At 37.9% G+C, this 72,089-nt stretch overlaps 2 protein-coding genes and 1 long non-coding RNA gene across 3 annotated transcripts; 1 reads left to right on the top strand and 2 right to left on the bottom strand.

Annotated features, from left to right (window-relative positions):
* Positions 1-41,686: 41,686 nt before the first annotated feature.
* On the top strand, positions 41,687-43,546 carry LOC110877933. Its single transcript, XR_002557416.2, has 3 exons — positions 41,687-41,927; positions 42,009-42,155; positions 43,330-43,546. It is a non-coding gene; the product is annotated as an uncharacterized LOC110877933 (long non-coding RNA).
* Positions 43,547-43,827: 281 nt separating this feature from the next.
* LOC110875884 (G-type lectin S-receptor-like serine/threonine-protein kinase SD1-1) lies at positions 43,828-46,247 on the bottom strand. Its single transcript, XM_022124080.2, has 6 exons — positions 46,193-46,247; positions 45,379-45,527; positions 45,045-45,255; positions 44,681-44,918; positions 44,245-44,395; positions 43,828-44,133 (listed from the first exon to the last, which is right to left on the bottom strand). The coding sequence occupies exons 1-6, from the start codon at positions 46,245-46,247 to the stop codon at positions 43,828-43,830; spliced, it is 1,110 nt and encodes a 369-aa protein (XP_021979772.1).
* Positions 46,248-49,888: 3,641 nt separating this feature from the next.
* On the bottom strand, positions 49,889-53,349 carry LOC110875883 (G-type lectin S-receptor-like serine/threonine-protein kinase At4g27290). The gene is made up of 2 exons (XM_022124079.2): positions 52,052-53,349; positions 49,889-50,052 (listed from the first exon to the last, which is right to left on the bottom strand). The coding sequence occupies exons 1-2, from the start codon at positions 53,337-53,339 to the stop codon at positions 49,889-49,891; spliced, it is 1,452 nt and encodes a 483-aa protein (XP_021979771.1). The 5' UTR covers positions 53,340-53,349.
* Positions 53,350-72,089: the final 18,740 nt, after the last annotated feature.

Raw genomic sequence — 72,089 nt, 5'->3', positions numbered from 1 at the left:
GTTCTCTCTTAAATTCTTCAAACATTCACCCCATTCAATCGGTAATGCATCTGCAAATTTTTCCAATTTTTCAACATTTGACGGATATATCTCATGATCTTTCAGATAATTCAGTAAAACACTATATCGGTCTTTAAGATCATCCAACGTTTCGTCTTTCAAACACACAAAATATTTGAACCTTTTTGCCCATCCATCTTTGCTCACTTTCCTATACCCCTCATCTAGAAATCCGTGATGCCAATCATTAAATCTTTCGAAATAATAGTTCTCCTGTTAATCAAACATCATTGCCATGTTTCGCAAAAACCTGACACGTGTTTGTTGACAAATAAGCGAGCTAAGTGTGATGGAAAAGCAGACCAATATGATCAGATGAGCGGACCGGATGAGTCCAAATAAGCGGGCCGGACACACTGTACAATTTGGAGCGATCCAAGAAGAAAGTCCGATCGAGCGGTTCAAGATGTTAACCGGACGAGCGGTTCAAGATGTTGATCAGATAAGCAGCTTACAAAGTGAATTTGAAGCGGTCCAAGATCAATCCGACCGAATGAGCGATTCACAATGGTCCGGATAAGCGGTCCAAAGATGAAATTTTGAGCGAACCAGGTCAACCGATCGAATGAGCGGTCCACACAACGTCCGGATGAGCGGTTCAGAACTGTTCGGTCGAGCGATTCATACTATGTCCGAATAAGCGGTTCATGCAATCGGACCTGTTTTTTCTTTGAATTTTGGCTCCAAACTTTCAAGGGTTTATCTCTATGCTATCGCGCACAATCTGTGAAAAATTGAGCGAATTCCGACCGTGAAATCTTCCCGAATCAGAAAAAGAAGGTGTAGAAGTAAGAAAAAGTGACAAAATCTGGCTAATTTCTGCAGAGAACCTCCTCCTGAGCTCTGATACCACTTGTAGGATCGTATTCTGACCCAAACGAGTCGTTCAGAGGCTTTCTCCTTGGTTTCAGGTGCGGAATAACAAGAAACTAAGGTAGAAATAGCACACAGATCACTTTAACTACTTGTTTTACTGATTTGACGCTGATTACACTTCAAATCTCGCACCGGCAGAACTTCGGCACGTTTTCACTAACTGTTACAACTCAGATCGCTCTTGAGGTATATATAGACAGCTGGAACCGCTTATTGGACAGACCCAATAAGCGGCCCACACATGTAGTTCGAGCGGTCCATACAAGTTACCACTCGAGCGGTCCGTACATGTCCATCCGAGTGACCCTAACATCTAATTTGACTCTATAAGTGATCCAACATCTAAAACCTATACATTTTCACTATTTGTAGTATTACGTGCCCAGATCTATCATTCTAAGACTGTGACTCGATACAAGACGGAATCAGCAGATGTAGTGCACCAACAGTTTAGTCTAAGAGACTAGGGAGTCCAGTCTGAGAGGCTGGGTGGGATAGTCTGGGATACTAGGATGAATACACGCTTACCTTGTTATGACTTACATGCTTATTTGATGATTATTGATATATATGCATATGTGTGATTGTTTTGTCACAAACACTATGTCATCTTCTTCTAAGAGTGGAGTATCTGATACATTAGACCCTATGGCCATAGTCTCGGATGACGAGATAGCCACAGACCCTGAGATTTTCACTTCAGACACTACGAGCAGCGACATTTGATGACTTTCAACCATTCGCTTTACCAGATTTTGGAGATGATATACCACTAGAGGATGGTCTTCCTGACGGGGATCTACTTCTTGTTCAGATCCCTGCTCCTTTTCCTCATGTTGCATTTCCTCTTGAGGATTTGCCTCTTGACGCTATGTCCGACGATGACATAGATCTTTTCATTGAGGGTCCCCCTGTGGGTGCCCATGATGTTGGAGTTCCAGTCGCCGATGTCATTGCTGTACCGATTGTTGAGGTTCCTATTGTTGAGATTTCATCTGACCAGTCTGGTGCCGATTCGTTTGAGTCTGTCTCATCTTCTACACTGCACGCACTGGGATTACAACGTTATCCCACTGACTCTGACTCCGACACCGCTATGTCAGCTACACCTGTTCCTCTGTAGGATTTCGAGTTGGAGGACGAGCTTGACCCTATCTTTCCACACGACTTTGATCCTGGCCATGGGATTGAGTTTGTCCCTGACGAGCAGCCTTTTGAGGCACATGTTGATCCTGATGTGGATCCTGAGCATGAGGTCGATTTCGTTCCTGATGATCAGCTCTTTGATGTACCTGCTGATCTTGAGTTTGCTCCAGCTGACCCTGAGCCTGAGATTGCACCAGAGCCCATACCTGCTCAAGATCCTCTATCGGAGCACGATCACATTGTCATACCAGTTGTTGCACCACCTTTGCCTGACCCTCTACCTGCACGCGTAGACCACGCTCCTTTTGCTACCCATATAGATCCTAGATATGCACACACCCACAATGGGTGGATCGAGGACGACGATGACTATACTCCTTTTGTTAGACCTGTCACTCCTCCACCAGCACCTGTACATGCACCCATTGACATTGCTTAGTTTCACCCACATGAGTCAGACATTCACCACACGGATCTACCAGTCACGTTCCTTCAGGATATCCCTCCTCCCTATCCCGGGGAAGGACCATCGAGTCAGCAGCCCAGTCAAAATACCACCTGTGTCAGCAGCCGATCATTTCATGCCACAATTTACACACACTGCTCCATCTTCTGCGCCCACGGGCGAGCCACTGATTTGGTTTCCGCCCAACGTGATGCCTGTGTCTGATCCATACCATCCCTTCCACATTGGATACTCAAGGGATGATATGCTTTTGTCCTTTCAGCTCCAGTAGGAGATGCTGTGTAGGCGAGTCATGGAGTTAGAGAGGATCCCGCGTCCTCCGTCTTGCACTTCCCAGTCACCATTTGCGGCTCCACTTCCTCCACTCCTGCCATACCCAGATTTTGATGTCCATGTTTTTACTTTGGAGCAGCAGGTTCCCTATCTGCTGCGTATTGTTCATGCACTCGAGGAGGATTTAGCGCATTTGCGCAGGTTGCTTTTTGTTCCTCCACCTCCTCCTCCTCCACCATCAGCTTAGGGATTTTTGGTTTTATGCAGATAGGATACTTTTGATGAGTGTGCAACTATTGAGCCAGATTGCACAGCTTTTGAAGACCACAGTGTGACTTTTGACTTATTGACTTTTAACTGATGTAGTTTGTTAGACAATTCGGACAAGGGTGATGTGACCCTTAGTATCTTTGATGGATGATATATTGCGGTACATGTAAAACTGTACTTGTGGTCTTGATATATGAAAGCTCAATCGCAACATTCTCATTATATACGTTGTTGGAACTACTTGTTTGTGTTATGATATGGGATGTTATGTGTATACTTGTGTTGATAAATGGTATTACAAATGCATGTTACATACTTACTATACTTATTATGACCTGAGTGATGCGAACTTTGTTGGGATTGAACCCTATCAGAGGAACATATAATTAAAGCCAAAACTGGATCAGGTCAGTGGATCCAGAATAAGCAGATGTTATGCATACAAGTCTCTCCCCTTGAAAGTGGTTTCAACATCTGCTGACCTCCTATCTACTGATCATACAAACTGCTGACCTACAACTACTAATCAAGACAAAGACTGATGAAGAACTAAAGCCCTGCTGCCCAATTTACTGCCTTGAGTCAAGCACTGCTGATCATGACAAGTACTGCTGGGTTCACAGCAGTGGAAGGATGCAACAACAGTTTTGTTTACTTTATGTAATGTATTGTAATATCAGTAGTTAGCATAGCAGAGGTTGTGTAGATCAGAGGTTAGAGTTTGTTAGGAGGTTAGATGTTACTTTCATAGTGACGTCAGCTTAGATGCTTCAGTGGTTTGTTCGTGCCTATAAAGAGAACAATGCTCTGTACTTTTCTATTAGCTCTTTCACCATCTTCTTCCTGCACGAACAAATATTGTGAGCTCAAGCTAAGGGGGACTTTGTATTCATTCATGCATTGTAATCGTTATTGAAATAAATTCAATCTTTCGGTTCTTTGTTGAAAATGTTTGATTAAATCAATTCTCCTGTTTGATTGTGTACAAAGTTTGTTTCCATTATAATTCCGCTGCACAACTCATTCATCTTCATCTTATTTCAAACGTAAAACACAATCAAAACCAAACTCAGATCCTAACAATTGGTACCAGAGCTTGGACAGTCAAATTTGATTTAACAATCATTTTGACATAAATAGTTCAGCTCGCAATAGTTGATACTGATAGTTTGTTCGTTTCGTTGAAAAACAGAGCAAGGTTTCATCACCATTAAAGTTGATTAATCAGTGCCTGCAAAACAACCAGGATGACGTCACAATCACAAGATGATAAAAATAACATTGGCTCTTTGTTTAAACCACCTATGCTTAAACGTAATGAATACAACATCTGGGAGAGAAGGATGGGTCACATCCTTGCTCAACAGAATACTGTATGTTGGAGGTCTGTTGTTTTTGGTCTGCATATTCCCATGGTGCCAAGTGCTGAGGATACAAAGAAGTTCGTACCAAAACCACCTGAAAATTATACAGAAACTGATTTTCAGAAGTTCGAACTCGATGCCAAAGCATTTAGCATCATTGCATCTGCATTGCCCAATGAAATCTATGCTGGACTGTTACATTGTAACAGTGCCAAAGAGCTATGGGATGCGTTGAAGGAACAGTTTGGGGGGACGGAAGAGGTTATTGAAAATAACAGGGAAATTCTGAATAAGCAGTATGAAACATTTTGTTACATCAAGGGTGAATCATTGACCCAACAGTTTGAACGTTTTAGCTGTCTCATTAGTGAACTAAGGCTTGTTAAAGTTACATTTCCTAACTCAACACAAAATAGCAGGTTCCTTAGATCACTACCTGAAAAATGGGACACAATTGCTTTTGTGACTAGAAACTCAGCTGAGTTCAAAGATCTGACCCTGACCCAACTTCATGGTAAACTCTTGACCTATGAAAGGGAGTTAAATCAGAAAAGGAAGTTACAAGAGTCTGGCAAAGTTGCTGATGATTATTCATTTGGTAACACTGCTTTACTTGGTCAGGAAGAATCTGGTAGCAACAGTAAGGATCAGAGTTTTGATCATTTTATTGACATAACTGCTGGTTTTAACAACTCTAATTCTCACTCTGCAAATTATTCTTTCACTGCAAATTGTGAAAACCAGATGTCACATAACTTGTGCTTTGAACTAAATGATTTGCAACATTTTGATCCCACTGACTTAGAAGAGATGGACATTTTGCATCAATTGGCTTTGCTTAGTGTTAGAACAAGCAAATTCTACAAAAGAACAGGGAGAAAATTCCCAGGGCTTCATGGGAATTTAAAAGTGGGGTTGGATAACTCAAAAATTAAGTGTTACAAGTGCAATAGGCTAGGTCATTTTGCTAGGGAATGCAGGAGTCAAACCACTGGTCCAATAATTACTCATCCCAGCTCAAACCCTAGACCACAACAACAAAGCACTGTGCACTATACCCAATATACCCCTGCAGCACATGTTGACACTGCTCACTATGCTGCAACCCCTATGCCTGTGCATTATGTTCAAACCACTATTCCACAAATTCAGTATGTTCAAGCCCCTGTTCCTCAGGCACAAGTGCAACCTGTTGCACCTCAACAAGCTGCTCCAACAATGGCACAACCATATCAACAAAGCTTTTTTCACACAAGGCTTTGTTGATTGGAGCAGCATGCCTGATGAACTTGGTGATGAAAATTTTGCTCTCTATGCTTCTAATGATACTTTTGATGATGAATTTTGTTTGATGGCATTAGAGACACAACCAGAAGGGGTAGAAACTGAAGGTGAACAGCTAAGTGCTGAAATAGTGGATGAAGTTGCTGAAGCAAAGGTTACTGCAGTTGCTGGTGAACTACTGCTGGGAGAATATTAAGAAACCCTGATTGAACCACTGACAGACCCCTGGTCCAAAGAAAACAAAGAAAAAGAAGAAGAGAAGAAAGGAGGTGAGAAAGAAGTTGGAGCTGATGAAGAAGGTGATCATCAATGTGATTGTGCCATGATGGCTGCTGCTAAAGTATCACCTCAAGTTCTTGAAAAACTGTGTTCAGATGAATGCATAATTGCATTTGCTAAAATTAAAGAGGTAAATGAAAACCTTAGGGATAAAGTCTTATCTGATGAAGTCAAATTTGAAAAGTCATTAAAAGAACTTAAAAACAAATTGGCTGAAAAAGACAAAGAAATCAGCAGTCTCAAAGAAGAGCAGAGCATAACCAAAACTCAACTCCAAACTATGGTAGAAAAATACCAAGTTTGTAAAAAGGAGTTGGAATCCACCCAAATCACTTGTGAAAAATGGGTGGAATCTTGCAAAGGTTATGAGGTTATGCTTGAAAAATAGATTAAGAGCAATGTAAAATTTGGTGTTGGTTTTAGAAAACATGATGAAATTGAAAACATTGCTTCTAAAGAATCTGTTCAATCCATTGTTGAAGTTATTCCCACAAACAAGGATGGCCAAGAGGTTAAGATAACTGACAAACTTGGTAACAAGATTACTCTGGAAAGATCTGTGGGTTCCTCAACCTTTGATGAAATTGAGAAATATCAATTTAAACCCACATGGTCTGATGAGTGTGACATCCTAGAAAACTTCAAACTAATGGACTTCACAACCACTGATGGTGCAAAAGCTCCAAAAGCAAAGGTCATTCCTCTTAAAGAAATCCCAACAGTGGTTCAAAACACTGTTGCAAAGGAATTTGAGAAGAGGAAGAAAAGAGAAAAGATCAAAAACCTGTTTTGTGATTTTTGTGAAAAGAGGAATCATCTAACAAAAGATTGTTTTCATCTAAAAGCATATGATCTAAACAAAACAAGTGTCACTGTAACTGCTGAAAGCTGCACCATCTTTGGTAAAAATAACCACAAAACTAAGGAATGTGTTAATCTCAAAAACTTTGATGAGAAAAAGAATGAGTACACTGCAAAAACATCCTTAAGTTCATCAGCATCATCTGTCAAATTCACCAAGAAACAACCACTGTTTATGCCAGTTCAAACAGCTGTCAGAAAACAGCTGAACTAAACATCTGTCCAAAGAGATGTTCAGGTGACTAATGCACCCCCTGCCAATCAATTCAGAAGAGGTAAGGGACAACCACCATACCAAAGGATCCCACATGTTTATGAGGCCTACAAAAGGCCCTCTAAACCTAGAGTGAACATGCATCCTTTTGGTTATCAACAGGTGATTGGCCAAGACCCTCAACAGTGGTTAAAGAAAAACATTCCCAAAAATGTTCAAACCCCTGTGCTAACCACTGTCCATGCATCTGTCACCATCCCAGACACTGTTGAGATCCCATCCAAAGCCTTATTGGCTTTGGAGATCTTAATGAACTAATCCTTTTACTTCATGTGCAGGGAGCTTCTGCATGCTTAGATAGTCTTTGGTATGTAGATAGTGGAGGCTCCAGGCACATGACAGGATGTAAAGCCCTTCTTCAAGATTTCAAAATCCATGGAGGGGGTGATATATCCTTTGGTAATAATAGTAAAGGGAAAGTTCTGGGGTCTGGTACAGTGAAATCTGGTAATGTAAAATTTGAAAATGTCAATCTTATAGACAATCTAAAATTCAACCTCCCGAGTGTGTCACAAATGAGTGATAAAGGGTTTGGCTCATTCTTCACAAAGGATTGTTGTAGGATTGTTGGACCAGAAATGGTTGATAAGATTGAAGCAATAATCAACAAAGGCACAACTAAACTTGTTGCTCAAAGAAGTGGCAATGTTTATGTTGTTGATATGTCAAAAGAGTGCCCCAGAGCTGATGCCTGTCTGTTGTCAGCTGCTTCAGGCAAAGAGATAGAACTATGGCACAGGAGATTGGGGCACACAAATCTTAAGACAATCACTGCCATTTCAAAACAGGGACTGGTAAGGGGTTTACCTCAAAAACTGTTCTCCTGTCCTGAGCATTGTGTTTCCTGTCTAAAAGGAAAACAACATAAAAGCTCCTACAAATCAATTGATGAGTCCAAAACAACCAAATGTTTGCAAATGCTTCATATGGATTTGTTTGGCCAGTTAAAGTCACGAATCTAAAGAAAAAGAGATATTGTTTGGTTATTGTTGATGACTTTTCTAGGTTTACATGGACTTACTTTTTACACTCAAAAGATGAGACTGCAGGCATTCTTCAAGACTTTGTGATACAGGTTGAAAAGCAGTTTGACATTCCAGTGAAAATCTTTAGAAGTGACAATGGCACAGAGTTCAGGAACAAGGAGTTGGATGATTTCTGTGTGTCAAAAGGAATTGTGAGGCAATACAGCATTCCAAGAACACCATAACAAAATGGGGTTGTTGAAAGAAAGAATAGAACTTTGATTGAGGCTGCCAGAACCATGCTTGCAGATTCAGGTTTGCCTTTAACTTTTTGGGCAGAGGCAGTAAACACTGCTTGCTATGTCCAAAACAGAGTTTTGATCAACCCCAGGCATCAAAAGACTGCCTATGAACTGTTGTATAAAATAAAGCCATTAATCTCATACTTCAAAGTTTTTGGCTGCCCATGCTTCATTTTAAACTTAAAAGATTCTATCTCAAAGTTTGTAGCTAGAATTGATAGTGGGTATCACCTGGGATACTCAACCACTGCTAAGGCCTACAAATGTTTAACACAAGGACCAAAACAATGGAAGAGACTTTGAATGTAAAGTTCAATTAGCTTTCATCACTGAAAATCCCAGCAAATCCTGCAGATCTGTTTGATCTTGATAAATTCACTTTTGAAAATACTGTTGTCAAGACTAACAGTGCAGGTCCATCAGAGGATTCAACACCAGACTATGGGTATGAAATCATCATCCCTCAAAATTCTGTCAAAATGGGAAGAGCAGCAGGTGTTCAAAACAGCTGTCAAAGCTCAACCACTGCTACCTCAACAGTTGTTGACCAAAGTAGCCCTTTAACCCCTGCTTCCACTTCATCAAACACTGCTGACAAAAGTCCTCAAATAGTGGATCAAAGTCAGCATGTGTCCTCACCATTACCTCCTATTCCACCACCTTTTGAAGCCACTGCTGGATCATTAAAGTCACCAGCAGTGGCTAGCTCAGATGATTCACATCTGCAGCCTTCACCACAAAATGCCATTGTTCCATACCAGGGAGAGTTAATCTTCTTGAAATCTCATCCACCAGATCAAATTATTGGCAACATCAATGAAGGGGTGCTCACAAGAAGCCAATCCCAAAACATTTGTCTTTTTGCTGGTTTTCTATCACTCCATCAGCCAGTCAAGTACCAAGAGGCACTGAAAGACAACAGCTGGGTAGAAGCCATGCAAGAGGAGCTCCAACAGTTTAAAAGACAACAAGTATGGGAGCTTGTACCACTGCCAGAGAATGCATGTCCTATTGGCACAAAGTGGGTCTTCAAAAACAAAACTGATGAAAGGGGCATTGTTGTCAAGAATAAAGCCAGGCTTGTGGTTCAAGGTTACAGACAAGAAGAGGGCATTGACTATGATGAAACATTTACCCCTGTAGCAAGACTTGAAGCTATCAGACTTTTTCTGGCCTTTGCTGTCAACCACAACATCAAGGTGTATCAAATGGACATAAAATGTGCATTCCTCTATGGTAAGATTCAAGAAGAGGTTTATGTTTGTCAACCTCCAGGCTTTGAGGATCCATTTAATCCAGATCATGTCTACAAGCTCAATAAAGCTTTGTATGGCTTGAAACAAGCACCAAGAGCCTGGTATGAAACTCTTTCCACCTTTCTACTATCCATTGGTTTCACCAGAGGAAGAATTGATAAAACACTATTTTTAAAATGGAGAGGGAAGGATTTGATGATTGTCTAAATCTATGTGGATGACATCATCTTTGGAAGCACATGTAACAAAATGTGTGAGGAGTTTAGGCAACTCATGACAGCTGAGTTTGAAATGAGTGCAATGGGTGAACTCCAGTGTTTTCTTGGTCTCCAAGTAAAACAACTGCAAAATGGCACTTTTATCCATCAAGGCAAATATGCCAAAGAACTTTTAAAGAAATTTGATATGAATGATTGTAAGCCATGCAGTACACCCATTGCAACCAATAAACTAGTCATGTTTGATGAGAAGGATGATTTGGTTGATCAGACCTTATATAGTAGCATGATTGGGTCTTTATTGTACCTAACTGCATCTAGACCAGACATCATGTTTGCAACATGTGTCTGTGCAAGATCCCAATCAGCCCCTAGAAAGTCAAACCTTATTGCTGTAAAAAGGATATTCAGATACCTCAAAGGTGCTCCCACACTTGGTATCTGGTATCCAGCTGATGGTAAAATTGAGCTTTCAGGTTTCTCAGATAGTGACTTTGCTGGATGTGACAAGACAAGGAAGTACACTTCAGGAGGGTGCCAATTCCTAGGCAATTGCTTAGTGTCTTGGCAAAGCAAAAAGCAAGCAGCTGTTTCCACATCCACTGCTGAGGCAGAATATATAGCTGCTGCAAGCTGTACAGCCCAACTGCTTTGGCTTCAAAATCAGTTGCTGGATTTTGGTATCACTGCCTTAAAGACACCACTCATGTTGGACAACCAGGCAGCAGAAAATATCATCAAAAATCCAGTTTCTCATTCTACCACCAAACACATTGACATCAGACATCACTTTGTGAGGGATTGCTATGAAAAAGGTTTGATTTCTCTGCATCATGTTCCAACTAAGGATCAGCTGGCAGATGTGCTAACCAAAGCATTAGACACATCCACTTTTGAAAGCTTGATCTCTAGGATTGGCATGCTAAACATGGAATAACAGGCAAAATCCTGTTTTTCTATGAATAAAAGCATTAAAATGTTTTCAGAAAATCAAAAATCCATCCTTAAAAATAGCTAAAAATGAAGTTTTCATTAAAATCCTTAAAAGCCTGCCATAACCACTGATGAGTTCAAAACTCTGTTCCACTTCAACAGTCTGTCCACTGCTGAAAATCATCCCCTGTTCTCTCATTCTTTCGATAAGCACTGTTGTTCAAAAGCAGTGTTGTATCCACTGATAGCAAAAATCATCCACTGCCTTCAGTACCGTTACAACCACTGCCTTCACCAGTAATTTTCATGAAAGTACTGTCCTTCACTTCATCATGGGATGGTACGTGGATAATACATAGTGGTCAGTACTTTTGTAACTGCTGCCACGTCAGCATTCACTTTTTCTCCATAAAACCCCCTATCAAACCCCATACAGGGTTCTTACTGTCGAATTGAATTCATAAAATTTCTCTTCTCAAAGCAGTTTCCATCACTTTCCATTCAAATTTCTTCGCAAATTTCTTCGATTGTCTTCTTCAAAAATGACTAAATCGAAGTCCTCCGCAAAATCCACTTCATCTTCAAAAGGGGCCTCTCAAAAGGCTACACCCACAGAAATTCCACACAAACCCTCTCATAATCTTCTGGGTCTTCTCACAAAACCCAACACCATAGATACCTTTGATTCCATCCTCGATATGATTACTGCTTCAAAGTACAAAACTTTGTTAACAGCCGATGCACCCATTTATTTGACAACCCAAAGAGAGTTTTGGCAAAATGCAACCCTTAAAAAACAAGGTGAGACTGTCACTATCATTAACTCTTCTCTAAAGGGTAAAGCTGTCAAAATCACACCACAATCCATCTCTGAAGTCTTTGCACTCAATGATCAAGAAGGTAAAAATTCGTTTCCCAAAAATGAGTTAAAAATTGACTTCATTGAAAGAGGGTATGCTGATGCAATGATGAAAAGGGATACCTTACAAAAAGCTTACTTCCCTCCTGCAATAAGATTTTTATTTCATACCCTGCTTATGTGCATTTCCAATAAAACAACCTCTTTTAATGAAATACCATTAAAGATTCAAACCCTGGGGTATGCTATTCTTCAAGAAGAAAATTTTAATTATTCCCAGGTAATCTTTAATGATATGGTTAAAAATGTTGAAACAAAATCATTCTTGCTGTTTCCAAGATTTCTAAGCTATTATTTTGAAAAGAAATTCAGTAAGGATGATCTTTCTTTAATAAACCAAGGTGACTCTTTTCAAATGCACAACTTAACTGCTGTAACTTTTACAAGAATGTCAACACCTTGCATAACACAAGCAGAGGTGCCTGAGCAGAATTTAGCAGCTACTACTGCTCCTCAGGTATCTGCTGCTAACCCCACTGCTCAAGGTGATCAAAGCAGCAAAACAACTGCTTTGAAACCCACACCTACAATCACCAAAAAGCCAAAGAAAAAGAAAACTCAAAAACCCCACAAACCCATCAAAAAGGCAACTCTGGAGGATGAGATAGCAGAGCAACTGCCTGTGACAACACAAAAGTCACAACAAACCACTGCTGCTGCATCCTCACAGCAGTTGGTAAAAATATCTCAAACCATAGCTGAAACTCCTCCTGTCTTTTCTCAAAAAAGAACAGGTTGTACAACAAGGGACACCACTCTATGATGCTCTGGAATCACTTGTTTCCATCATCCACAGCCCAATGCCCGGGGCAAATTCTCTTTCTACACCCAACCTCACATTCACAATTCCACCAAATACAAAAATTTTGTTGGATGCAATTGATTTGAACCAGGCACAACCCAGTCCTTCTCAATCACCTGTTCATGAGAATATGCCTCAACAACAGACTGGGCCTGATGCATCAATCTCTGCTAACCCACCAACACAATTTGAGGAGGTTACACCCCTTGAGTTACAAGTAACTCTTGGTGGTATTCCAAGTGAAGCAGCCACTACAAGTGTTGAACCCACTGGTTTACACTTGGACAGTGGTTACATCAATAAGACTTGTTTGGAGGCAATTCCTTCTATAACACCTCTGATATCTGCTAGTGAGTTTGTTCTGACCACTGGTTCCATCAAAAGATTATCAAGTGTTGAAGGAAGAAGACCACAGTACCAAGAAAAAGGGGCATCAGTAGTTAATACTTGGAGTACACTCCCTGAATCAACCACTGATACAACCACTGTTAGTGGGGAATCAGATGATCCCATTAAATTGGGTGATGGTTCAAAGTACCTGGAATTGACGGAACGTGTTGAAAGTCTGGATACTTCAGTTGTAGAGATCAAAGAAATGCTGCAACAGTTGTTAACAGTACAAAAGGTGCAATCTCCTGCTGTTCCACCTCAAACATCTGCTCCACAAGCATCTATTGCAAATGAGCTCTGGAACTTCTTTCAACCTTTTCTCCAACAACAAAAACAACTGGCTGATCAGTAACATGAAAAACATGTCCAAGAGCTGAGAAACACAATGGAGTCTAGGTCCAAGAACACACAAGCTAACATCAAGGCTATAAAGGCCCATCTATTGGAAACCACTGGCACTGCTCCTCCAACAGTTCTCTTTAATGCCAAAAAGCGGGAGAAAATTCAGGAGTGGAGGAAGAAGGGGATTGATGATGGTTTGTATGTTGAACCAGAAAAGGATGCTATGCTCGGAAATATTCCCTTGCCAGATGGTAGCAAGAAGGTTGATGTTACCCAAAATGCACTTGCTGAAGGAGTAATAAGTGTAAAAAGGGATAGAGCGGCAAAGGATATATCAAGGTGGAATGAGGAGAAAAGAGCTTACATGGAGCTGAATGCACAGGGTTGTTCTGGGTTAAAGGATGTTCAAAATCCTGTGCCAAAAAGAAATCTCACTAGAAAAGTGAGGAAACCCAAGTCCACACCATCCAGACTTTCAAAGCTTTCTTCAAAACCACTGTCCAAAAGCCCCCAACATCAAACCTCCACCCAAACAGTTGCTGTAACTCCTGCTGTATCAACATCTGCTGGTACTTCAGTTGTTTCAACATCTGTTATCACTCCAACACACACCACTTCAACACTCACCACAACCACTGCTTTACCACCACCACCATCACCACCTAAAACAACATCTCCACCATCACCTCATGTCAAAAAGCAGAAGACAGCAGATGTTACAACATTTGCTGTAATGACAACAGTGGTTGAAACACCAGTTGTTTCAACAGCTGTTAGTCAATCACAAATCACTGCCTCTTATATCACCACCACTGTTCCACCCAAAACATCATCTGCCTCTTCTACAAAAAAAGGAGAAGGATTATCATACCAGATGATGATTCTCCATCACCACCACCAACATCTTCAAAATCTCTAGCACTTGTCATAATTCCAAATCCCATTCCTCTCTCTTCAGCTCAAATTCAAAAGCCATTACCTCCTGCAGGTGTTCTATTTCCTCTAGAACTTATAGCAGTTAGGGAAGAAATCAAATCTTTCTATTATGAGGATGACCCTGCTAAAACGAGTTTGCCATCAGTTGAAGGATATCCCAGGCCAAACAATATTGAAGAATATTTGAAAATCAAGGCTAAGCAAGCAGAGGATATGTCAAATAAGAATAAACAAGGAAAATCTGATAGAGAATTTCAGCAAAATTATCAGTTTCTACTTTCATAAGTCAGTGCTTTGGAACGATTTGCTAAAAATGTATGTCAACAAATCTCAGAAAAGGCAGATGAGACCCTGAGAAAAGACTACATTGATAACATAATGACTTACAAGAAATACAAAGGAGAGAAATACATGTACAAAGACTGGACCATTCCTGAGCTGGAAAATGAAGCAGCCGGGATTCAAGAAATGATTAAAAATAAGGTCAAACATACTCCTCCTGAAAAATTCAAAAAGATTGTATCTGACAAAGCTTTAGAGTTGAAGAGAATGAAATAGGAGCTGATAGCAGCTGATTATGGGTCAAAGAATTCAGTGTCAAAGTGGGGAGAAGATAGGGTCAGGGCCACCTACAAAAGGTTGGAAGAACTTAGAAAGAAAGATCCAAAAGTTCCACAAAATCCTGACTATCCTGAAGCAGAGGTTTCAAAAGGACCATCAAAACTGCAAATCAGGAGAAACAATGCTCCAACTGATGCTGCCATCTACAAAAGAAGGAGTAAAAAACAGTTGGACGCTGAAATAACTCAAGAGTTAATTGCTGGTGATGACCTTGTGAAAGAGGGCATAAAAAGAATGATAAAAGAAACTCTTGAGTTAAATCAACCTGCAAACACTGCTCAGCCAGTTATGAATAGGCCTGCATCACCAAACACCTCTTCCAATAAAAATCTCCCAAGAAACCCATCAGACTCAAAGGTACTAAAGTGGAAGACTGACAAACAGACCCACGTACTCGCATTGCTCAAGTCTAGTGGAGAAGTGAAAAATATATCAAGGGAACAAGCTTTTGGCCTGAGTCTTGAAGATCTGCAGGATCTCCTTGATCTTCCACTTAGCAGGGATGATGATGACACAGATGCCTTAGCCTTTAAACTTCAACACAAAGGGCAAATAAGGGAACTGTTGACGAGGCAATAAAGATCTTGTAATAATGAAGAGTTTTGGCATTATCTGTTCCAGGGGGAGATTGTTGGGATTGAACCCTATCAGAGGAACAGATAATTAAAGCCAAAACTGGATCAGGTCAGTGGATCCAGAATAAGCAAATGTTATGCATACAAGTCTCTCCCCTTGAAAGTGTTTTCAACATCTGCTGACCTCCTATCTACTGATCATACAAAATGCTGACCTACAACTACTGATCAAGACAAAGACTGATGAAGAACTAAAGCCCTGCTGCCCAATCTACTGCGTTGAGTCAAGCACTGCTGATCATGACAAGTACTGCTGGGTTCACAACAGTGGAAGGATGCAACAGCAGTTTTGCTTACTTTATGTAATGTATTGTAATATCAGTAGTTAGCATAGCAGAGGTTGTATAGATTAGAGGTTAGAGTTTGTTAGGGGGTTAGATGTCACTTTCATGGTGACGTCAGCTTAGATGCTTCAGTGGTTTGTTCGTGCCTATAAATAGAACAGTGCTCTGTACTGTTCTATTAGCTCTTTCACCATCTTCTTCCTGCACGAACAAATACTATGAGCTCAGGCTGAGGGGGAGTTTGTATTCATTCATGCATTGTAATTGTTATTGAAATAAATTCAATCTTTCGGTTCTTTGTTGAAAATGTTTGATTAAAGCAATTCTCATGTTTGATTGTGTACAAAGTTTGTTTCCATTATAATTCTGCTGCACAACTCATTCATCTTCATCTTATTTCAAACGTAAAACACAATCAAAACCAAACTCAGATCCTAACAAACTTCTTATAGAAGATGCCTCCACGAAGGGAAACTCGTTTGCCCACTACAGGGGCGGAGTTACAGGAACGGATTTCACAGGCTATTGCACAGCACGAGGCCCTACGCTCGGAACATAGCGGGGGTACCTCTGGAAACAACCTACCCCATGGTAATGTTAAGTCACTATAGACATATTACGTTACATTTGAATATTCCATGTGCAATCGCAAATGCTTGCTGTGAATGATGTTACTTGTACAGGCTGTACTTATAAACAGTTTCTAGACTGTAAGCCATTGAATTTCGACGGCACCGGGGGTGCTGTTGCCTTTGTCAGATGGACGGAAAAGACGGATTCTGTGATCAAGATGAGCAAGTGTGCTCCTGAACATCAAGTCACCTACATCTCAGGACTCTTTCTAGATGGTGCCTTATCCTGGTGGAATCTTCAAGTCCATACCTTGGGGGAAGAAGCTGCTTACGCCATGACGTGGGATGAAATGAAGGAGCTCATGCAAAAGAAATACTGCTCCAGTGCTGAAATCCAAAAGCTGGAAACTGAATTCTGGCACCTCAAGATGGACGACCCGAAAATTGCTGAATATGTCAAGAGATTTCACGATCTGTCTCGCGTGGTACCATACATGGTTGATCCAGAGTTCAAACGCATCGAGCGGTTCATTTAGAGGTTGGCACCTCAGATTATGAGTATCGTGACATCGTCAAAGCCCTTCGACAATTACTGAGGCTATCGATTTGAACGTGCCACTAACTGAAGAAGCTGTCAGGTTAAACAAGTTTTTGACCTCCGACCAGAAAAAGAAGGAGACTCACGTTGAGTCCTCGGGAGAGAACAAAAGGAAGTTCTCAAACTTTAAGAAGGGTACCAGTAGTGCCAGCAAGAAGAAGGAAGTAAACCCACCAGCTGAAGTTAAAACTGGTGCTGAAGTCAAGGGAAAAGGGTACATGGGCGCTCTGCCCAAATGTGATGTATGCCAGTACCATCATTCCGGCCAGTGCAGGTTAAGGAAATGTGAGTCTTGCGGGAAGACTGGCCATTCGAAGGAAACATGCTGGGCTGGTACAGGTCGTGGTGGTTGAAGGGGTTTTGGAAACAACAACCGTGGCGGTAATGGATATGGGAACCGCCCACAAGGAGGAAATGGCGGAAATGGAAATCGTGGGAATCAAGCTGGTAATGGGAACCGTGGAGCGAATAACAATCAAGGTGGTAATGGGAACGGTAATGGTCGAGGACCAAGTTGTTTTAATTGTGGAGACATGGGGCATTTCAAGCGAGAATGCCCAAAGCTCAATCAAGTACAACGAAGGGTTTTCAACATAGGAGCAAGAGAAGCTCGCCAAGATCCAAATGTAGTTACTGATACGTTCCCTATCAATCAACGCTTTGCATCTGTACTGTTTGATACTGGTGCCGATTATAGTTTTGTATCGCTAGAATTTAAGAATATGCTTGGGTTGGTAGCTAATAAGTTAGACATTCCATGTTCGATAGAACTAGCTAATGGTAAGCTAGTAGAAGCAAATGAAGTCATCAGAGGTTGCGTGATAGAACCGGGAGAGCACGAGTTTTCACTTGATCTTCTGCCCGTCGATTTGGGAAGCTTCGACGTGGTAGTGGGGATGGATTGGTTGTCAAGCAACAGAGCTAAGATTATTTGTCACGAGAAGGTCATTCGCATTCCGGGGGCGAATGGAGAAACGATTGTGGTACATGGAGAGAAGCACGATACGCCCTTAAGGATCATCAGTTGTTTGAAGGCTAGAAGGTGTTTGCAGAAGGGATGTGTTGCCTTCTTGGCACACATCATGGACAAAGAAGCCGCTGAGCCAAAGTTAGAAGATATTCCAGTCGTGAAGGAGTATCCTGAAGTCTTTCTAGAAGACTTGCCAGGATTGCTGCCGCAAAGGCAAGTCGAATTCCGTATTGACTTAGTTCCAGGCGCCGCGCCTGTAGCTAAGGCACCCTATTGACTTGCACCTTCAGAAATGCAAGAGCTGTCAACACAACTTCAGGAGTTATTGGACAAGGGATTTATCAGACCAAGCTTTTTGCCATGGGGAGCTCCAGTTTTGTTCGTTAAGAAGAAGGACGGTAGTTTTCGCATGTGTATCGACTACCCCGAGCTGAATAAATTGACCATTAAGAATTGATATCCTTTGCCAAGGATTGATGACCTGTTCTATCAACTGCAAGGCTCGAGTTTTTACTCAAAGATCGATCATCAATCAGGTTATCACCAGTTGAGGATTCAAGAGTAAAGTATTCCAAAGACGGCCTTTAGAACTCGATATGGACATTACGAGTTCCTGGTTATGCCGTTTGGTTTGACAAACGCACCGGGCGTGTTTATGGATCTGATGAATAGAGTCTACAAGCCGTACCTCGATAAGTTTGTGATCGTGTTTATTGATGATATTCTGATTTACTCAAAGACGAAGCAAGAACATGAGCAACATCTAAGAGCCATCTTAGAGCTGCTTAAGAAAGAAAAGTTGTACGCAAAGTTCTCGAAGTGCGAGTTCTGGTTGCATGAAGTTCAGTTCCTTGGTCACATGGTTAACGGAAATGGAATTCATGTGGATCCCCCAAAGATTGAGGCGATCAAGAATTGGTAGATTCCGAAACGCCTACTGAGATCCGTCAATTCTCAGGTTTGGCAGGATATTACCGCAGATTCATTGAGGATTTTTCAAAAATTGCTCAACCATTGACCTCCCTCACTCAAAAAGAGAAGAGGTACGAATGGGGAGACAAGCAAGAAGAAGCATTTCAGCTGTTGAAGAACAAGCTTTGCGACGCACCGATTTTGTCCCTACCCGAAGGCACTAACGACTTCGTGGTATATTGTGACGCCTCGCGTCAAGGTTTGGGATGTGTATTAATGCAGCGTCAGAAAGTCATAGCTTATGCTTCGCGCCAGCTGAAGGTCCATGAGGAAAATTACACCACGCACGATTTGGAATTAGGCGCGGCGGTGTTTGCATTGAAGATCTGGCGACATTACTTATATGGCATGCGATGCACGTTCTTTACATATCACAAGAGCCTGCAGCACATATTCGATCAGAAAGAGCTTAACATGAGACATTGCCGATGGGTGGAGCTGTTAAATGATTATGATTGCGAGATCAAGTATCACCCAGGGAAGGCCAATGTGGTCACAGACGCCCTGAGTCGGAAGGAAAGAATCAAGCCCATAAGGGTTAGGGCATTGGAAATGATTATTCAAACGGACCTCTCATTGCGCATTCGTGCCGCGCAGAGAGAAGCTCTTAAAAAAGAAAAGCTGGTGAACGAATATATTCGTGGGATGGAGAAGCAGTTGATACCAAACGAGGAAGGAACGTTGTGTTTTATGGGAAGAATTTGGGTTCCTCTATTTGGTGGTTTGAGAGATGTTATTTTTGATGAAGCCCACAAGTCACGGCACTCGATCCATCCAGGATCGGATAAGATGTACCAAGACTTAAAGGATTTTTATTGGTGGCCAAGATTGAAAGGCGATGTGGCAACGTATGTTGGCAAATGCTTCACTTGTGCCAAGGTAAAGGCCGAATATCAGAAGCCTTCAGGCCTGCTGCAATAACCTGAAATACCCAAGTGGAAATGGGAACAAATTTTAATGGACTTTATAACGAAGTTACCAAAGACACCCATAGGTCACGACACGATTTGGGTAATCGTAGACCGTCTGACGAAATCTGCACACTTTTTGCCAATCCAGGAAAAAGATAATACAAGCAAGCTTGCTGAGCTATACCTAAGAGAGATTGTCGCACGACATGGAGTGCCTCTCTCAATTATTTCTAATAGAGACGGAAGGTTTGTGTCAAGGATTTGGCAATCCTTCCAAGAAGCTTATGGTTCTCAGTAGAATCTGAGTAATGCATTTCACCCGCAGACAGACGACCAGAGCGAACAGACGATTCAAACGTTAGAAGATATGTTACGAGTTTGCGTAATGGATTTGGGTGGTAGTTGGGACACCCACTTACCCTTGGTAGAATTTTCATACAACAACAGTTACCATGCAAGCATTCAAGCCGCACCGTTCGAGGCTCTCTATGGACGCAAGTGTTGATCACCAGTATGCTGGGCAGACGCGGGTGATAGACAGCTTGTTGGCACGAAATTGGTTCAAGAGACAACAGACAAGATTATACAGATCCGAGAGCGCATCAAGGCGGCTCGTGATCGTCAAAAGAGTTATGCGGACTGAAGAAGAAAACCTCTGGAGTTTGAGGTAGGAGATATGGTTTTGTTAAAGGTTTCACCCTGTAAGGGGGTAGCATGCTTTAGGAAGCGTGGGAAGTTGAACCCCAGATACATTGGACCATTCAAAATCCTGGAAAGGATTGGTCTTGTAGCATACAAGTTGGATCTACCCGCAGAGCTAAATGGCGTTCATGATACATTTCATGTATCAAATTTGAAAAAGGGTCTAACTCAAGAAACAGTTGTCATTCCTGCCGACGAAGTTCATATTGACGACACACTCCACTTCACTGAAGAACCTGTTGAGGTTACTGATTGGAAGGTTAACAAGACGCGCAGGAGTAGTGTTAAACTCGTCAAAGTTCGTTGGAACGCGCAACACGGCCCAGAGTTCACTTGGGAGCGTGAGGATCGCATGAAGGCAAAATATCCACATTTTTTCCCCAAGACCCATGCAACTAGTAGCAGAACTAAAATTTCGGGATGAAATTTTCTTAACAGGGGGAGAATATGACAACCCTCATAAATCCAGGTATCCTTACAATTAATTAATATTGATTAATGCTTAATGATTGTGCTTAATTGTTAGTGCATAAATGTCTATCGCCTTCGTCAATCTATTTCGTAGTTGAAACAGAAGTAATCTAGGCTTTTATTGTAATTTTAGATAGAATTAGCAAGGTGGCATTTTGGTAATTAATGAGAAATCTCATTAATTCCAAGGCCTATAAATAGGAGCTTTAGGTTTAAAGTTTAAGACTTTTAGGCTCATTTGTGATTTTGGTGCTTCAAGTCTAGAGAGAGAAAGTCTAGAGAGAGAAAGCTCTCTCTACGTGATTTTTGTATCGTACACGTCATTTCTTCAATAAAATCACGTTTCTAGTACGTTATTGTGTGTTCGGTCACGCACGTTCACGGATTCCGCACGTCGAACGTTCGTTACGCAATCGAACGGTGTCAAAACCGGTCCTACAAGTAGTATCAGAGCTAGGAGCTCGATTGCACTGATCAAACACATTGATTCGTACCAGATTTCAGCGATTTTAGATCCGATTTTCATCTATTTCTTCATTTTTTTTACTTTTATCACGTTTTTCACTGAAAAACGTCAAATTGAACGGGATTTTACGGTCCGAATCGGATGATTTTTTGATATGTTGTGCGAAAACACCTGATCTATAACCCTACCAAGTTTCAGATTCAAATTCCTAGCCGTTTAGGAGTAATCGAAGATTTTTGGTCTGCTTTTTGCGTTAAAATTCAGGTTCCGCTCGTATGAACCTTGAGGTTTCGCTTTTTTGTCATCCTAGTTCCGCTCATAAGTTCATTTTAGTGGTTCGCTCATTTGTCAGGTAGTTTCGCTTGTGTGGTTCGCTCATAGTGACATATCCAGTAAGGTTCGCTTATTGTGACATGTGTGGTTTGCTTGTGTGAACTTCTTGGTTCCGCTCATATGAACAAATCATGATTCTGCTTTAAATGTGACTGTCCAATTGAATTAAAAGTGATTGGTGATTGTCAGACTTTGTAAATGAAAACCTGAGACTTCAATTTGTGAACATTAAGTGTTGTCGGCCACAATCAAGTGAAGGCCCAATCACAAAATCCGATTTGAGTTGTCAAAAATTGGATCTGGCATCACATTAAATTTGCCGGCTGTATCACATGTATATTAAAGGCCCATGTGACCGAGATATTGATATATTGGTTGTTGAAGATTTTGCGGCCCAATAAAACCAACAAGAATTGAAAGGCCCAATGAGAATTGAATAGGAATTCAGTTTGTCGGCCACTTGATTAATTCACAAGATAAAGTCAAAGTATTGGTGACATTGTTTGGTCCAATCAGATTTGAGGGAAACAATTGAAATTGTCTTCATTGTTAGAGTTATCAGGTGTACATGTGATAAGCGTTATACATCGGCACATGTAATTGGTTTTAATTAGCGGCCCAATCACATAATCTAAGTGATAAATTTGTGCGGCCCAATCATGTGATATAAGCAGTGCTTTAAGACATCGGCCCATGTGCATCATTAATAACATAGTTATCCATTAAAGTGTTGGTCAAATGAGAATTGAACTACATTGAAAGGTGTCGGCTGGATTGAAACTTGCAAATTGATTGTCGGATTAGTGGAAGTGAACAGCATTTAAAAAATAATAAAAATTCTTTTTCTAATTCATTTGAAAGTTGTGTTTCACATCGAATTGATCGGGTCACTTAGTTAAAATTGTCAGGAGTGAAGGTCCAATCAGTAGTGTTTGTATAGAAGCCCAATTGATAGGCCCAACCAGACTTTCAACAGAAATATAGTTCAAGTATTTGTATCAGCGGGCTCAGTACATTGTTGTTGACAGGCCATGTGTGTGAACTGAACATAGAATATTGATAAAGCCCATTCATTTAGAGATTTCATCCGAACAACATTTATCGGCAAATCTTTGACACGAGTCTTAGAATAGTTTCATCAACACACTGTTAAATATTCAATCTGTTTTGAATTGATCGTTTATTTGTTTGTTTGCAGGTAATCCGAGGTGATTTGTCAAGTATCGGATACTCGCACGAGTGAATCCCCACTCGATCCGTTGTCGCTCAATCTTTGATATTCAATCGGATAGTCGTTTGATTGTGTGAATCTTTGTATTGATTGAAAATCCGTCATTGTAAAGCTTTTAAACCCAAAACATGGGTTCTGAAATTTATATAGCACTGAACAAATTTGAAAATTTTACAGGTATCAAGGGAGAATCAATTGGAGAGTTGATCGAAAGGTTTGTCAAGTTATACTTAGAGATGAAGCGTTTGAACATTAACAAAATGGATGAGACGTTGGTTGAGAAGTTGGCAAATGCTTTACCAATTGATGTGTGGGGAACGTATTTGTTTGCTTGGAAGAAGAACAGTGAATATTATAGTTTCAATTTGAGCTCGTTCGTTGAGAAGATTCAAGTTCAAGAAATTGAATTCCAAAAGGTTAGAAAATTGAAGTCTGATTCAGGAGAAAAGAATCAGAAATCAGCAACTATTGAAGTAAAAGTCAAATCTGAAGAAAATGATCAAGTGGTAGAGAAGCAAGTTGACGAAATTTCAGCAATCAAGGTTGAGAAGAAGGCTGAAGCTGAAAAGATGACCAAGAAGTGCTCAAATTGTGAAGATCTGAAATATGAAAATGCCAAACTCTTGAGGGATTTAGAGAGTTTGACATTAGAAAACAAAAATTTTAAAAATTCAGAAAATGTTTTGAAAAATCAAATAAAAAATTTAGAAAATGAAAAAGTAAAAATTGAAAAAGATTTTCAAAATCAAATAAAGATTTTAGAAGATGAGAAAGATAATTTTGGTAAAAATAATCTTGAAAAACAAGTTGCAATAAATTCTCATCTTGCTAAAACTATTCAGCTTGAAAAAGAAGCTGAAAGTGATCGGAATAAAATTGATGAGTTAGAAAATAAGCTGAAAGGTTTTGTGACTTCTGCACCATATGTGTGTCCAGAACCGATCAATTCTGTTCCAATAAGTGACGATGTCACAAACTTTGACAATGTCAAAGTTGAAGACTGCAATGAAAAATCTGATGATGAAAATAAAAAAATTGAAAAACAAAAATTGTTTTTTAAATTAAAAGAAAAATTTCAGAAAACTGTTCTACAATCGACTGAAAAGGGAGAATGCTCTAAGCAAAAACCTTTGAAGAAGAAAATAGAACAGATACAAAAAATTAAAAATGAGAAAAATGTTCAAAAAGAAAATAAAAGCTCATCAGATCGATCATCCAATCAATATCAAAATTCACAAAAATTGAAAAATCAAAACTCAAAAATTGTTGGTAATAAGTGGTGCAGGTCGGACCACAGTGCTCAAAAGTCAAATCTAGCAGTCAAGAGGAGGAAAGAGTATCACCAAGCCAAACAGTGCTTTGATTTGAGCATTTGGACTGAAAATGGTGATTGGTATGATAACAGAGTGTGTTACCGATGCGGTTATCAAGGACACATTGCTGTTAACTGCCAGAATTGGAGGTTTGAATCGAGAAGATGCTATAACTGCAACATCGAAGGTCACATTGCTAGAGATTGCCCAAGGAGATCAAGTGAAAGATTGAGGGTTAATTCTCAGAAGTTGGCAAAGAAACCAGTCAATGTCAAGCCCAAAGAACAGAAGGTTCAAGAACCTAAAGTTCAAGAAAGGAAAGTGAAGCTTTCTCAAGGGCAAAAAGACAGACTGCGAAAGAAGAGGAAGAAGGCGAGAGAGTATCTCGAGAAAATTTTGTCCTCGGGTTCACCGGACAGATTGAATAAGAGTTCTGATGAATCAACTCCCTCGACTGCAAAGTCAAGCAAGACGAATTCATCAGATACAAATCTGAGGACGAAAGAGGAAAAGAAGAAGAAGAAAAAGGTCGGCGATGAATCTGACGTGTCGAAGTCAGACAAGCCACCTTCAGGCGATGAATCTGACTCATCAAAGTCAGACAAGCCACATTCAGGCAATGAATCTGGTGTGGTAAAGCCAGAAGAGCCACGTGTTGAGGTAAAAGTTGAGAATTCTGGTTTAACAATGGATGATGCAAACTTTCCACCATTGTTGAACAAGAATTCGAAATCACCCGAGGACCGTCAGGCTTGGGAGAATCTCTTTAACTAAAAAAAAAACCTGACTTGCCGGAACTCCCAGGTTGGTAATTGGGGAGTAGAAATCGGCATCTTTCTTGAGAAATTCGCTTCGGTGATATTTCGACTTTCAAAAGATAAATTAAGGACATTAAGTTGTACTTGATTCATCTTTCCTACAAGTGGTAATTTGAAAAACAAGGTGATGAAGCCCCGAGTTTATGAAATGACACACAAAACTAATTTTCTGGAAAAACCATTTTGATTAAAATAAACTTAAGTGTTTTGAAATCATAATGGGAAAATAGTTTATTGTCAGGGGGAGTTCTGATTGTTTACGCCAGGTGGATGGAGAATTGAATTGATTCTCATCAAGTTGTCAAGTTTGTACAGTTTGTTTCAAATTTTCTCAGAAAATCAAAACTGAAACATATTTTGATTTTAGGGGGAGAAAAATTTTAAAAAAATTAAAAAATTTGAAAATGCCAAAAACATTGAAAATTTAAAATTGAGTTTTTGTTGCATAAAAGAGGAAATGATAGTACATCAGTGGTCTATCACAACATGCTAAAGATATGTAATGTTTAAAAGTGATAAACAATCTTACTATGGATGTGTCGGTAGATTTTTGCACACTTAGTAAATTGAAATGAGATATAAACCTAAATTCAAACTTGCTTAATTCGTGGGTAACTATTCTTGGATATATGGGTAACCCCCGAAATCTTGTTTGAAAGATCCCTCTTTCTGAGATACTAGGTCTTTATACTCAGTGATATCTGGGGTATTATTCCGGGACTTCTGCTGTATGGAAATACTGACCTAGTCCCCGAATAATACTTTCTGCAAAATGCTTTGAAATATAAGCGCAGCCCTCAGCAAGTTGATAAAACAATAAAATTGATAGTCACTGCTGTTGTAACAAAAGATCCTCTAAAGGGGACCCACCTTTAAGTCGAAGCCGTCATCTCTCTGCGTATACGGAAGTATCGACCTGAGCTCTCACGGCCCTCGCAATTTACCCCTTAACAGATATCATCTGTGGTATACTCACCTGTAAGACTGAACATTGGGATCTAGATACGGGAGTATATTCAAGTGGAGTGATACACATTTAAGTTCAAGTTTCTAAAACATTAATATCGTATCTCGAATCAATTGAAATTTGTGTGAAAATTTAAAGTGGACCAATATACTGACAATCTAGGTAAATTGTTTAAAACTTGTAATGTTTGAAAGCTTAACAGTGTTGGTGATATGTCTCAAAACTGATATGATCCTCTTGCACAAACTCACAAAAATATGTTTGTACATATTTCATTTCTGCATTTAATTTCTGCTATTGCATTTATGTTTCATAGTATGAAAAATCCAAAAAGATTTTCGACAACTGATGTTGAAAAGCTAATATTCAAAATCTAAAAGGCTAAACAAGATGAACAGTTGGATTGGTTAATTGGTTTGAAATATTGAATCAGAATTTGGAATGTTTCAAATTTTGTTAAATTTTAAATGTGAAAGATAATCCTCAAATGTTTAGTTGATTCATTTAGTTGAATCACAATATTGTTTGTTATAATTGTGTGTTTGAGATGTGTAGGTTTCTGATTCTGTTGCTACGGAAAGCCAGGCGTCGATCCTAAAAGCACGGAAGCTTGACGAAAGGGGGAGGCTGAAGAAAAGAAGTCTGATCGATAGGAAGAGCAACGGAAGCTCGAAGACAGATCCACGGGGATTCTGTTTGAGAAAGAGAAAGACAAGACGCTACGAGATTGACTGCGGCAATATCCAAGGGGGAGATTGTTAGTGCATAAATGTCTATCGCCTCCGTCAATCTATTTCGTAGCTGAAACAGAAATAATCTAGGCTTTTATTGTAATTTTTGATAGAATTAGCAAGGTGGCATTTTGGTAATTAATGAGAAATCTCATTAATTCCAAGGCCTATAAATAGGAGCTTTAGGTTTAAAGTTTAAGACTTTTAGGCTCATTTGTGATTTTGGTGCTTCAAGTCTAGAGAGAGAAAGTCTAGAGAGAGAAAGCTTTCTCTACGTGATTTTTGTATCGTACACGTCATTTCTTCAATAAAATCACGTTTCTAGTACGTTATTGTGTGTTCGGTCACGCACGTTCACGGATTCCGCACGTCGAACGTTCGTTACGCAATCGAACGGTGTCAAAACCGGTCCTACATTAATTACAACTGGTGACTTAAACTGCTTTCTGATTTCTGCATCATATTTCCATGTGTATCACATGTTGCATATTGTCACACTATTTATCACACACAAACTTTAGTGACATAAACGATGCACAAAGCACGGTTAGCATAGTTAGCGGATAACTCAGGAAAATGCTGACAATGTCAGTACATAGAGAGACATTGTTTTGAGACCCTGTAAGGGCCAGAAACAAGGTACTACACTAGTACGGTGTGTAGGGAAGTAAGGATCATAAAACTGCGTCACTAGGTGATAGTTTAAGTGCCGGAAAGTGCCTAAAACCCACTAAAAGTGCATAATTCTGCATATTTCACCAAAATTCAGCTTTTTAATAAGCTAGTAATGTGCAGAAAATTGACAAAAATGGTCCTGTATGCTTTCCTAAGTGTCGGGAATTAAAAGTGTCACAAAAGGGTACTTAAAGAACACTAAACGGAATAACTTGACACTTTAACGAACCGGTATCTAACCAAACAACCGGACATTACCCGGAACACCAAAATTATACTAAAAGCATTGTTTTTGTTTCCCTGAGCTAGTTATGGTTCCCAAACACTCTAACATACTATATAATGCATCCTACACTTAAAACACTCGATTTTACACTTAACCTCCAACTATTTACCTACATTATCATTCAAAGTTACAATTAACCCCCCCTTCATGATTTACGGCCCAAGAGTGGCCCCCACCCTCAATATTGCATGATCTACTTAAATCTTCATTAGATTTTGCTTAGATTACATAAGATCATGTATGTACTTTCAAGAACACTAGACCCATTGGACAATACTCAAATTAGAGATTATAAGTAAGCATCACCATCAACACTTCACCTTCACTTCCTCCTCTCTCCCTCTCTTAAGGCTCTCGGCCGAATACCCCCTTCTCACCATCATCATCATCAAATCTTGTTCATCATTTCTAAGGCCTCTCAAAGGTGTTAAGCTTCATACAAAGGAGCTTGGAACTCTTGGATCTTGGAGGACCACTCAGACAAGCTTTTATCCACTCCATCTTCACACTTGTTTCTTCCCTAGCTTAGATCTAGTAGTAAGATCCTTTTTAACCTTGTTTACTTCCATTTTTGATTGGTTAAAAGATGTGTTATGATGAAAATGACTAGAACAATAAAAGACATGAACAAGAACCATGAAACATAAGCTTACATATGATGATATCTTGGTGAAATGATGTTGTTTAGTATATGTATGATGTTTGATTGTTGTTTACTAGAGATTGTGATGTTGATCATCATATGGAACTTGCTAGATTGTGATTAAACACATGATCTAGCAAGAGAGAGCATGATTATGTGCCAACATAAGATAATCATCTTCTTGCATGAACATGAACTTGATGAATATAGAGATTTCTTGTAAAATAATAAACAAAGTGAGTTAGTAACCTTATGGATCTAAGACTTATGAATGATTTTCCAAAAAAAAACCAAGTTTAAAATATGATTTTTGGAAGATCATGGTTTTTACTTAAACTTACACTATTTTTAGTGATAAAATTGGTGTAGAAACACTTACGAAACAAGAAGATTTAATAAATAAACATTTTTGTAAAAAATGTTTACAAGTTGTAAACATCTAAAACTTTCAAGAATGAAGTTTATCAATAAGTAAATATATTTTGGAGGGTAATTAAGGCTACTAGACATACCACCAAGTTACTACAAGTTTTTACGAAAACTCAAGTTCATGATCTTTATGTAGATAACTAGTTTTTGCACTTGGTAAGTATAATATTGTTTAGGGTTGATTGTTGATTATTGTGTGTTGATTTTGAAAAGAAAATGATATGCTAAATAGCACGGACACCTCCATTTTCAAAGGAAACTATGGCAAAATTTTCTAAAAATACAAACACTTAGAAAATATTTTCTAAACAAATATTTGCAAGCATGTTTTAACCTTGGTTTTCCATACAAACCTTGCCATAGATTTTGTTACAAAAATACAAGTATTGGAGCTTGGTTTTTGTAAATAAAAATGGATATATATATATATATATATATATATATATATATATATATATATATATATATATATATATATTTAGAATATATATTTTATAATAAGACACTTGTGTGAATATTTGTATACTTTGTGAAATAGTTATATTATTCTAGGGTAAAATAATATAACTTAACTTAATACCAAGAACTTAAAATCCAAAATAATACCAAAGATCACAAGGAATAATTATATAAGTTACACACTTAAATATTGTGGAATAGAACGCAAAGACGTAACTTACGAAATATTCCGAAGAATACCGTTACAAATACATTTTTGGTAAATATTATTTTGGAAACGAAAGAAGTGAAATATATGATTTTTGTACATATTACAAGTTATATCGTATTTTTGACAAAAGAAAATATATTATTTTTGAAAGATAAAAATATATTTTCCTAGTATATTTAGAAGATATATGATTTTTGGAAAAAATATATATTTTCTTGGAATACACTATTTTTGACAAATAAGTATATATAAATATATATTTTCTAAAGTAAGACTTGAAAATATATTATTTCGAGAATACGAAAAGTACATGTATAAAATACCCCCATCCTTGGGAAGGAAATACCAAGTTAAATACTCGAGAAGTGTTGTTACGAAATATTGTTAAACAAATTATTTTAAAATTAAATATAATTTAGAGTTAAAATAATTATTATCTTAACAAGAAATTATAACTTGGAATAATATTGGGAACATAAGAAACGCAACTCAAAAACATTAAACTCTAAGCCAAGGCACGGCCCGTTCGTCTAATAGACGTTAGTACACTGTAGGTAGTCGTGTTAGCTGCAGAGGTTTGAGTTGCCGGTACTGAAGACGCATTATTGTGAGTTCATGTCCCCCTTTTCTTTTAATTGTTTTCAGTTTTATGCTTCGGGGGTGAAATACATGTTACAATTATTACAAACGTTTTATACATGGTATGAATAGCTTAAGGAGGGTTTACTGCTTGATCATGTGAAAGGTGGGTATAACACTTAAGGCCATTAATCCTCGTCGTAGAACCGAGGGACATGAGTGATAGATCTATTTGGGTGTAGCGAGCCTACACCCATGGGGACCAGGGTGGCCCACAGGGTGACTATGTCTTCCAGCCGAAGGCCCAGTACAAATCTGCTAGGTTTGAGTCTTCCTGCACCATTTCACACATACCATTGGCTTTACAACCCATTGGTGATCCGTTTTTTCCTTACTGCTACATACCATGGACTTTCATACATACATACATACTTTAAAGGTTTACTCATACACATACACATGAATCGCTCAACTTTTGTTGATGTTTTTCAAACTACATGTATTTCAGGGAACTAGTGGATCTGGCAGGGGTATGCATATGTCTTCAAGCTGCGTCGTGAATAAAAGATGTTATCCATGGTTGTTGAGTTTAGAGGGTGTATCCTAATCCTAGACGAGATACATGTTTCTAAACTCAGGTTTTATTTAAGTCTTTTGTGGAGTCTTTATGAACTCAGTTAAACAAGTTATGGTTTGTAATTTAAATTTGGTATCGAACTCTTCAGACAAGTATATGTGATATTTCTAAACTTAATTAATGGATGAACATCTACTGTTTTTATCATATAGCATTGTTATGATTGAATGCTATGGTATTAAGAAGTCACACCAATAACCACGCTTCCGCAAAAGTCAGGGTGTGACACATGGTAAGTGTTGAATGATTTGTTGATGATTGATGATCATTTTAAAAGAAAATAATATGCTTTGAAAGCATGGAAATCTCCATTTTTAAGGGGAAACTATGGCAAAATTTTTGTAGAATTTAAACACTTAGAAAAATATTTTTAAACAAGTGTTTATAAGCAAATTTCAACCATAGCTTTTCATATAAAATTTGCCATAATTCCTGTTACAAAAAAATTACAAATATTGGAGGTTGGTTTTTGAAATAAAAGTGACTATTATTTATATTATGTGTGTGATTGCTTGTATATTATGTGTATTATTTATATTATTTTAGGACTTGAAATAATATAAATCACCAAAATACCAAAAATTACAATACAAAATATTACCAAAATTCCAAGATATAAATATATAATTTATACCCAAAGATTGGGCAAACCGAACAAGGAATATAACTTACCTAAATATTCCGGAATTAAAGTCATAAGTATATTTTGGTAAACAGTATTTTGGAAACCAAGAAAACGAAAATATGATTTATAAACATTACAAAAATATATCATATTTTTGACAAATAGAAAATATATTATTTTTAAGTAAGGAAGAATATATGTTTTCTTGAACAATTACAAAATATGATATTTTTGGAGAAAATATATATTTTCTTAATAAATTTAGAATATATTATTATTGGGGTGAAAAATGGATTTATAAATATTTTCTAAGTTAATCTTGAAAATATGTTATTTTTGAGATTTATATGAAAATATAATTATTTTTGCCAAGGAAAAATTATAAATAATTTTCTATAAAAGTTTTCTTAAAATATATATTTTAAGAATATCAAGTGGTGATTTTTATTGGTTAAAAATAATATTCCGAAAAATGTAAATACAAAAATTAAGTATAAAAATACTTAATAAATACAAGAAAACACGTATTCTCGTACGTACGAATACACACCGGAATACACCATAAATACTTGGCAGAATACACAAGGATAATTATACCCATACTTGGGAAATATTCACGAAAGAATTGCAATATGAACTAAGGAAATAATATATATTATTTTGACAATATTCCAAATATGTGGATGAATATAATTTAAGCTAAAATGTTAATATTTTAACTAATAATTATATACTTTGGAATATTATAATATACATCAATGATGTAACGCAAAGTATATCAAGATTTCCAAAACAAGCCTTAATGATCAACTAATACAAAGTGTCGTTACACGATCTAAACGTCTAATAAAACATGGCACGTGTGTAGATACTTGTACGACTCATAGGAGGACCTTTAAGTATACAAGACCGCTGGACGCAAAGTTGTGAGTTCATGTTCCCCTTTTCTCTTAACTGTTTTCGGATTTATAACTCTCGGGGGTGAAATACATGTTACATATGTTTTAATGGTATGATTTGGCTAAGAAATGAACTATTAGATCATGTGAGCATAGACTGAAACGGAAATGCCAATAACTCTCATAAGAAACATGGACAAAGGTTAGATCTAACGGGTACGGCCGAGACCCACTCATGGTCCTTATGTGACCACTTAGAGTGCTTTAATGTCCCAGTCGAGGTGATTCGACAACGGTCAAGGGGATTTGACACAGTCAAGGTGATTTGATACGGTCAAGGGAATTTGACACAGTCAAGGTGAATTTGACACAGTCGAGGGAGTTCGACACAGTCGAGGGGATTCGACTAAGACAAAAGTCTACTCATATTGAGTACTCCCTATGTCTTCACATACATTAATGTCCTTGCAAAACATTAATTGATCTATTCATAGACACTTTTCATACTTGTTTTCAATGGAGTCTCTCAAATGTTTACAAGTTTATCAGTACTCATACAAAACGCATGAACTCACTCAACTTTTGTTGATGTTTTCAAAATTACATGTATTTCAGGAAACAAGTTGGATCTTGGGCGCCGGTGTTGTTTCTAGATGTAAATTTCAAGTTTAGATGTCATCCACTTTTGTTCATTTGTAACTTAATCAGAGGTTGTGTTATTTGAAACTTAAATGACTGGTGTTTGTAATGTTTTGAACTTTATGAATGGATGAACATCATTTTGATCATATACTTGTTTATCATTCTAGTTAAACCCACTAACCCAATATTCCTCCCTGAAATATTTACCAGATTTCCCTCCCCGGGACGCATTCTTGAAAAAGAGCAGTGAACTCACCTTAGATTTGCTCGGTAAGTCAAGTTACGTGTTCAGGCCAGTCAACCAAGTCCTAATACGGTTACCATTAACAATTAGCTCACAAGCACTTACATCACGTAATTAACATCTTGTAGAGTATGCACATGATCTCATAACACACCTTAGGCATTTAGCACACATACTGATTCATAACATAGCCTAACATTGCATGAAATAAAGTTCCTCACATAATAGTTCTACACTAACTGTCTGGGTCACGTACAACACATACACAAACATACCTTGCCTACACCACTTAATAGTCCATAATGGTTTTCTCAACAATGTGCGGCCCAGTTGGTACCGGCCCAAAAGAAGTGTGCGATTCACACTCCTATGTGCAACCAGCCGGTAGTGTGCGACTCAGGTGTGCACTAGCCTTAAGAGACTAGGCGGCCCAATCCAATCGACGGCCCACGAGAGAGATTGTGTGATTCACAAAATGTTTTGGCCCACTAAGGGCAACCCATAACAAACGTGCGACTCGTGCCTCGTGTGACCCAATTTAGTGTGTGTGGCCCAAATGTGTCTATGTATGTCTGATAATTTGTGTGCAGTCCAGTAATCAAATAAAGCCCGTTTAAATGTGCGATCAGTGCCCGAGTGTGCGACCCGGTGGTTGTGTGCGATCAAAGTTAAGGTGTGCGACCAATGCCCTAATTCAGTTACACACCCCCACATTTTTGGCCCATTAATTTCTCATTCATGTTGCACAAGATCAAAGCAGTTATTCACAAATCCACATCAACTCAAATCATCATCTCATGATTAGCACCATCATCATCATTTACATCCGTGAGCATGCTATAACACAAAGTCATCGATCATCAATATTACACAAACCCGAGTTATCGCTTAACAACAATTTAACACCAAGAACATTAGCAAATTATATCTAATCTGTTTCTATTGCCACAAGTGCATTCATGTTTCCTTATCATACATTCATGCGAATTATCATTGTTTATATTATCTATTAAGTTTTCTAGCAACAACCCTAGATCAACGTGATCCATGATCATCGTTGTAACTCATCACTACTCGCACATAGCCGAACATAATCAACAAGATTAAAACAATTCTATTCATACTAACCGAGTGGTGCTACACGATGTAGAGGTCTTGATGAATGGGAGAGGTTGCCGTTGATCAAGAGAGGGAGAAGAGAGCTAGGGTTTGTAATTTTTGTGTGTTGCAAGAATTATGAATAACCACCCCCCATGAGAACCACATAACCAAAAGAGTATATGGTGGATCGTGCTTGATTTGGGCTCGTATAGACTGGGCCAAAACCACCCGAAAGGAAAGGGGTGTGCGGCCACATACGGAGGTGCGACTTCGGTTTTTATTATTAACATTTAACGTTCTAACAATCGCATCGTTCACTCACATAAATTATAAACCAATAAACTGTTTTGTTCATCAACCAAACCCATAGTACCATAACACACCACAACCGCTGAATTAATTTTGATCAACGTAGCGATTCACATCACGTACACATAAGTTATAGTATATGGTAAGCATAAAGGAACTGCAAAACACGAGTTGTCACATCATCCCCAACTTGAAAGAAATTTCGTCCCGAAATTTGATAAGCCAACTCAGAGGGGGGGTGAAGAGATAGATCAAGGTAACTGTGGATTTTCCTCGGGTGCCGTAGTTCTTCCTAGTTGTTTTTCATTCTAGGCTAAGTGATTAGCCGAAAGTCAAGCAAATTGACTTTGCTTTAACTTTTTATTATGACCATTTCGGTCAAGCCAATGTTCGAATCGAACATGGCTACGTGATCGTACTATGGTAGGTGATAATCGCTTACGTGGGTACCTCCTGAAGATCACGTTAAGTTAGTCAAATGACGGGTCAAAGTTCTATTAAAATAAAGAGTGAATTGCAAGTTTTGTCCTTTATCTTTATACCAAGTTTCAAGCGGTGTCCTATGTCTTTAAAAGTGATGTGTTTTGTACTTTTGTTTCAAAATCCTACACGGTTTGTCCTTTGAGCCTAACCTAGTTGTTTTTTTATTGTTAAATCTGGTCATGTGACTTACACATAAAGGTATTTTTGTCATTTCATATTTTCAGGGCCTATTATGTAAATAACTTAACTACCCCACTATTTATCTCGTTATCTCTCAAAACACATTCTATCTACTTCTCACCCTCTCTGTAACACCACCACACAACTTCTCTAGAGGTCACCCGAAAAAAATCAAAATTACCCAACCCTTTCAATTGCAATCCAAAATCACCCAACCCAATTTAAAACTGACAATATCAATATCAACATAAACCTTTCAATTGCAATTTGCAAACTAATTGTAACCCTATATCCAGTGTATTGAACTTAGGGGGCGAAAACTCCCAAACCAGGCCGGAATTCAAGACTTCAATCATCGTTTTTAACCCTTGCTTACACCGTTCAACATCACACTTGTGAAATAAATAAAACCTGGTATGTAAAGTGGGAGAGATAGAGAGAGGTGAAAAAATAGACTATAAAAAGTGTTGAGCATGGTGCCGTTGTACGGATGAACAGGAACTAGAAGCATGAAGATGATGGTGGAGCAAAATAGCAGTGGAAGAAGACATATGAATGTAAGGAATATATGTATATAAATAGATTGGTGTGTGATGATATTTTTACAGTAATTATGTATGTATATGTAAGAATCATGAAGATGGAGAATTAGGGTTTTTGTTTTCTACCTACAACTTTTAGGCGTTGAACGGTTGGAAAGAGAAAAAGACCGTGGTGTTCAAGGATTTATACTCAAGAATATTATTTATTTTTCTTTGTTACATTTCTACATTTTTAGTTTTACTTTTTATTACAATAATTGACTAATTCTGTATGTATACGTGGGTGGTGTCGTGGTGGCAGGTGGTGTAGGGTTGGTGGTGGAGGGTAGGTTACAACGGTGGTGTGTGGTGGGTTGTGGTAAGTGGAGAAACAGATAGATGTGAAAAAAAGAGATTGATTTTTTTATGGTATATCAATGTATACACATACTGATTCATAACATAGCCTAACATTGCATGAAATAAAGTTCCTCACATAATAGTTCTACACTAACTGTCTGGGTCACGTACAACACATACACAAACATACCTTGCCTACACCACTTAATAGTCCATAATGGTTTTCTCAACAATGTGCGGCCCAGTTGGTACCGGCCCAAAAGAAGTGTGCGATTCACACTCCTATGTGCAACCAGCCGGTAGTGTGCGACTCAGGTGTGCACTAGCCTTAAGAGACTAGGCGGCCCAATCCAATCGACGGCCCACGAGAGAGATTGTGTGATTCACAAAATGTTTTGGCCCACTAAGGGCAACCCATAACAAACGTGCGACTCGTGCCTCGTGTGACCCAATTTAGTGTGTGTGGCCCAAATGTGTCTATGTATGTCTGATAATTTGTGTGCAGTCCAGTAATCAAATAAAGCCCGTTTAAATGTGCGATCAGTGCCCGAGTGTGCGACCCGGTGGTTGTGTGCGATCAAAGTTAAGGTGTGCGACCAATGCCCTAATTCAGTTACACACCCCCACATTTTTGGCCCATTAATTTCTCATTCATGTTGCACAAGATCAAAGCAGTTATTCACAAATCCACATCAACTCAAATCATCATCTCATGATTAGCACCATCATCATCATTTACATCCGTGAGCATGCTATAACACAAAGTCATCGATCATCAATATTACACAAACCCGAGTTATCGCTTAACAACAATTTAACACCAAGAACATTAGCAAATTATATCTAATCTGTTTCTATTGCCACAAGTGCATTCATGTTTCCTTATCATACATTCATGCGAATTATCATTGTTTATATTATCTATTAAGTTTTCTAGCAACAACCCTAGATCAACGTGATCCATGATCATCGTTGTAACTCATCACTACTCGCACATAGCCGAACATAATCAACAAGATTAAAACAATTCTATTCATACTAACCGAGTGGTGCTACACGATGTAGAGGTCTTGATGAATGGGAGAGGTTGCCGTTGATCAAGAGAGGGAGAAGAGAGCTAGGGTTTGTAATTTTTGTGTGTTGCAAGAATTATGAATAACCACCCCCCATGAGAACCACATAACCAAAAGAGTATATGGTGGATCGTGCTTGATTTGGGCTCGTATAGACTGGGCCAAAACCACCCGAAAGGAAAGGGGTGTGCGGCCACATACGGAGGTGCGACTTCGGTTTTTATTATTAACATTTAACGTTCTAACAATCGCATCGTTCACTCACATAAATTATAAACCAATAAACTGTTTTGTTCATCAACCAAACCCATAGTACCATAACACACCACAACCGCTGAATTAATTTTGATCAACGTAGCGATTCACATCACGTACACATAAGTTATAGTATATGGTAAGCATAAAGGAACTGCAAAACACGAGTTGTCACATCATCCCCAACTTGAAAGAAATTTCGTCCCGAAATTTGATAAGCCAACTCAGAGGGGGGGTGAAGAGATAGATCAAGGTAACTGTGGATTTTCCTCAGGTGCCGTAGTTCTTCCTAGTTGTTTTTCATTCTAGGCTAAGTGATTAGCCGAAAGTCAAGCAAATTGACTTTGCTTTAACTTTTTATTATGACCATTTCGGTCAAGCCAATGTTTGAATCGAACATGGCTACGTGATCGTACTATGGTAGGTGATAATCGCTTACGTGGGTACCTCCTGAAGATCACGTTAAGTTAGTCAAATGACGGGTCAAAGTTCTATTAAAATAAAGAGTGAATTGCAAGTTTTGTCCTTTATCTTTATACCAAGTTTCAAGCGGTGTCCTATGTCTTTAAAAGTGATGTGTTTTGTACTTTTGTTTCAAAATCCTACACGGTTTGTCCTTTGAGCCTAACCTAGTTGTTTTTTTATTGTTAAATCTGGTCATGTGACTTACACATAAAGGTATTTTTGTCATTTCATATTTTCAGGGCCTATTATGTAAATAACTTAACTACCCCACTATTTATCTCGTTATCTCTCAAAACACATTCTATCTACTTCTCACCCTCTCTGTAACACCACCACACAACTTCTCTAGAGGTCACCCGAAAAAAATCAAAATTACCCAACCCTTTCAATTGCAATCCAAAATCACCCAACCCAATTTAAAACTGACAATATCAATATCAACATAAACCTTTCAATTGCAATTTGCAAACTAATTGTAACCCTATATCCAGTGTATTGAACTTAGGGGGCGAAAACTCCCAAACCAGGCCGGAATTCAAGACTTCAATCATCGTTTTTAACCCTTGCTTACACCGTTCAACATCACACTTGTGAAATAAATAAAACCTGGTATGTAAAGTGGGAGAGATAGAGAGAGGTGAAAAAATAGACTATAAAAAGTGTTGAGCATGGTGCCGTTGTACGGATGAACAGGAACTAGAAGCATGAAGATGATGGTGGAGCAAAATAGCAGTGGAAGAAGACATATGAATGTAAGGAATATATGTATATAAATAGATTGGTGTGTGATGATATTTTTACAGTAATTATGTATGTATATGTAAGAATCATGAAGATGGAGAATTAGGGTTTTTGTTTTCTACCTACAACTTTTAGGCGTTGAACGGTTGGAAAGAGAAAAAGACCGTGGTGTTCAAGGATTTATACTCAAGAATATTATTTATTTTTCTTTGTTACATTTCTACATTTTTAGTTTTACTTTTTATTACAATAATTGACTAATTCTGTATGTATACGTGGGTGGTGTCGTGGTGGCAGGTGGTGTAGGGTTGGTGGTGGAGGGTAGGTTACAACGGTGGTGTGTGGTGGGTTGTGGTAAGTGGAGAAACAGATAGATGTGAAAAAAAGAGATTGATTTTTTTATGGTATATCAATGTATACACAAGTTTTTAATTACTTTTTCTTTATTTATTAATTTATTTCAAAATAAATGACTAAAAAGACTAAAATAGCCTTATGTGATCTGACTTAACTAAAAAAAAAAAGTAACTGGGTTAGGCTCAAAGGACAAATCGTGTAAGATTTTGAAACATAAAGTACAAAACACATTGCAATCGTCAAACGTTGACTACCTTGTTAAAAATGCCGGCGAATACATAGGTTTTATTGGCCAAGCAACATTTAAACGTTTGGGATTTTTGTGTGCAATGGTCCAAAACAGGACCAGACCGAAACCAAACCAAAAGTTTCGAGGTTCGTTTTACTCCCAGATCAAGTTCCCCCCTTTTGGTAAGGCTGGTTGCCCTCTTGATCGTCGATCCACAGGGGGGGAGGGAGTCGACTGAACATCTCAGCCATTGGCGGCATATAATAGTTATAATAGTTTACCATCGAAAGACCGGAGGAAAATTTCTTAGAAATGAAGCACCAATTGCCCCTCGTCCACCTCTAGACGAGGCATAGAGGGGGTAATTTTTTAAAGACAAAGGACACCCGCTTGAAACTTGGTATAAAGATAAAAGACAAAACTTTCAATTCACTCAAAACTTTATCATGTAGACCCCCTGAATTCTAAAAAAAACAAGGGTTAATTAAACTTTGGGTTTTTTTTTACAAATTTTTGTATTCATTTAATCATATTTTTAACAAAGTTTAATAAAAGAATTCTTTTATTTTTTAAACAAAAAACATTTTTAAAATTTTATTATATAGATCCCCTGAATTCTGAAGAAAAAAAACAAGGGGTTAATTAACATTTGTTTTTTTTTTTCTAATTTTTGTATACATTTAATCACAGTATTAACAAAGTTTAATAAAAGAATTCTTTTACTTTTTAAACAAAAAACATTTTTAAAACTTTATCATGTAGACCTCCTGAATTCTCAAAAAAGAAAAAAAATAAGGATTAATTAAACTTTGATTTTTTATACAAATTTATGTATACATTTAATCATAGTTTTAACAAAGTTAAATAAAATAATTCTTTTATTTTTTAAACAAAAACATTTTTAAAATTTTATCATGTAAACCCCTTGAATTCTCAAAAACAAAGGTTTCCGTAGGTGAACCTGCGGAAGGATCATTGTCGAACCCTGCACAGCAGAACGACCCGTGAACATCAAAAACAAATAAGGGGTTAATTAAATTTGGTTTTTCTTTTTTACAAATTTTTGTATACATTTAATCATAATATTAATAAAGTTTAATAAAAGAATTATTTTATTTTTTAAACAAAAACATTTTTAAAACTTTATCATGTACACCTCCCTGAATTCTCAAAAAAAAAAAAAAAAACAAAACAAAAAAAAAAACAAAAAAAAAACAAGGGTTAATTAAAGTTTAGCTTTTTTTTTTTACAAATTTTGTATACATTTAATCATAGTTTTAACAAAGTTTAATAAAAGAATTCTTTTATTTTTTAAACAAAAAAACGTTTTTAAAACTTTATCATGTAGACCCCCTACATTCTAAATAAAAAAACAAGGGTTTAATTGATAAATCAGGGGGTCTATACGATCTGTATAAGCCTATACGCCCTCGTATTGACCCCAAATTTATCAACTAACCCCATTGTTTTTTTTCTTTATCTTTTGTTTTTTTTTGAGAATTCAAGGGGTCTATACGACCCATATAGGTCCAGCTAAATAGACAAAATCTGACACATCAGTCTTTATTGGAAATTGAAAAAGCAATAGGACCCGTATAGGCCTATACGATACGACTCGTATTGAAGGTGTCGATTTAAGGGTTCAAGTTTGCCAATAATACGACGCTTTCATATAACCAACTCATTTTGTTTTGAAGTCTTCTAATAGTAATCTCTTTTGTCTCCTTATTCGGAACCATACACCGTTCGAGGTTGTATATCTTTGTACCATTGATTCTTCGTATTATTTTGAATGAGAAGAATCCTAATCCAGACATTTCACCATTTGACTAATTATACCCATATATAATTATGGTGTGCTTGTATACTATATTGACTCAAACAAGAACATTACACATGTATATGTTAGCTATGTTTGATTTTCATAGATCCAGATAAGATTTAGATGAATATTGCCTTAATTTAAACCAGCATAATTCAAGCCTCTAAATACAAGTTGAACATCTTGGGGCATCTTGGAGGTGGGATAAGTCTTTGGGACCAATAGGTCTTGGGTTCGATTCCCACAAAGGGGGTTTTCCCGTATTTATTGGGTTTCCTCCTGAATTGGTGTATAGGCATTATGCCTAGTGGAGATGGATATGATCGGGTGGTTTCGCTCGTGGCACGATGATACTCAAGTGGTCCGTCAGTGATCCAAATTTGCCGTCAAAAAAAAATACAAGTTGAACAACACTTTATTTATATTACAAAAATCTGCTTGTCACAAAAGATATATAACCTACTTTTAAGTAAATGTTATATCTATAATACTATATAAAGCATCTCCTATGTACTACATAGTAATTTTCAACAAAATATTAAGATGGCAGTCTAAAAGGTAAGAACAAATCTCCATTTTTAACAATTTTTCTTCCCATCCTGCCCCTCTCTTCCTCAACTTATACCTAATCTTACACCTCTGTAGTCCATTGAATGGTTTGAGCGAATTGAAGACTCGCTTCGTTTCCACTCCCATCCCCTCTTTACTCAGGCCTGGACCATACAAATCCCCATTACAACCTGGAACCCTAGCTAAGTTCATTTCACGCTCTCTCCAATCTCATTTTTTCTCTCGATCTGGAACCCTAGCCTCCTCTATCCCTCTCCATTTGGATGACGAATAACTGGAGATGTAGAACACCGATTTGAAGAAACCCTAACCGATTTGTAGGTTTGTTCCTATTCTTGTTCCTGTTCTTGTTGTTCAAATATTTTTATAGAATCTGTTAATTTTTTGTAACATGTGAATCAGACACACAAATCGAGGATGACCCTAGCTGATGATGTGAACTTGGAATAAGGAAGGGGTACCGTGTGGAATGTTGATATTATAGGAGCGAAGGGTGAGGGTTGGATAAATTAGGGCAAGCCTAATGGTTCAGGGAAGTCGTTCATTGAGGTAAATTGATGACAACTATATGTTTTAATTGGTTTTATGAATTGATGATTTGTATGTAAGGGAAACTTAAACTTATGTTTGGAAATTATTCATATTTTGGAAATAAGCTGCAACGATTTTACAGTTTACAAAACAAAAATTATGTAGCAAGCTTTATATAACTTAATTTTAAACTATCATTATTCCAAGGGAAGGACACAAGTATAGTTTGAAAATTAGAATTAGAACTCAAGTTTATGATAGAACTGATTTATTGATATACTTTTGTTTTGAAATTCATTTGTTCTTTGTGCATTTTGTTTGGTATTTGACATGATATCCCTTTCAACAATGGGGGAGAAGGCGATCTGCAGTTGCTTGCTTGGGTATGAATTAAGTAGGTTGGCATGATTGTAATTCATTTTCTGTTTTTTTATGGTTCATTCATTATGATACATAGTAGAAGGCATATGTAGCAAGTTATAGTATCAATTTCAATTGATTTCTTAACTTTGATTGACAACTTGGTTGTATGATTTTCATCCGATTCGAATAGAAATTACAAAATCAACACCAAAGTTTGAAGCTTTCTCCACTGTGTTGTATGTGTTCATGATTTAGGTGTGTGTGTGTTCGTTTCATTCAACAATTAAGAGATATCAAATACATCATCATTCCTTTTTTATCAAAACACAACATACAATTGAGTTGTAGTTGCCTAAAAGGATTATCTTTTTGAACTAGATGTCAAAAGTTAGGATACTGTAAACATAGATACAGTTTTATGGCTTTCTAATTCTACTGTCATCAGTCACCAATCATTTGCATTTTCTTATAATAATAGCAACATTTTAATAAAAGGTTATTTGTCGCATAAAGTATCTCCGCCACAACGCACGGTAAGCTATAGCAAGTACCGAATTAAAGTGATGTCGTGTGAACAAAATACGTATCGGTAGACGCTTTTATCTCTCTGCTGCTATATTGAATGCTGGTAGTACCGGTACTCTAGCGAAATGAATTGATATTTCCAGAAACCCGCCTCGAAGCACGGGAAATTTCATTCATTTATATCGCTGCACTATATATTTTTAACATATATATGCTTAATTTAATCTTTCATGTATCAATTAACGCTTTCTTTTTAACAATTTTTTAATATAATTTGCTATTGCTTACATTTTCTTTTTTGCAGGGCTCCTTAGGTGGAATTTTAAAAACAATGATACTAATATTGATCCATTTATAAGGTAACACTCGAGCTGGTCATTGCTTACAAGGATCAAGTAGAAAGTGTTATTTTTTGTCTTTAGATTAATAATTTATTTACATGAGTGGGTTTTCATGCTTTTATATGTCTATATATCTTACCTTAGTCTTATTTTTTTTATGATGGCATGAATGATGATTTGGAAACAGATGATCGTATTTTTTAAGTATATATAGAGATAGTTACTGGATCTACCTTAACTACTAAGTCTCATAGGGTTTCCCCATTTATCATAAGGGTTTCCCGTACGTTGCAGCCACGAAGCGCGAGTGCTTTTATATACACGCACACACAACGTATATACATTTTTTTAACGTTTTCGGATTTAAATTATGTTCTCGGCCCATATTGTCGACTCCGCTGCAACGCGCGGGTTCCCCACTAGTCACACTATATGAACATATACATGAAAGACCAAGCATTCTATCGAGCATTTAAAACCGTTATGGTGACATTATTAACCGAATTATGTGGTGGCATCAATGAAAGAGCACTAGCTTCACGCGAACTTACTTCAGTGACAAATGCAGGTTGTTTCGGTGGAGGTAATGTACTCTCGCGATCCAACATTGCAACCACAGATGACATAGTTGGTCTATCTCTGGCATCATTTTGCACACATAACAAGCCAATATGTATCGATCGGAGTATTTCGGAATCAATGTGCACATCCCTTAATTGAGAGCTAGCAAGCTCGAGGGATTTGTTTTCTTTATAAAGTCTCCATGCCTAAAAAATGTCAGAATTAGAGCAAAGTAGAAGCATATATACAAGGGATTATTCTTGTGGTCACTTTTGTCCAAACATTTTACAATAGTTGAATAAGTGGATTAAACTTACATGTCCGAGAAGGTTATCCCTTTGTTTTTCATCAGAGAACCCACGGTTTTTCTTCCCACTTACTATTTCCAACACCAAAACTCCAAAGCTGAATACATCCGATTTAACTGAGAAATGCCCGTGCACTGCATATTCTGGAGCGATGTAACCGCTGCAAATTAAAATGTTATCCAATCACTACTAATAAATGTGCGCATTTTTAAAATAATACTCCACCGTGCAAGTATATTTATATGTCTGTGCATATAGTTCTAAAGAACCATTTAGCTAGACCCTTAATAAGTAAATGAGATTTTCAAAGAAGTCTGTGACCTAATGGCATTGGTGGTGAGGGTTTAAACCCTGGCCATTGTGTGCATTTAGGGATTGTAAGTCGCCATTTTAAACGGTGATATAACATATGCCATTACTATCTTTGGTTTTATATAGGTCTTACTATGTTCCAACCACTTTGTTGGTATTGGCTTCAGTCTCGTAGCCTTTAAATCTTCTAGCAAGCCCAAAATCTGATATCTTAGGGTTCATGTCATTGTCCAACAAAACATTTGCGGCTTTCAAATCTCTATGAATAACCCGAAGCGGAGAATCCTGATGCAGATAAAGAAGCCCTCGAGCAATCCCATGGATAATATTGAATCTTTTGGGCCAATCAAGCACTGAACTCCTGCTTACATCTACATAAATTAACTATTTGCTTAGTTTTTGCTTAGTGATGGATTGTTTCATAATTTCAAGGGTTGATATGCCAACTTTTGTACTACTGTGACTGTATCCTGAATTTTAAGGAAAGAGAGTCAAACCAAATATTGTTAAATCCAAACTTTTGTTGGCCATGTATTCATAAATCAGCATTGGTTCATCTCCTTGAATGCAATATCCTAAAAGCTTCACAAGATTTCGATGTTGGAGTTTGGCAATACACCTAACTTCATTCTTGAACTCATCAAGCCCTTGCCTTGAAAATTTTGACAACCGCTTCACGGCTATTTCTCGACCATCCTCCAGCACACCCTGAGGTATTACAAATATATGATTTACTTTTTATTAGATATTTTCATGTTCAAGATACTCATTCTGATAAGAGCCTCACAAAATTTCAAATAGTTAATCTCTAAATTTCTAAATATTAGTTACCTTGTAAACGATACCAAAGCCACCTTGTCCAAGCTTATTAGCTATCGAAAAGTTATTTGTAGACTTAGCAATAATAGATAAGCTAAAGGATGGTAAATCAATATCTTTGTTTTGGCCATCAGAGGTAGAGTCTTCATTGAGTTCTTGCACTGAGAATTACATACAAAGTGATATATGAAATTATTTTTACGGAAGAAAGCATATAATCAACCATGGATTGTTGGCGTAATTTCGAATAAAGAAATCAAGAGTTCGAAGCTTGAATAACTAAGAAGATAATTATTAGTTTGTTTTAAAATATTTATTGGGGTAAATTTGTATTTCTAGCTTATACGAATTTGAGTCTAGCTTGGATAGGAAGTCTAGTCTAAATACCGATTCTAGATTCTAAGAGTCCATATGATGTTATGTATGGAAAATCACCCACCTACATAAAATTCAAACCAGTTGATTGTCTTTGTTATCCATGCCTGCGTCCTTACGCAAAGTCAAAACTTCATCAACGATCTACTCGATGTGTAATCCTTGGATATTCCTCTTCCAAGTTGGCATACAAGTGTCTTGATCTCGCACCTCGTCTTACAACATGTAGAATTCATCCAAAATGAATTTCCCTACCAAAACCCTAAAGAGAGTCAACTTCTTAAATCGACCTACTAAAATGCAACCTCAACCTTCTCTCAAACCTACTCCTACTATACCTCAATCGCCACCCCCTCCAATCATATCTCCCAACATTCCTTTGTTTCTATCACAATCACCTCCTTTCACTCACCACATTACTTACGACACCCTCTAATTCACATGAGTGCACCTTCACATCCAAACATATGCACCATCGAATTCTCCACAAAAATCTCCTTCACCATTATCCTCTCATTCGTCACCTATGGCTACTGCACACACCTCACCCTTGTCCCTTGAAACCTCTACGACTTCCACGCCCAATATTCCCAGCCCAGCATGTTTGCCACCATGAAACCGTAAACCAAACCCCAAGTATTACAATCTAAAGTTTGTTAATACCTCAAACCTACATCCTATTCCCACCAATACTGAACTAAACACACAAGCCTTAAAAGATCCATAATGGCACAATGCTACAAACAATGAGTTTAATGTTCTACATAAAAATGGTATGTGGAATTTGGTCCCTCCTAAATCTCACAAACCAATTTGTTGCAAGGGGATATTCTAAATAAAAAGAAAACCCGATTGGTAAATCGACAAATACAAGTTCGGAATCGTACGTACCGGCACCGAAAAAGTTCGGGATCGTACGTACCGGTATTTAAAGGTAAAATTCAGTAAAATACAGGTATCGAACCGAAAACGTCAAAAAGCGGGTACCGAATCGGTACCAAAAATAATTCGTATGGGAAATTCTGTACCGGTACTCGGTACCAAACGCTTCTCCCCAACTGTGTGTGGTAATAATAAGAACAAACAACAACAAGAAATTTAAAAAAAAAGAATTGTTGAAGTTATGTGTCCGTACTCCCAATACTTTATTTGCCATTTACGTCCTTGGAATTGATTTTTTTAAACTGGGTTATTTTTTAGACTGAAATTATACGTTTCAAGAATGTCAGAAAGGAAAATGATACAATTTTAAAATTTTGACTGAAATGTCAAAACTGAGCAAATCACATGACGTAAATGACCCTTTAACTCTTTTTAATTTGACCGAGATAAAATATATACAACCCGGATTGATGGACTTTTAAGGATAAACAGCATGTTGGCCTTATTGAAGTTTTAAACTAAATATAGGTATAGGGGTCGTTCTGTAATTAGTATTAGTTAGTTTTATGTTGTAATTAGATTAGTTAGTAAGTGCGAGGACCGGAAGCGACAAGATGAAAGTTTGTAACCTACAAACTTAATCAAGCGACATCTCCAGGAGACGTACCTGTTAGTTCGACGCCTAACATCACAGAAACAAAGAGACGTGATTTTTCACAAGGAGACACACCTCTTCAAGATCAATCTCAACCACAAGTTCAAGAGTCGCAACCGTTCGTGAAGAGATATGTCTCTACAATCGCATCTATTCGTATAGTATATATAGGGTTCATGTATGTCAATTGTAATCATCACTTTTCATTCAATACAAGCAAGTTTATTCTTCTTTTGATTCTCAATTTTCATATTCAAAACCTGTGATTCGCATGTTCGATTACCAACAGTGGTATCAGAGCACCACGTTAATCGATCCAGGAAGCAAGAAAGAAAGATCTCAGTGCAAGATTACGAGCAAGAAACGATAATCTGGGTTTGCCGATTGAATCAGAGAATCAGAGAACCGGGCGACGTGTTCGATTTCGTAAGTACGTTTTTTTTCTTTTGATTTAGTCGAACCACAATAAAGGAATAATAGGGTCATCGGTTCTGTGTAAAAAAAAAAAGGGTCAAAGTTGTTTTGGTTTGATTCCAATTAATTTGTTGTTACTGATTCATTAAAGAATCATAAACAAGATCACGAGTTTTAATCTAATTGCAAGTTTGACTTTTTTTTTGCAAAACCATATTGGAATCACACTAATTGTGGAACTGATGTTCAAAAGGAAAAAAGAAATCAAGTTTTTTGTACGTTGAAAAGGGGATCATTAGCATGTTTTTAAAGTAAGCAAGTCAATTTTTGAATCATAAACGATACGTATAGCAAGAAATCGAACCCGTATCGGTTCTAGCAAGTCAAACCGATTCTTGGTTCAAATAGCAAGTTCCGGACCGTTTGGTTCAAAATAGCAAGTAGCACGTCGAATCTTCACGATTCAGTCTAGCAAGAAACGACCATTCTTGGTCAAAGCAAGAAAAAGCAAGTACAGCAGGTCGATCAAATTAAGTCCAATTAGCAAGTTGGTTGGATAGTTTTGATCAAATTCGCAATAGCAAGTTAGCAAGAATCTGATCAGCAAGTCGGTCAGAACCTGATTAGCAAGTGGGTCAGGGTACATAAAAATCTGATTAGCAAGTCGGTCAGAAACGCAAGAACCTGGTTAGCAAGTTGGCCAGACGCAAGTACTAAGTAAGAAATTTGATCTACAAGGTCAAGAAAGGGATCATCCGATCACAAGCAAGATAGGCAAGAAAAGCAAGGCGAGAAAGAAAGGAGGCATGACAGAAAAAGAAGGAAGTGCATCAACGTCACTCCATGAGCAAGGGAATGTATCTCTTCAATGCCCAAAATTGAAAGAGACGAATTATACCCAATGGGCAGTTATGATGGAAACAATCTTGAAGGCATATAGTCTTTGGGAAACAGTTGTTTCAACGGAAGGGATAAATGAAAAGAAGGCGCACACAACGAAAGCACTTATCTTCCAAACGCTACCGGAAGATGTTTTGATGCAAGTTGCGTAATACGAAAAAGCAAAGGAAGTATGGGATGCAATCAAAGTTCGTTATCTCGGAGCAGATATGGTTCAGAAAGCACGTCTACAAACTTTGAGGAGCGAACTAGAAGTCTTAAAGATGGATGAGAACGAAACAGTAAGTAGTTTCGCAAGCAAGTTGAGTGGTATAAAAGCCAAATTTAAAACTCTCGGTACCACTATCAAAGACAAGAAACTCGTAAGGAAGTTACTTATCTCCGTTCCGAAGAAGTTCCTACCCATCGTGGCAAATATCGAACAATATTCAGAAATAGACAAAATGCCGTTTGAAGAAGCAGTGGGAAGAATAATAGCTTTTGAAGAACGTCTCAAAAGTCAAGACAAGCAAGAAGATAATAATCAAGGAGGACTCATGATGGCACGTGCAGATAACCAATTTGAAAGTTTGCATCATGGAAAAGGTCGTGGTGTTCAAAACCATGGCAGAAGTCAAGGACAAGGATCTTTCAAAGGAGGAAGAGGACGTGGAAAAGATATGGGTCCAAGAAACCAAGACAAGAGCAAGTTCAGATGTTATGATTGTGGAGAACTTGGTCATTTTGCAAAAGATTGCACCAAGTGGAAGGAAAAGGAGAAAGACACGCAACAAGAAGCCAACCTCGCATTGGAAGAGGGACCAATGCTACTGCAAGTCAAGCAAGTTGAAGACCTTTGTTAAACTATATTTAGTTTACGGGGGAGTATTGAAGTTTTAAACTAAATATAGGTATAGGGGTCGTTCTGTAATTAGTATTAGTTAGTTTTATGTTGTAATTAGATTAGTTAGTAAGTGCGAGGACCGGAAGCGACAAGATGAAAGTTTGTAACCTACAAACTTAATCAAGCGACATCTCCAGGAGACGTACCTGTTAGTTCGACGCCTAACATCACAGAAACAAAGAGACGTGATTTTTCACAAGGAGACACACCTCTTCAAGATCAATCTCAACCACAAGTTCAAGAGTTGCAACCGTTCGTGAAGAGATATGTCTCTACAATCGCATCTATTCGTATAGTATATATAGGGTTCATGTATGTCAATTGTAATCATCACTTTTCATTCAATACAAGCAAGTTTATTCTTCTTTTGATTCTCAATTTTCATATTCAAAACCTGTGATTCGCATGTTCGATTACCAACAGGCCTTACCTTGTCTTCTCATGTGATCCCTTTTCTTCTTTATTCTTACACAGTTTGCAAGAGTTGCAACAGCCAGGACCAAACATATTGAGGTTGACACAATCACTATAGTTATGGTTTTCTTTTTGTTGGAAGCGGAGCCAGGGGTTGTAGGACCTTCAATACATAAAGAATTATGCAACATTAAACAACGGAATAGTCTTACTAATTGTTAGGGCACACGGGGTGGTCCGTTATACCACCCCGATCACGTGTTATAAACTAACGGAACACCGCCGCCGGCTATAAATCAACGCGTTAGTTTTTGAACGCGTTAAAGCTATCACGCGTTGAAAATGGCAATCATTCATTTGTGAAATAAGGCTCTGCATGTAAAACGTGTACATATTCATGAAAATGGCAATCATTCATTTGTGAAATAAGGCTCTGCATGTAAATGGCAATCATTCATTTGTGAAACGTGGCAGCTTAATTTTAAAATAAAAATTATAAAAATTTAGGAGTGATAGAATTCTATCACTGGTGACCACCCCTCATACATTTCTATCACTAGTGATAGAATATTGGGTGATGACATGGCATGATTTGATTGGATAGTGGGAGTGATAGAAACTATCACTAGTGAACCACCCCTCCTCCCCTTAGTATGTATACCCCGTATTGTAAGGGGGATGGGGTACTGCCCGGATAGTCACCAGCGGGTTCACCCGTATGAGTTGTGTTGATTTCGAGAAATCTGACCGTTGGTCAACGGTCAAATTCATTAAAAAAAGAACTTTTTTTAAACTATATATATATATATATCTTTCACCCAAATAATTTAAACACACACACTCTAAAAATCCTTTCTTACCAAAACACTATATTAACGGATTCTCAAAAAAATCTAGAGGTGCCGGTTCAAGTAAATGAGGAACCGATTCGAGCAAAAGAGGTATCGGTTCGAGTAAAAGAGGTGTAGGTTCAAGCCGAGATGTTGTTTTCGGTGGTGAAAGATATATGTCACAACCTCCTCCTACTCAACCCATACCATAGGCTTGTATGTTTGGGCAACAACTTAACCATTTTTTTTTTCACAACCTATGGTTCCATCGGTTCGGTCTGATTTCTCGCTGGAAGCGATGCAAAATGGGGTTGGCCGATGAGCCATTTACCGGATTTTTAGGTTGTTTTATTTTTAAAATTGTCGTTCTTTTAATTTATTTTCTGGTTTTTAGTTTAATTTAAATTATGTATTTTTATTTTTTAAATTATGTATTTTTAGTTTATTTTTTATATTAAAATTTGTTATTATTTAGATTAAAAAAAAAAAAAAAACAAAGTTTGCGGTTAGGGTAAGCGGTTTACGTACAAACAACCTTATCGTATAAAAGTTAACTGAGAAAATTAACTCTCACTTATGTTAGGGACTATGCGAGAACGAATGTGCAAAAGTTTAGGACTGTAGTTGTAATTTTAAAAGGATATAAACTATAGGTGAAATATCAATAAACCACTTCTCGCATTTTTCTCAGAAAAATATAAGTAATTGACTTTTCAATCATTAGTTTTTAAAGAAAAAAAGGGATAATCATAATAATCAAAATAGGCAAGTAAACCTTGAAAATTAACAAAACAAGTGTTCGAATAGGCAATTCAAAACAACTAATTAGAGGACAAATCCACTTGGGAATAGTCCAGTGGTGTTAGCGAGTTGCTTAGGATAGGAGAGGTCAGGGGTTCAATCCCCATGGTGTGCAACGTTAGCCATTCAAAAAAAATTAGAGGACAAATGACCAATGATGGCTCCTTCACAACCCACGTCCTGATAACCGGGCTCTTCACAGCTCACACTCCGCTAATAGGCTACTCCATAGCTCATAGTCCGATAATCGAGCTCCTTCATAGCCGACTTGAAACTAGGGTAAACGTCAATGCCAATCCTGCTACCTCATAGCACACACTCCGACAATTTGCCTCTTTCATATCCCACACTACGATAATCCGGCTCATCTCTCATAGCCGGCACATGTAAAATTCAATGCTTATTTTGTTAATGTTAAATAAATGTTTACAGTCAACTTGCCTATTTTAATTATTTTCCCAAAAAAGAAAAAAAAAAAAGCCTCCTCTATTGTCTTGCAATGAAAAATCAACTAAAACAAAGGGTGCTTACTTGTTGATTCAGGGAGGGCCACTCTAATGTAAAGATCTTGAGTGCCATCCGATTCTCTAACATCCATTAGATCACCAAACCATAGCAGACATCCACTTCCACCATTTGTAATATCTGAATTTGCATACGCTGTACAAGAACAATTCCTCCTGCACTCCGTCTTACATTCGTCTAGTTTCATACTCAAATTGTACCATGAACTTCGGGTATCTGGGATTTTCACGCCAGAAACTCTATTAAACACACTCCCATTACCATTCTTATTACCACAATCCAAAGGAGTTCTCCGTACACACCCACTTGTCCAGTTTGCCATGTTCCATTCCTCTGGGCGTCTGGGCGCAAATCCTTCCATACAGCTACAAATGGGGACTTGGTTTCTAATGTTACAGGTCCCGTATGGACCACATAGTCCATATGGTGCACAACTATCATTAAGTACGATAGCTATAATGGTTTGCCAAGTATGGGTGCTGTCATTCCAAGTCATAAGTTTGATATCGCCATCAGGGTTCAAATACGCCTTTGACACAATCGACCCAGCAACTTCAATAATATAGTATCTTTCCTTCTCATTCATAACAAAATCGTTTATAACTGAAGCTAGGTTTCCTGTCAATCTAGGAAGATCAATAATGCTAACCCCATTCCATGGTGCAAACCTTGTGTGCAAAACCGAACTGCGCTTCTCAAATACCTGTGGGAAACCATTTGTATCCATCCACAAGACGTACGGACCTGGAGAAGGATCATCAAGGCTCTTCCATGATACCCATTTTCTGTCTATACCTGTAATGAAGTCCATACCGATTTTCATACCCGGAAGATAGGTGTCTCCAGGGTAATCAAAACTTTGCCATAAAGTCCTGCTGCCCTCCCTTATAACAAGATTTCCATTATCTAAAAGCTTTGCCACTGGATTAATAATTTTCTTTGATGATACAACAGAAGATGACCAGATAGTGGTATTAGTATTACCAACAGAAACAAGTTGCAGGATCCCGCTACTATTGACTTCGACAATGCCTGTAGTAGTGTTAAGTGATGTATCTCTATTTGCAACCCAGGCAACGGCGCCATTCGAAACATTTTTGTACCATATTCCCAAATATCGATTCTTGGAGTTACCGGGGCTGAAGAATCCCAGTTCAAACTTTCCTCCAGATGAAAGAATGGTATCACCATCTTTGATGGGTTCAGATGGGGAGAAAGTGTCTACTGCAATAGAACTTGTTAACATAGAACATAATGCCAAATGGAATAACAACACAATGGTAAGACCCTTCATTAATGTGTTCTTCCCTCTAAAATATCAACAAGCTATTGAGTTTCTCAATGCAGGAAGATACATACATCCGCCATTTGATATTCAACTTGGATTATTTTAAAAGGCAACTATATAATGTGATAAGAACACTCTAGTGATGGCTGTGTGTTTGATATGAGCCTTTTGAATAGTTAACACTTATTGTTCTCTATTTCTGTAACTATGTTAATTTAATGAGAAAATCTCTATTTTAGCTATTGACCAGTTAAAATATATAAAATAGCCAATTGTAGCGGCTCAATGAGCCTTTTCAATCTCGTGTAAAGGCTTAGAAAAATCCTTTCAGGTCAACCAACCTATGACTGCCACGTGTCCGACAACTGTCATTTGGTTGAAAGTTCTTAGCCTGTTGAAGGTTATTAGCCGAGTACTTTCAACAAGGCTCAAGTCTTTTCAGATTAGTCTTTCTTTGACTTGGCTTGAGAACTTTTCTTTGCTTAAGATCTTTTAGTATAGTGGCTTGGCTTGGCTTAAGATCTTTCCTTGGCTAAGTATAATTATAATAATTCACTTATAATTAGAACAGGGTACAATAACATATGTTTAGGTATAATTTTAATATTTTATTTTTATAATAATAATAATAATAATAATAATAATAATAATAATAATAATTTACTTATTATATCCACCATTCTGAAAAGGAATTGACAATGTTGTTATATAAATTATAGCTTAGAACCATGTGTATTACAGGCGTTAAATATATGTAATTTTTATACTAAATAATAAAAAATATAACTTTAAAAACCTCGTTTATTACATTAGTTAAATAAATGTAATTTTATATATTAAGTAATAAAAAAAAGTTATATATTTTAGAAGAGTAAATTACAAAAATCGTCCTTTATGTATGTCACTTATTGCAAACTGTGTCTTTTGTCTTTAATAATTACTGAAAACATAATTTATGTTTACAAACTGTTACAAATTATGTCATTTAGCCATAACTCGGTTAATTTTTATGGTTAGTTCTGACCAATTGGACCCCACATGAGGGTATCTTGGTCATTTTACCCTAAATATTAAAATAAATAATCATAAAAAATAATATAAAAATAATATATATATTAATCATCTTTAAAGAAGATAATACATATATAAAATAATCTTTCTCTCTCTATATCACATTTCTATCTCTCTCTATAACTTCCCTACCACCACCATCACCTACTCCCACCGTCTCCCACCACTTCCCCCACCACAACGACCGCTCAGATTTTTGTCAGATCCAGACACCCAAACTGCTTGATTCATTTGCACAAATTCTGTAAGTCCATCCACAACTTGAACCCCAAAAATCAACAGTTAAAAAGAAGAAATTCTACGTAAAAAGAATTCACAGATTTAAGATTTTCAGCAGTTGTTTCACAAAAAACAATAATAAAAGTTTTAAAAGTCTCATATCCGAGCAACAACTGATAAAGAAATTCCTTAATCAATGATAAAAGAAGTGTTTATTATCTTACGAAATGTGGTGCCATCAGGAAGCATAAGCCAACCGACTTCTTTACAGAGAGCCTTTGAGACCTCATGGCAGCCTGTTCTCCGACGATGGCCTGGATCTCCGAGGACGAGGACGGCTTTGATCCCACCGGCTTCACTCTCACCCTGGGTAAATACTGAACCCTCCGAGTACCCGTTTCCTGGTCGGGTCAGTTATGGGCTCACACCGATTGCACCACAGACTCCACCGGAAAATTAACTTGTATCGCCGCCGTTTGCGGCTCCAGCAAGGTGGAGTGCGAATGTCGCGAGTCTGGCGGAGTTCACTCTCAACGACGACCAGGGTTTGGATTTCAATGACGTCAACTTGGATTTCTATGAGCTTAGAGAGGAGACAGATCGGTGGTGGTGGTGTTGGTGGTGGCAGGTGTAGTGGTGGTGGTTGTGGGATCGTGTTGTGACCCAAACGAGTCGTTCAAAGGAGTTTTAATCTATTTCAAAGGCGGAAACAGAGAAATAGACTTCGAAACCGCTTGCAAATCATTTTAAACTATTTTCGGATTGAAATAAAACTTATTACAATCACTGGACAAACCGGCAGCACCTCGGTATCCAAATCAAGAACTTTTACAACTGATCTTGCTTGAAAGGCTATTTATAGAGTTCTGATTTCGCTTGAACATGCTCAAGCGGAATCACTTGTTCAAGCGAAATCTCCATTCAAGCGAAATCATCACTCAAGCGGAATTAACATACTTGATTTCGCTTGAAACCACCATGTACACTTTCAAGCGGAATCAACCTATTTTATACTTAAATTTTCTATTTTCTCGAACAACGTGCCCTAATCTAACAATCTAGTACAAGACTCGATACAAGACGAAGTCGACAGATGTATGCACCAACAGACTCCCCCTCAGATGTTGACGAGTCTTAAGTGTCGAGTCTTCAACGTCTTCAGTCTTTATCAGTCTTCGGGCTTCCAGAATCTTAACCTGACTTTCGCCTTTCTTTAAACTCTTCTTTCTCTAGCAAACTCCCAATTGAATTGTTCTGGGATCGAAAACCTGGATCTCCTTTTGCTCAGAATCAGATCTCTTGATTCTTTAAATTCATCAGTAGCATCAATTCCAGTATTGTAACCTAGCCCTTCCTACACAGACTCTACCTCACAATAAATTTCACAATTTTAACAATTTAATATTAAGATGTATGCACCAACTCAGACTCCCCTCAAACTTGATTTTAAGAGCATCCCAAATTGATTTTGATGTCTTGTCATGTTGAAGCAACACAAAGATGTCTTCTTTGATGGCTTGTTGAAGTAGACTAATCATCATCTTTTCAGCTTTGTACATGTCACGTTCTTTGTCATTGAATTCCGAGATTTCTTTTTCAACTTGCAGATCCGTACGTGGTAGAACATACTTCTTCAAAATACATTCCGAAGATCTCAAATGGTTTGCTTGAACCCAATTTTCAAACCTATCTTTCCATCCGTAATACTCCTCAATGCTCATTAGCTTCGGGGTTTTTGCATTGTTCCAGTCTCATTTTCCAAATTCATGTTTTGAGCAGTGGAAGCCGGAGTAGTCGGAGATGTGGCGAATGCGTTATAAAATTCTTCATTCATGATTCGGTAACACGTTTTTCAAAAACAACACTTTTCAAGCGAAATTACTATTCAAGAGGAATAGCCAATTCAAGCGGAATACTCACTCAAGCGAAATCACTCAAGCGAGATTACGATTTCAAGCGAAATCACCAGCAACTTTCAAACGGAATCAGACTGAAGCGAAATCACTGATTTCACTTGAAAATTTCAAGCAGAATAACGACTTTGAAGCGGAATCAGAAATTGTTCGTTCAAGCGGAATTACGTTTTTAGTCCATTTTTATCACTTTTAATCCTAATTTTGTTCTGAAACCCTCAAGGGTTTGTTAAAACACTGTTTTACACAATATGTGAGAAGATTAGCCGATTTTAACCATGAAAAGTTGTTAAATTTGAAAAGAAGGTGTAGAAAACAGAAATTTTGAGCTGAATCGGTAAGAACTCCTCTTCCTGAGCTCTGATACCACTTGTGGGATCGTGTTGTGACCCAAACGAGTCGTTCAGAGGAGTTTTAATCTATTTCAAAGGCGGAAACATAGAAATAGACTTTGAAACAGCTTGCAAATCACTTTAAACTACTTTCTGATTGATATAACACTGATTACAATCACTGGACAAACCGGCAGCACCTCGGTATCCAAATCAAGAACTGTTACAACTGATAGCCATTAACTCCTCTATACAGGGCAAAGCGATTCAAATTACTCCACAATCCATTTCAGAAGTCTTTAAACTCGATGATCAGAAAGGTAAAACTTCTTTCTCTAAAACTGAGTTGAAAAATGATTTCTTGAATAGGAGGTATGCAGAACAACCAAAAAGAGATACCTTACAAAAAGGCTATTTCCCTTCTGCACCAAGGTTTCTATTTCACACTCTTTTGATGTGTGTTTCAAATAAAATAACTGCTTTTAACGAAATACCATTAAAGATCCCATGTCTGGGATATGCTATTCTAAATAATGAAAATTATAATTATTCCCAGGAGATCTTTAATGACTTGGTAAAAAATGTTGATAGCAAATCATTTTTGCTTTTTCCAAGGTTTTTAAGCTACTATTTTAAACAAAAATTTGGAAAAGAAGATGAAAATTTGCTCAAACAAGGTACCTATTTTCAAATAAATGGTTTAACACCAGAGACATTCTCAAGAATGTTAACACCTTCGAAAACAAAAGCAGAGGTGCCTGAGCAGAATTTAGCAGTTACAACTGCTCCTCAGGTATCGGCTGCTGAGCCCACTGCTCCAGGTGATCATAGCAGCACAACCACTGCTTTGAAACCCACACCTGCTATTACCAAAAAGACCAAAAAGAAAACATCCAGAAAGCCCCCCAAACCCAAAACAAAGGCACCTCTGGAAGATGAGATCCCAGAGCCACTCTCGGTGACAACACAAATGTCACCAATAACCACTGCTGCTACTTCCTTACAGCAAATGGAAGAAAGATCTCCACCCTTGCCTCAAACTCCTCCTACATCTTCACAAAAGGATCAGGTTGTAAACACAGGGACCCCACATTATGAAGCTCTGGACCCACTCGGATCCATCTTCCTCAGTCCTGATCCCAAGGACATGTCTCTTTCAACACCCTTATCTTCACCCCTCACATTACCACAATCCATGCTACCTTTGTTGCATGCAGTTGATATAGCTCAGACACAAACCAGTTCCTCTCAATCACCTATCACTCAGAGTATACTCCCACAAGTTACTGGGTCTGATGTTTATACCTCTGCTATCCCAGCAACAACTGAGGAGGTTACACTGCAGGAGTTACAAGTAACTCCTGTCAGTAGTTGAAGTGGAGCAGCCACTACAAATGTTGAACCCACTGGTTTACATCTGGACAGTGGTTACATTCATAAGACTCCCTTGAAGGCAATTTCTTCAATAGCACCTCTGAGAACCACCAGTGAGTTTGTTATACCCACTGGTACCTTCAAAAGGTTATCAAGTGCTGAAGGAAGAAGTCCCCAGTACCAAGAACAAGGGGCATCAATGAATGACTTTTGGGATTCAGTTCCTAAGTCACACATTGGTACAACCACTGCTGGTGGGGAATCAGATGATCCCATTAACTTGGGTGATGATTTAAAATATCAGGAATTGACGAGCAAAGTTGAAAATCTTGAAACTTCAGTTGCTGAAATAAAGGATATGGTGTAACAGCTGTTAAAAGCACAAAAAGCACAATCCACTACTGTTCCAGCGCAGGTACCTGCACAACATGCACCTGCTGCAAATGAGCTTTGGAATGTATTCCAACCCTTGCTTGAAAAACAAAAACAAATGGCTGATCAGCAGCATGCATTACATGGACAAATGCTGACAAACATGGTGGAGTCAAGGTTTAAAGATACTCAGTCAGACATCAAAGCTATCAAGGCTCACATCCAAAGTACCACTGGAAAGGTTCCTCCCACTGTCCTTTTCATGAATGAACCCTTTCCAGATAATGCCAAAAAGGGGGAGAAGATCAAGTGGAAGAAAAAAGGAATTGACGATGGTATCTATATTGAACCTGAAAAAGATAGCCAAACCAAAGCTGTTGTATCAACACACACCACATCACCACACACCACCACAACCACTGCCCTACCACCATCATCATCTATGATCACATAACCACTACCAAAACCAAACTCACCACCAAAAACAGCCACCCCATCATCTCCTCCTGCCAAAAAGCAAAAGACAACAGATGTTACAACATCTGTTGTAATGACAACAGTGGTTGAAACACCATGTCACACCCTGATATTTCCACGATTCACCGGTGAGCCCGGTGGGGGATTATCGTGACGTAGTTGGTAACATTACACTTAAACAACACAATATTTAAATGCACAGCGGAAGCAAAAGATAGATATATTTCAACCGAATATAATTGTAACATCAAGTATCACAACAGTTGAAAATAATCTACAGGGGAATCAAAAATAAAATAGGAAACATTGTTCAACAGTTTTGACATCCAAGCTTGCGAGACTTATTGTGGACGCTAGGAGAAAAGCCAGCCTAGTTCGTGTAGTACCTGCACTTAACCTTTTTGGGAAAATACGTCAGTTTACACTGGTAAATACATCCAACCGACTCAGTTTGAAAATTTTAATAAAATTGATTTGAATGCACGTGGCACAAACTTTTATAACTTGGGATAATTATTTGAATATAATACTTATAAACGAATTACATGTTTCTTATGCGTTCAGTAGCCCGTTCCGCAGACCGGGATAAAGATCAATAGACACACCACATTATTTATTCATTTATGCACTGACGGGTGTACGCCTACACCCCGTGCTTAGGTCGTGGCCATCTCGTAAGATGATGCCAAGGATATCCGGGACATGGTCATTAACCCCCCAAAGGCTTTAAGCAACAAAACATTTCAAAACAGAGCATATCAATGATTTAATCTCTATTTGATTAAAGATTCAATGCCGGACCAAGCAGTATTTTATATACCGTACCCAAGCCCGTATAAGGGAAATTAAATTAAAAGTATTTACCTTTGCAAGTATCAATCACAAATAGCAAGTGCGTGTAGCTTTTACCGGGTCTCCTATTCTGGAACGAAGGTTTATAATAACCTATTAGAATCCTAACGGGTCTTTAATTAAGCCTAAGCTTAGACCAGTTAGTTTTAACGAAAGATACGGTTCGAACGCACGATTAGGGGAAGACCGGAATAGAATGTGTTTAAGTCCCGACAAGTTTAAAGACTTGTACAATATGGGTGAACTAAAAACCTTCTGGATTTTGAGATAAAAACGATAAGGTTTGACCCGTTTCGGCTAATTTATGTAAACTAGTTACATAAACCGAACCAAACGCGCAGAAAGCGTAACGGGTAACCATGAGAGTCACTTACAGGTTTCCTAAGTTAATGTGCCCTAAATATGTTGTAACGTAGTTGCTAACATTACAGTTAAACAACACAATATTTAAATCCACAGCGGAAGCAAAAAATAGATATATTTCAACCGAATATAATTGTAACATCAAGTATCACAACAGTTGAAAATAATCCACAGGGGAATCAAAAATAAAATAGGAAACATTGTACAACAGTTTTGACATCCAAGCTTGCAAGACTTATTGTGGACGCTAGGAGAAAAGCCAGCCTAGTTCGCGTAGTACCTGCACTTAACCTTTTTGGGAAAATACGTCAGTTTACACTGGTAAATACATCCAACCGACTCAGTTTGAAAAGTTTAATAAAATTGATTTGAATGCACGTGGCACAAACTTTTATAACTTGGGATAATTATTTGAATATAATACTTGTAAACGAATTACATGTTTCTTATGCATACAGTAGCCCGTTCCGCGGACCGGGTTAAAGATCAATAGACACACCACATTATTTATTCATTTATGCACTAACGGGTGTACGCCTACACCCCGTGCTCAGGTCGTGGCCATCTCGTAAGATGATGCCAAGGATATCCGGGACATGGTCATTAACCCCCCAAAGGCTTTAAGCAACAAAACATTTCAAAACAGAGCATATCAATGATTTAATCTCTATTTGATTAAAGATTCAATGCCGGACCAAGCGGTATTTTATATACCGTACCCCAAGCCCGTATAAGGGAAATTAAATTAAAAGTATTTACCTTTGCAAGTACCAATCACAAATAGCAAGTGTGTGTAGCTTTTACCGGGTCTCCTATTCTGGAACGAAGGTTTATAATAACCTATTAGAATCATAACGGGTCTTTAATTAAGCCTAAGCTTAGACCGGTTAGTTTTAACGAAAGATACGGTTCGAACGCATGATTAGGCGAAGACTGGAATAGAATGTGTTTTAGTCCTGACAAGTTTAAAGACTTGTACAATATGGGTGAACTAAACACCTTCTGGATTTTGAGATAAAAACGATAAGGTTTGACCCGTTTCGGCTAATTTATGTAAACTAGTTACATAAACCGAACCGAACGCGCAGAAAGCGTAACGGGTAACCATGAGAGTCACTTATAGGTTTCCTAAGTTAATGTGCCCTAAATATGTTGTGATATCAGTAGGATACTTTCCATTATGCCCAAAACGAGTTTAATCTCAATATAAGCCCCGTAGGGGTGTTTTGGTCATTTAAAAGTTATAAAAGAGTTTATTTATAATTCTGATGTTCGGGTCTGAAGTAATCAGTAAAACCACTTACTTTAACAAATTACATCAGTAGGTAGTAAGCCTTACATGGCAAAATGGTTTTAAAGCTGTACTAGGCGTTTAATACGCGTAAAAAGCCATTTTAAGCGATTTCCGGATTAAACAGGAAATCTGAGTTTTCTGATCAGGTTATATAGTTCAAAATACTTTATTTATTACACAAAATCAGTAGCAATTAGATTTGTGTCAAAATACTATGTAGAACTCATTTTAGGCCCGAAAAGGGTATAATCGGTATTTATCGAATCAACGCCATAACCTTAGGTTATGAGCAGGTTAAAAATAATTAAAAATCTTTAAAAATCTCAAAATATTATATTACATCAGTGTGTAAAAGGTTTGGTGCCAAAAGTTGGGTTTAGATAGGCTTTATGCTAAGTGCGTCGTTTAATTAACAAAAGTTTCTTAATTGCGCTATTTAGCATAACTCCTATTCTGGACCTCGAACTACTATGAAATTTTAGGGACATGCTTAATAATTAGTAACGAAGTTTATTGTTCTTTCACATTTCCAAAATTCTCGTTCTATGGTTAAAAGGGCATTATGGTCAATCATTAGGCAATTAACGGAAACTTGTAAACGAAGCAGACAATCAATGAACCAGTCACAGAGAGTTATACTATCACGTAACCTGGTCCTATGGAAGTCCGAAGGCATTTCTAAACTCTACTAAAACGGATCAGAACAGAAGTCAAAGCAAAAGTCAAAGTTTTGCGACTTTCGGTTCCGAAACGGGTCAAAACAGAAAATTGTCGGATCACACGAGCTTAGACCAGTTCTTATACTTATTACCAAGTTATATGAGTGATAAAATAGGTTACATGCCTTCTACATTGCTAATTATGCGTTAATTCGAAAATTAGCATTCTGTTGACTTTTTCTAAGCAACTTTGACCCGACATTTGATCTAGTTAGAGTGGGAATCAGAGGGTGCCCTTTTAAGGGTTTAATGCCCACATAATTACCAACTTATAGCTGCCTTTGATTCGACTAATCACTGGACCATTAATGATTAATCGTTAAGTCAACCGTTAATTACGACGGTTTGACTCTTAAGCTAAAACTAAGTAAAAACTGAGCTAAGAAAGGTTAAGCATACTTCCTGAAGTCCTATGCACGATTAGAGATGCTTAGGGTCTGTTCTTGAACTCCAAAAAGCTCTAGAAATGCAGAAGAAATGAGTGAACACAATGTTGCAACTCAAGGGCCTTTTATAGTGTTCTTGATCCATCATGATCATGACAAGTAAGTCTAGCATGGATCCCAGATCATTACAAGTGTTTCCTAGTGCCTAGGAACTGTTAGGGGTCGCCCATGCTGCTGAAAAGATCTGTTAAAGTCGGTTATAAGGCTGAACAGTGCTGCTGTCTATGTTTTCTGTATCTGGGTGTCTGTCGCGGCCCGCGTAAGATTTTGTTAAGTCTTACGCGGCCCGCCTGAGACCTGCTGTAAGATTTCAAATCTTTCAGCTACAGACGCGGCCCGCGTAAGCCCTTGTTAATTTTTACGCGGCCCGCTTGAGACCTGCTGTAAGATTTTCAAATCTTTCAATTATTATAGCTTGGCTCTTGGCTCTTCGAAAGGATATTCTTTGCATTATGAGCCCTTCTTATTTACATATAAGGGCCTCGAGAATTTTACCCACTTTGTTAAGTCCTTGATCACTTTGTTATTACCCGCAAAGTCATAATTTTCAATGTTTATGCTTTAACCCCTCATATACGAATTTGATCATAACTTCCTCTTATAATAACGAAACTTTATGATATTTTTATCATGCATTCTAGTGAGTATAATTCACCGTTACAAAGCTCTAGGTTTGCTAAAATGTCACTCAGAGGTATAACTTAAACATGTTGACACATTTAACCCCTGTAGTTTGTAATCTCTCACTTTCTTTCACATTTAGCTCCGTATGATCCATGATTTATTCGTTTGGAGGTATAAACGTTTTGTAGGGCTATTCTAGGATATATTTATCCTTTGTTGACAATTTGAACCTTTACATTCACATACTTTCCATGTTTGTCAACTTTAGTCCCTGTAGAGTATTCTTTCTCACGTTTAAGCTTATGACACGTGTCAATACATTATAGGGCGTGAATTTTCGGGGTGTTACATCCTCACCCCCTTAAAAGAAATCTCGACCTCGATATTTACTGAAACAAATGAGGGTACTTTTCTTTCATTGTGGATTCTACCTCCCATGTATACTCGGGACCTCTACGGGCATCCCATTTTACCTTTACAATAGGCACATGCTTCCTTCGAAGCTTTTTAACCTGTCGATCCTTGATCGACACAGGTTTTTCAACAAACTTCAAGCTCTCTTCTATGTGCACATCTGTGTGTGGTATGACAAGTGGATCATCAGTGATACACTTCTTCAGATTGAAGATGTGGAATACATTGTGAATACCACTGAGCTCTTCAGGTAAGTTTAACTTATAAGCAACTGATCCGACACATCCGATGACCTCGAATGGTCCTATGTATCTCGGGCTTAACTTACCCTTCTTAACAAATCGCATCACTCCCTTCCAAAGTTTGGATAGTACGCTCACTCTGCCCGTCCGTCTGAGGATGGTAAGCTGTACTGAAATTTAAGCGCGTGCCCAAGGATTGTTGGAAACTCTTGGACCGTTGTTTTGACCCGAAAAGTCAGCCGAGACAGTTCATCTTCACGTATAAAGGCGGAATCAGTATATGTGAAGTTACAACAGCTATTCCTTTCTAATTTCTTCTCTTTTATTGCTTTCTGATTACAATTTGACAGAGTTCCGTTCCACAAGCAATGGTCTAGATCCGCTCAAATGACCAACAACATCAGGTATATATAGTGCTAGAGGTTCGCTTATACGGACTGACATAAAAGCGAACCTACCTGGTTGACACAAGAGCGAACCTACCTGAATTGACACATAAGCGAACCTGTATAAGACCCTATGAGCGGACCTACATCTAACATGTTCACAAAAGCGAACCTAGCAACATAAAACCTAATTTTGACATTCTAGACCCTATGTTGACCTATCTTGACCTAAGACTTGATGTAGACGAAGTCAACAGACATTCCGTGCATCAACAGACTCCCCCTTGGATGTTGACGTAGTCTTCAGCAATCTTCAGCCCCTGAGTCTTCGGTCTTAGTCTTTTCTTCAACTCTCTGTCTTCACATCATTCAATCTTTCTTCACAGGTTTTAAGATCATTACCTGACTCTGACTTCCATCTTCCCTTTGACTATTGATCCAGACTCCCCCTTTCATTAACTCCCCCTCTCAATATGCTAGAATCTGAGATATCTGGTTCAAGCTTTGACAGTTAGCTTCCGTTGGGAATAATGAAGTCCAAACCTGTTTAACCTACACATTCTCTACCTTATCATAAGTTTTACAAATTTATAACAATTGAATTTAGTAAACTTACTGGTAGACATCATTTTCAACAAACACATTAGTTACATCAATTTCAAATGAATGACCTTGATTAACTAAACCCACAATCTTTCAAACAAATTTATATATGACATTCAAGAAATTTTCAACACAATTTCCCAATCCTGTTCATCATGTTTAGCACTCGAATTTTGAATATCAGCTCTTCAACATCAGTTGGTCGAAAATCTTTTTGGATTTTTGTTTATGAATGAAATGCAGTAAACAAATATATACAGGTAATATTTTTTGTGAATTCGTGCAAGAGGATCATATCAGCTATCGACTAGACACTAGCACCGTTAAGCTGTTATTTCATTTTAAGCTTTTAAACAGTTCGCGTTGATTGTCGATATATTGATCCACTTAAATTCTCACAAAATGTTCAACCTGTTCGGGATACAGATTTAGTGTTTTAGAACTTAAACATCTACATGTGTCCCACCTCAGTATATACTCCAGTATCCAGACCCCAGTATTCAGTCTTATAGGTGAGTATACCACAGCTGATATCTGTTAAGGGGTTATGTGCGAGGGCCGTGAGAGCTCAGGTCGATACTTCCGTATACGCAGAGAGATGACGGCTTCGACTTTAAGTGGGTCCCCTTTAGAGGATCTTTTGTTACAACAGCAAAGATTATCAATTTTATTGTTTAATCAAATTGCTGAGGGCGAGCTTGTATTTCAAAGCTTTTTGCAGAAAGTATTATCCGGGGACTAGGTCAGTACTTCCATACAGCAGAAGTCCCGGGATAATACCCCAGATATCACTGAGCATGAAGACCTAGTATCTCAGAATACGGGACCCTTCAAACAGGACTTCATGGGTTACCTATATATCCTGGAGATGTTCCCCACGTAGACGCAAGTGAAATTTATGTTTATATCCTAAATTGATCTACTAATTCTGTGAAAACCTATCGACACATCTTTAGCGAGACTGCTTAATTGCATTTATACATTACAAATCTTTAGCGTACTATGCCAGTCTAGCTGATGTACTATCATTTCCTCTTTTATCAACAAAACTCATTTTTGCTTTTTCAATGTTTTTGGTATTTTCAAATTTTCTATTTTTTTTAAATTTTTCTCCCCCTAAAATCAAAATATGTTTCAATTTTGATTTTCAAGGAAAATTTGAAAACTGTACAAATAAAATGACAAACTAATATCGAATCACTTCAATTCGCCATTCATTTGGCATAAATAATCAGAACTCCCCCTGACAACAAACTATTTTCCCATTTAGATTGTTTTAATCAAAATGGTTTTTCCGGAAAATTAGTTTTGTGTATCGTTTCACAGATTCGGGGTTCTTTCATCACATTGTTTTCCTTTAATTATTTGACGGATTTAACAATTTCAATTTTAAATTTCAAACAACACTTGTAGAAAATCAAGTACAAATTAATGTCCCTGATTTACCACATTAAAAACGAAAAATCACCAGAGTGAAATTTCTCAAGAAATATGCCGATACCTGTTCCACACTTACCAACCTGGGAACTCCGGCAAGTCAGAGTTTTTTATTTGAAAAGATCCACCCAAGCCTGACCAGCCTTGGGTTTGACGGTTTTTACCTCAACAAAAGGCTCTTCTGGTTTTGACACACCAGAATCATTGCCTGAGTGTGGCTTGTCTGACTTTGATCTGTCAGATTCATCGCCGACACCCTTCTTTTTCTCCTTTTTCTCTTTTGTCCTCAAATTTGTATCTGATGAAACTGTCTTGCTTGTCTTTGCAATCGAGTGAATCGTTTCATCAGAACTTTTATTTGAACCAAATGGTGAACCCGAGGACAAAATCCTTTCCAGATATTCTCTGGCCTTCTTCCTCTTCTTTCGCAGTCTGTCTTTTTGCCCCTGAGAAAGTTTTACTTTTGTTTCCTGAACTTTAGGTTCTTGAACCTTCCGTTCTTTGGGCTTGACATTGACTGGTTTCTTTGCCGTTCTTTGAGATTCAACCCTCGATCTTCCCATCGATCTCCTTGGGCAATCTCTGGCAATGTGGCCTCTGATTTGACAGTTAAAGCATCTTCTCGTCTCATAATTCCATCTTTGGCAGTTAACAGCGATGTGTTCTTGATAACCATAATTGTAACACACCCTGTTATAATACCATGTACCACCTTCACACCAAACGCTCAGATCATAGCATTGTCTGGCTTTGTGGTAGTCATCACTCCTCTTGTATCTTTGATTTGGCATTTGAGCACTGTGGTCAAACCTGCACCACTTATTACCAACATTTTGTAAGTTTTCATTTTTAAATTTTTGTGATTTTTTATTTTGATTGGATGATCGATCTGATGAACTTATATTATCTTTTTGAACATTTTTCTCATTTTTAATTTTTTGTTTCTGTTCCACTTTCTTCTTCAAAGGTTTTAGCTTAGAGCATTCTCCCTTTTCATTAGATTGTAGAACAGTGTTTTGAAATTTTTCTTTTAACTTCAAAAACAATTTTTGTTTTTCAATTTTTTCATTCTCATCATCAGATGTTTCATCAGAATCTTCAATTTTGACCTTGTCAAAACTTGTGACCTTGTCACTTATTGGAACAGAGTTGATTGGTTTTGGACAGGGAAATTCAACCTATCTGATGAAGTCACAAAACCTTGCAACTTCTTTTCAAGTTCATCAATCTTGATTCTTGAATTCTCAGCTTCATTTTCAAGCTGAGATATTCTTTCAAGATGAGACTTGATTGATTTTTCATTTTTAATTTTAAGATTTTCAAGAACAGATTTTTCATTTTTCAAGACTTTTAACTGTTCTTGAAATCTTGTTTCATTCTCTTTTAGATTTTTGTTTTCCAGTTTTATCCAAAAATCTTCATCTTCTGAAGATTTTCTTTTACTTTCAAAATCTTTTTCATTTTCTCTCAACATTTTGTTTTCTGATGTCAAACTTTCAACAATCTTTAAAAGTTTGTCATTATCATATCTCAATTTTTCACAGTTCAGGCGCAAACTCAAAATCTGATCTTCATCAGCCTTCTTCTCGATCTTCAGAGTATTGTTTTCCAATGTCAAACTCTCCACATCCTTCAAGAGTTTCACACTGTCTGCTTCTGATTTTTCGCATTTCAAGCAATTTTCATTCATTTTACCACCTACAGCTTCTTTCTTTGTTTCCATCATGTATGTACCTGCACAAAAAATTTTAACAAAATCAAGAGGATTCGAACTTTTATCAATATAACAACCCCTCTTAATATCGTATCTCATATTCTTTTTTGCTGCAAGACACACATCAATTCGTTTTCTCATTTCAATGATTACATTCAAATCTATCTTTCCTGATTCTTCTTTTATTTCATCCAATAACTTCCTTTTATCTGCATTTTCATGAAACTGATGATTTGTTATTGTATTGATGAAACTTCTTAAATCAAAACGTGATAGACTAGAATCCCGTTTCAGTCCATTCACAAATTTATCCCACTCCAAAGGTAAAGCCTCAACAAATTTCAAAATTCTTTCCTCACTTGAATGATATATCTTATGTTTTTCTAACTTGATGATTAATTCATAAAACCTTTCCTTCAACATCTCCATTGATTCATTCTCCATACACAAGAAATTTTCGTATCTTTTTACATAAACATCCTCACCATATTTCATCTCATACCAAGCTTCCTTGGTCCAGTTATTTAAACTTTTAAGATTCTTGTTTTCTTGTTCATCAAACATTTTTCCCACACTTTGTATAATCAAACACGATCACTTAAAAGAACAATCACAATGAATACTCGAGCGAAATCAAATCTATCAGCAATTTTGACAAATAAGCGAAACAGATTTGACCAAATAAGCGAATCTAATTGACTCTTTGGGCGAACCTGATTATTAACCAAATAAGCGAATCAAGTTATGTCCGGATGAGCGGACCAGGTTATGATCAAAAGAGCGAACCAGTTTTTGCTCGTTCGAGCGGATCTATATTGTTCAAAAAAGCGAAAGTCATATATCCGTTTGAGCGGACCTAAACTGTTCGTTTGAGCGGATCTCCTCAGTCACTATTGTCCGAATAAGCGAATCTAACAGGATTTTTCAAGCGGACCTTATAGTTAATTTCGAGCGGACCTATCGATGTCCGTAAAAGCGGATCTCACAATTTACCCAATTTTAACCATTTTTAAGCCGAGTTTTAACCTAAAACTTTCTAGGGTTTGTTAATTGTATGTTCCGCACGTAATACTCAAAAATCAGACAATTTCAACCGTAGGAACCACTTCAAATCGAAAAAGTATGAAAGAAAGTGAGTAGAAATCAGAGAATTTGATAGAATCAAGCTGTAGTAGTATGAACTCCTCGTCCTGAGCTCTGATACCACTTGTTGGACCGTTGTTTTGACCCGAAAAGTCAGCCGAGACAGTTCATCTTCACGTATAAAGGCGAACCTACCTGGTTGACACAAGAGCGAACCTACCTGAATTGACACAAAAGCGAACCTGTATAAGACCCTATGAGCGGACCTACATCTAACATGTTCACAAAAGCGAACCTAACAACATAAAACCTAATTTTGACATTCTAGACCCTATGTTGACCTATCTTGACCTAAGACTTGATGTAGACGAAGTCAACAGACATTCCGTGCATCAACAGAAACTTTTCCAAAAATGAGATGTGTACCTAGTATCTCTGTCAGAGATAATAGACACAGGTACGCCATGTAGAGATACAATCTTATCGACGTACAATTGGGCTAACATGTCGGAGCTATAAGTCTCTTTAATGGGTAGGAAATGTGCTGACTTAGTCAACCTATCAACTATCACCCATATCGTATCATTTCCTTTCCTTGTCTTCGGTAACTTGGTGATGAAATCCATCATCACCATTTCCCACTTCCACGTGGGAAGTTCAGGCTGTTGTAGCAAACCTGACGGCTTCTGATGTTCAGCTTTGACTTGCCCACATGTCAAACATTTAGCTACATAGGTAGCTATAGACTTCTTCAATCCTATCCACCAAAAGTTTGACTTCAAATCCTGGTACATCTTGTCAGCTCCAGGATGAACGGAGTATTTGGAACTGTGAGCTTCCTGGAGGATAACATCTCGAAGTCCTCCATAAACTGGAACCCATATTCGTCCATTTAACCTTAGAATTCTGTCCTTTCCATAGGATAACTGTTCTTCAGTTACTCCTAGCTTTTCATTAGGGTAGTTAGCTTCCAGCACAGCTTTCTTCTGTGCAGCTAACAACCTTTCGTTCAAACTATTCTTTATCTCAATGCTCTTGGCATTGATTCTTATAGGCTTCACCCTTTCCTTTCAACTCAAGGCATCGGCGACTACATTCGCCTTGCCAGGATGGTATCTTATCTCACAATCATAATCATTCAAAGTTTCCATCCATCCTCACTGCCTCATGTTTAAGTCCTTTTGGTTAAACAGATGCTGGAGGCTCTTATGATCAGAGTAGATCACACACTTGATGCCATATAAATAGTGCCTCCATAGCTTCAGTGCGAATACAACGGCACCCAACTCCAAGTCGTGGGTGGTGTAATTCTTTTCATGCACCTTTAACTGTCGAGAAGAATAGGCAATAACCTTGCCTTTCTGCATAAGCACACATCCCATCCCAGTGTGTGATGCATCACAATATACCACAAACTCTTCTATTCCATCAGGCAATGTCAACACCGGTGCATTGCTTAGCTTCTGTTTAAGGATATCAAAGGACTCCTGCTGCTTAGGACCCCAGTTAAACTTAACATTCTTTTTAGTCAAAGAAGTTAGGGGTGCAGCAATCCTTGAAAAGTTTTCAATAAAACGCCTGTAATAACCTGCCAATCCCAAGAAGCTGCGAATTTCTGTGGGCGTTTTAGGCTCTTGCCAATTCATGACAGCTTCCACCTTAGCGGGATCCACTTGGATACCACGCCCACTAACCAAATGTCCAAGGAATTGGACTTCTCAAAGCCAGAATTCACATTTAGAGAATTTGGCGTAAAGTTTCTCCTGTTGAAGTAGTGAAAGAATACATCGGAGATGTTTCTCATGATCAGCTTGGTTCTTTGAGTAGATGAGGATGTCGTCAATGAAGACGATGACAAATTTGTCCAAGTATGGTTTTGAAGAAACACTAGATAAATGGTCGGAACCGAGATATCTAGGGGGTTTGAATCCACATAAAAAGGTTGGTTTCCACTCAATCGATTAAGGCCTAACAGACCTTCTTCTCCGGTGATTCTGCAAAAAAAAGAACACCGTTAGCCTCGCCAAGGGGAGAAGAGGGTTCTCTCCTTGACCCGACTCCGGTGTGAGAATAAGTATTGGTAATGAAGAAGAAGATGTATTCGAGAAGTGTGTGTCTTGTGTTCATACCTGATTTTTCTCTTATTTATAGCTGGGAGTCGTTCAAAAGGCGGGAAAACCCGTTAGTGAAAAGAAGACGGAAGATGCTAACTCCGTAAGCGGTTATGCTTTCTTCCGTTAATATTCCTTGATCTGATGTGATGGCACACGGATCGTGGTTTAGATCAAAGGCCAGGGATTTGCCACTTGTAAAGTGACTTAAATGAAGATTACTCTTCATTTGCATGCATTCGTTGTGAATTTGGGGACGACTGATATAGTGACACGTGTCCAGACGCTTGTAACCGTTTTGGTGGTGTACGATTGTATTATTTCTAGAAGATTACTGCTGTAATCGGGTGTGATACCGTTATCGTGTGGAAGCAGATGAATAAATCCCGAGTTTGGGCAAATAATATCCAAGTCTGAATATTAAGCGGAAGTATCTAACTCTGGATTCTTATCCTTTGCTTTGTGTAGGAAAGGCGCAAGGTTTTATGATTCCCTTTGGGCGCAAGTGTTGACTGTTGTGGGCCTTTTAGACCTTTCCTTTGTGAGACCAGTGCACGGCCGCGCAAGATGCCAAGCTGAAAATTAAAGTTGTAGTATGGTCCCAAGCACTTTTTATAAGGTTTTTGGGACCTTACCCCTTCAAGTCCCCCCACTCTAGTGTTGTACTTATGCAAATAAGTGGAGCACTGGACTTATGAGAGTGAATGCTT

The sequence above is a fragment of the Helianthus annuus genome, chromosome 9, assembly GCF_002127325.2.
Source record: "Helianthus annuus cultivar XRQ/B chromosome 9, HanXRQr2.0-SUNRISE, whole genome shotgun sequence".
In the NCBI taxonomy this organism is placed as follows: Eukaryota; Viridiplantae; Streptophyta; class Magnoliopsida; order Asterales; family Asteraceae; genus Helianthus; species Helianthus annuus.
The sequence above is the reverse complement of the archived record's forward strand: the minus strand, read 5'-3'. Positions and strand labels throughout refer to the sequence as shown.

What these genes read in the sequence shown, in the direction of transcription:
- LOC110875884 (XM_022124080.2), bottom strand. Translation starts at nt 46,247, where the DNA reads ATGGTGAAGGAGATTTTTGTGGAGAATTCGATGGTGCATATGTTTGGA. An exon ending in GCATATGTTTGGATGTGAAG is followed by an intron (nt 45,528 to 46,192) that starts GTGCACTCATGT and finishes TGTAATTCTCAG; the next exon opens with TGCAAGAACTCAATGAAGAC. An exon ending in GGGATAACCTTCTCGGACAT is followed by an intron (nt 44,134 to 44,244) that starts GTAAGTTTAATC and finishes GACATTTTTTAG; the next exon opens with GCATGGAGACTTTATAAAGA.
- LOC110875883 (XM_022124079.2), bottom strand. Translation starts at nt 53,339, where the DNA reads ATGAAGGGTCTTACCATTGTGTTGTTATTCCATTTGGCATTATGTTCT. An exon ending in GGCCCTCCCTGAATCAACAA is followed by an intron (nt 50,053 to 52,051) that starts GTAAGCACCCTT and finishes TATGTATTGAAG; the next exon opens with GTCCTACAACCCCTGGCTCC.